Below are 72,089 nucleotides of genomic sequence, written 5' to 3' on the forward strand. Positions count from 1 at the left end.
TAAAAAGAAATGATTCTTTGAGTGACAAAATGAATGAGTCAATGGCAATGTTGCTTGAGCCGGTTACAAGTATGTCATCCACATAAATTAGTACATACAATGTCACAAAATCATTGCATAGATAAAAAAGAGAATAATCAGTATTAGACTCAATGAAACCATATTCCAAAAGGCATTGAGAGAGACGACGAAACCAAGCACATGGTGCTTATTTAAGTTAGTAAAGGGACTTGTGTAATCGACAAACATGGTCTGGGTAATTTTCATCAACAAATCCCTTAGATTGCTCCATAAAAACTTCTTCATCTAGTAGCCCATGTAGAAAAGTATTTGAAATATCTATTTGACAAATTTTCCAATTAAAGGACACGACTAAAGCAATAATCATGTGCACTACGGTGTGTTTCACCACTGGAGAAAAAGTTTCTCCATAATCAATCCCATATTGTTGATCAAATCCTTTTACAACCAGACGCACTTTATAGCGCTCAATACTGCCATTAGAGAGGCCTTTAATTTTAAAGACCCATTTATTTCGAACAATATGCTTACTAGATGGGCGAGAACAGAGTGACCAAGTTTCATTCACCATTAAAGCATCAAACTGAAGACCCATCGTAGCATGCCATTCAGGAGAAGTCATTTCTTGTGTGTAAGTTGTTGGTTCAGGCTCGGTGATCGTCATTGAGAGTACCTGCAGAGGATATCATGTGGAGTAGACAATGAAGTTGGGAAAGTTTCTGGGTTTGGAGTTTCTGGTCATTAATCGAGTGGTTACTTGACTAGGTTCAGTGATTGCATTTTCAATGTGATTGGATTCAGCGAGATTTTGAGATTCTGCGTGAATTGGATTTGAGTGGGTTTCGGGATTTTTATTTTTTGGGTTTTGCAAAAGAGAAATCTAGGATTTTGGGTTGTGATTTGTCACGGATTGGTTTGGGTGGGGTTGGGGATTTTTGATTTCATGATTTTTTGAGAGATAACACTGGGGTTGGTTTGAATTAATGACGGATGGGTTTGTTTAATTTTCAAGATTTTGAGTGTCAAGAAGGAATGGGGTTGAAATAGAAAATTATAGAAGAGTCATACTTGGGGTTTCTTCCCTCGTTGAGGCACATGGTGAAAGGACTCCACTTTTTCGTGAGAAATGAGTTTTGTTGAAGATCACATTTCATGAAATGTACAAGCATCCCGACGTATAGTCAAAACACCTATACCCTCTTTGTTGGCTAGCATAGCCAATAAAAATGCACTCTTTACTACAAAAGAGAGTTTGTGTTTTTCATATGGTTTCAATAATGGAAAACATGCTGATCCAAAAAATTTCAAATGTTAATATTTTGGGATTTGTTTATGAAGCATGTAAAAAGGGGTTAAATTGTTTAGAACTTTTGTTGGGAGTCAATTAATGAGATAAATAGATATAAGAAAAGTATATGACCAGTATGTGTTGGGTATGTGATACTGGGCTAGAAGAGTTAGCCCAATCTCAACAATATGGCGATGCTTTCACTTAGCGATCCCACTTTGTTGAGATGTGTGAGGAGATGTTTGATGAAAAATGGCATTTTTTTGTAGAAATGATTTAAAAGATGTGGAAAGAAATTTGCTATTGTTGTCTGTTTGTAGTTGTGAAATTTTACAAGAGAATACATTTTCCACAAGTGATTTAAATTTTTTAAAAATAGCAAACACCTCATGTTTTGATTTAATGGTATATAACCAAGTAAATCTTGAAAAATCATAAATAAAAAGAACATAATATTTTGCTCCACCAACCAAATACATAGGATATGTCCATACATCTGAATGAATAAGAGCTAAAGGTTGAGAAGATTGGTGAGTCGAGTCACTAAAGGATAATTGTTTTGATTTCCCTAAAGGACACGATGAGCAAAATCTAGATTTATTCGAAATTGAAACATCTAAATATTTTGAACAAGACAAATGATTTAAACTAGCTTGAGACAAATAGCCTAATCGATCATGCCACATGTCGAGAGTGGTGGACATGCCGAGGCCACAAAACATGAAATTTTGTCCGTAGAAGATGTGGTGTTTGGGATGGGATAGAGTCCATTCTCAACTTGCCCTTGGAGTAGAAGTCACCCCGTGTTGTTCTCCTTCATAGAAAAATCACTTCCAGTGAGTATGAAATAACAATCATTATCTAAGCAAAAACGATTGATGGAAATTAAATTAGAGGACACATTTGGGCAATGAAGAACATTAGTTAGGTTGAAATTTGAATTTTGTGTTTTGAGAGACGAGGTACCCATGTTTTTAATCACCAAACCTGAGCCATTTCCAATCGTTATAGTTTCTCCTCCTTCATAAGGCTGCAATGTTGTGAGATTTGTTGTATTACTGATGATGTGGCTGTTGGCTTGACTATCGGCATACCATACCTGTTGAGCATAAGAATTTTTTCATCCATAACAGCGAGGTCTGATGGTGGGAGTCGTCCTTGGTAACTGAAATCAAATCTATGATAACAATCAAGTGCTTTGTGGCCCTTCTTTTCACAAATTTGACAAACGGGCCTACTATCATTGCCTTGTGTAATATTGGGCTAATTTGTGGAAGAGCCCACGTTCTGTTGTGGACGACATGGTGAGCAGGTCTAATGAGAGAAGCCTGGTCCTTTTGATGTTTTTATGTTTCCCACCTTTGGATGTGATGCTACAAATGAAAAGTTGATCTCAGCAGGTGCAGAGGAATTGGGCGACTCCATCAATGTTTCATAGTTAAGCATCTCGGTCTAGAAATCATCAACGGGAAGGTCCTTGTCCCTTGTTGTGAATGTATAGGCAGTGACAAAATGCATAAAATGTGGTTTGAGTCCACTCAAAAGGTATGTGGTCAAATCTTGTTCGTCTACTGGTTTACCGGTAGCAACAAGTTGATTGGAGATGAGTTTAGCTTCTTCAATATATGCAAGATAGGGTCAATTTCCTTGAGAAATTGTTTGAAGTTGCCGTTTGAGGAAAGTAATCCTTGAACACGAAGTTGAAGAGAACCAAGTTTGAAGGGAGTCCCAGACTTGTTTCAAGGTCTCCAAATTAAGGACGATGGAAACTAGTTTTTCCACAATAGAGGCATATAGCCAACTGAGAACGTTGTTACCTTACTTAGATTAACGCTTGTACTCCGGATTTGGGGAGTTATCTAGGAAAGTCTTACTTGGAGTAGGGCTTGATCCATCAACTAGACCAACCATGTCATGACTCTTCAGGATAACAAGAAATTGTATCCTCCATGTTTGATAATTGGGGCCATCCAATTTGAGAATTGAGGAGTGGTTCGGGAGGAGGCCATTGCGATGTTAGATACTTGGGGACATCTAATTTGGGAATTGAGGAGTGGTTTGGGAAGAGGCCATTGTGAGTGATGTGCGGAAGCTATTTTTGCAGGATATTGGTGTTTGGCATTAGCCTGAGAAGCTCGTTACGATGTAAGAAAATGTAAACAGATATGGATAAAATGTGTGAAGGCCAACTTACCTTTTTTGATTTTATTCTTTCTATATATAATGCACAAGACATCTATTGGTTACAGCTTTACAAAAGAATGAGAATAAATTTATAGCAATCAAATGTAAAAATGTATACAGGAGAATTTACAAAAACAGAGTAAAACTAGAAGACTAAATCAGTTGCGCTACATATCAGAATACTTGTTAACGTAACCTTGATTTCTGGAATCTCCAATTGTAACTGCTACTTTGAAGAGCTCATTAATGTATGCTTGATTTCAGGGATCATATTTGTCTCATTACTTTGTGCTTGACTTACGTAATCTGTTTTCTGATTTGGTCTAACATAAACTCCACCCGTCATTCTGTCATTGAGTACTCAAGAGAAGAATCAAAGCCCATCCGGCCATGCATGTTTGTGTCACCTCCATCGATGAAGACCTCAAGAGAGCTGATATAGGCTCCATTTTCTTTTATTTTTATTTTTTAATTTATCAGCTTTCAAATTTACAAAATACCTTGCTTATCTTAAACACCCAAACTATATTTGAATTCAAGAAAAATTTATATATTTTAGGTTTATAATACATTTTTAATGATGTTGCCAATGTATTGACGTGTGTAGATGAGTGATGAAGCAAATGAAGAAATGTTTCATAAAAAAACAAATAATAATTATTTAATTAAAGTAGATCGACTAGAGAATGTCTATAGTCTTGAAGAGTGATAAAGAGAAGACTAGCCTAACACAAGTCACGTGAATAGAACTCACTAATACAGTAGTGATGTAGGAGGATTTGGGTTTGATGGTACCGAATTGCCATATTCTCTATTTTGTTGATTAGCTAACTGTCAATAATCCTAATTTTACATGGAGTCAAATAGTTCATCTATGTGAAAATTTAAAGAGAAGTAGCGAAAGATGTGCTTTGTCTGTTTGTTTTCAACTTTTTAAAATTTTCAAAATCTTTTTATACCTCGTTTGATTATACAGGTCAAATGAGATGAGATGAGATGAGATGAGATATTTTGTTGAAAGTTGAATAAAATATTGTTATAATATAACTTTCTAATATTAGTTTTGTTAATTTGAAATTTGAAAAAGTTGAATTATTTATTATATTTTGTGTAAGAATTTAGAAAAGTTATAATAATTATATAATATCAAATGAGATGAGATAGTTTGATTTTATATAACCAAACTAGTCCAATAAAAAAAATTAAAAAAAAAAACTCAAAATAATTTTCTCCAAAGAGATTTGTAGACTCTTACGGATATAAGAGTACTTTAAAAAACTTGTGGATAATCTCCAACCAGTTTACACCTCACAATAAGAAATAAGGTCAATTGCTATGAGACTATCTGTGGCGAAATCAAAATGGCCACAAATACTAACTTATTGCCACGAGGTATGTGTCACAACAAATAATCAGCCCCTGTTGGCCATTTCGGACAATATTCTTTTCTATTATTAAATATAAGCAAACCGAAACAGCCGGTATGAAAAAAAGACCAGCTAGCAGAGCTATACAACGGGAAAAAGCCAAAAGGAAGTGGGAAAAGTGTTTTTTTTTTTTTTGGAAATTTTCTAACTTGAGCAAAGGAGGAGTCATATAGTTTTAACGTTGAATGGAAAAAAAATGCAGGAGCTAAAACGGAGACCATTTCGGCCTGTCTATAAAAGAAAAAGTGCACCAGAATAATCTTTTTTTTTTTAAGCAAGTTTTACTTCATTATACTAAAAAGATGATATATGAGGAGGGGGTGAGGTTCCCAACAAACTCTCCAAAGCAATAAATAACAGTACACAGTGGTAAAAAAAAAAATGGATTTATTTGGGACTAATTTCTTAGTCCCTATCATTGTCCTACAAGAGGATGCCGTCTTATAAGAAGAGGGAAATAAGGTGTTCACATAAAAGCGAACAATGGAACCACCATTGGTGGCGGTGGATCCTCCACTGAAAGCAGTGATGGTGGGTGCACTGTCACTTATTGTCTTGAAATGATTTTTAGAAAGGTCCATGATCCCTTTTGCAAGATCACGGGTTAAGAAAAGCGGTAACATATGATAGCAGCCGAACATTAAGCCAAGTCACCGGCAAGGGGTCAACACAGGCAGTGATAATGTGTGTAAACCATGCGTTTTGTTTGTATCTAATAATCTATTAGATAGAAACCAACCGTTGCTTATAAGGTTGACAAGAAAATGAAAGGTTATTTCAAAATTTAACTATTATAACATTTTTAATTTAATTTTAAATTAGAAAAGAAATAATAGGCCTTAAAAGAATAAGAAAAACAAAAAATAAAGTTGCTTTTTTTAAGGTATTAAAGTGAAACTCACAAAGTTTTTTGGAAATGGGTATTTTATGTTAACGTGTAATGCTATATATAATTTTAGGGAGTGTAAATTTCGCGTACTATTTTTGAAAAATAGTAAGATTTATTATTTAAAAAATATTTTTTCATATAAATCTTATATTTATCTATATTTTCAAATAGTGTACTACTTGAGACTAGAACTGTTCATTCAGGTCAGATTTTATCCAGCCCGGTCTAGAATCCGAAAAAACTAAATTCTGGTTCCCGTTTCTGGCCTGGATTTAATCCGAGCTGAAACCCAAATTGTAAAACCCAGACCTATGCGGTCCGGGTATGGGATTAAAAATCCGATACCCAGTTTCATTTATTATTTCTTTTTCCCCTGCTAGATATCCCCCCCCTCTCTCTCTCTCTCTCTCTCTCTCTCTCTCTCTCTCTCTCTCTCTCTCTCTCTCTCTCTCTCTCTCTCTCTCTCTAAGATTCAAACCCTAGCTGCCGCCACTCTCTTTATCTTCGCCTCATTCTCTGCCTGCTAATGTGAAAACGCCGAAAACCATCTCATTTTCATCGGCTTACTCTCGTTTCTATTTTATTTTCTCACTCTCTCTCCCCCGCTCTCTTATCTCTGCACCGAAAGCCCTCTCTCAGTCACTCCGAAACCCTAGGCATCATCCCTCTTTCAATCTCAGCCTCTCCGAAGCCCTATCTTTAATTCTTCCCTCTCAAGAGCCCAATGTTTGTTCTTTGCTTACCCTCTACTTTATCGTTAAATCTTCTATTACTTGGGTCTTCACTAAATGATGCTTACTTGCTGTAATCATGCGAGACGAAGTGGTTAAGGTCTTTTGGTTTTATATTGAAGTGGGTTGTCTGTTCTTGATTTTCTGGTCTTTTGGTTTTATATTGAAGTGGGCTGTGTGTTCTCTATTTTCTATTGTCTATTTGATCTGTTGGATAACTTCAGAGTTGAAGATTTTGTAAAACTTGTAAGAGTTGAAGATCTATTTGATCTGCGTGCATTACTTTTAACCATAATATCTCCATGAATTAACTAATTTTTATGTTAAAAGGTTTGAGCAGCTAAAATGGCGGTGGTGTTGGTGGGTCAAAGTTGGGATTAATATAGTTGGAGCAGCCCCTGGGTCCACAGGAGTTGGTGGGTTGGTGGGTTGTTTTTTCTTTTTTTCTCTTTGTTGATTTTGGGTTTATTTTGATGAGAATGTTTGAAGAGTATTTTTATGAGTTAGATCTATAATGTTTTTATGAGTATGTTTCTTCTCTCTATAATGGCGTGAAAATTTTGATGGTTAAGCAATCATTTTGAAACTCTTTTTCATTTTTCTCCCATGAAAAAAAAGAACCTTATAAGCTAGCTCTTTTGTTGATAGGTAGCCTTTCATGGCAAGGTTTCAACTTGTATCTGTATAGGGGATCATATCATTTCAAATGGAGGCTGCATCTCGATTTCCCTAGTTCTTGAATTATATTGGTATGTTTTTCTCTCCCTATTTTCTATTTTTTTTATTTTTATTTTTTTTTTGCAGCTGAAAGGACAAAAATGAGGGAATCTCCCAACTTATAATCATACTGGCATGGGAAAGAAAAAAAAAAAAATCTTTCTACCTGGCTCGATCACTACCAAGTTCATTATACAATCATTAACAATTCTTTGTTTCCTAATATTAGAACGTAGCAGAAAGGGTCAACTTCCCACTTCACTATAAAGGACAACCGCAACATGAGTCAACATCTTCTTATTTCACAGTACTTTTGTTTTTTTTGTTTTTTTTTTTTTTTTTTGCATGCACTAACCGGCTGAAGGTGTCGTGTCTGATCAGAATCATCAATGCCTCTTACAAAGTTCATGTTGCAAGTCTCAACCATAAATCCTAAGATGCCTGTAGCCCTCATAGGCATTCTATTCAAACGTGTCTAGACACAAAAAATAGAGAATATATCTATATGCTTGACCATGTTTCTATGAAATTCTGGGTTAGATTTATAACGTTTTGATGAATGTTGATTGCTAGCTACATTCTAGAAGGATTAATTACATCATCCCTAATTTCTTGCATATATAGTAATATTGTAGAATTTGTTGGCCATCATTTTAGGTGATTTAAATTTATACGAAGATGCTAACCCAAAAATGAGTGGTAGAGATCTTACCAATGGCAAAAATGAGTTCTTTGATGTCGAGAGCATGATATTTTTGATCAAGTGTTTTTGTATTATTCAATTTTTTCGTTGAAGCTAGAAACAATTATTTGATTTTTATTTTTTTATTTTTTTTGGTTGCTGGTCTGGTCTCTGAACACTAAAATGTGCAAACAGGTAACTTTAGTTACAAACTGGGAAGACAAAGTAGATTTCTCATGTTCCTATCCATCTCAGTATCTATTCTTACCTTACACTTTTGTTTTCCTTGATTGCAGGATCACTTTCAGGCCAATCACTTTGAAGTTGCTATTTGATGTGGAAATTAAATCACTGATTTTGTAATTCATATATTGTAATTTAGTATTTCGTAATGTAATGTATAAATAAAAAATAATATAATATGTAGTGTATTGTAATGCATGCATACTTGCATAGATGAATATTGGGATTTTTTTTTTTTTTTGTTTTACATGCATTTTTATTGCGAGGCAAATTAAGTGAAACTTTGATATAGGAGTTGATGATATTTTTCAACCTCTAAAGTGCACAATCAAATTTATTCTTTTGTTTTTATAAAAAAATCAGAGTTATATGTCAAAATATTAGATATATTTAGGCTTTTATATGGGTTTAAAAAAAAAAAAAAGACCCGGGTTCTGGCCCTCTTTTTAAATCCGGGTTCCGGTTTGGGTCTACCCAGATTCCCAAGTCGGAATCCAGATGAACAGGCCTACTTGAGACTTATATATCCTAATATTGTAAATATCATTTCCAATAAAGAGAATAATATATTGACAAATTATTATGTACATATTCTAAATAGACAAATTTTGTACAAATCTTTTATAAAAATGTGAGTCCCACTCAAAAGGAAAAAGTTTTTTCACATTTTTGTACATTAAGGTTTACTTTTTTATAAAGTACATACGTTAAACTTGTCTACTAAGATTTGTACAATTTATTTAAACAACTTGTAAATGAAAAGCTCATGTGTGGAGAGATGAAAATTGAAATGCATGGGAGTGAAGAGAAGAATAAAAGGTTCGGAGTTTCACAAATAAGAAGAATAGAAAACCAATTGTCATTTGTCAATAAGACCACGAAGAAAAGACAATGCTTGCAATTAAAAAAATATTAGTTTTGAGAACATGTTAAATGACAAAACTAATGGGTTAGTTACAAATTAGTCCTTAGGTTTTCACCCATTTTGAAATGGCTCTCTCATTTTAAATTTTTTTGTAATTTACTCCTTGGTATGCAAATTTTTGTAAGCAAGTCCGTCAGTTCATTGATCATCAATCTAGGGCTGCATTCAAGCCGTGCCGAGTCGATCTTTGTTCAAAATACTCAAACTTGAGCTCAAACCTGAGCTTGAGAGTTCTTTTTATTATTTGTTCAAGTTCGACTTATTAAGCTAAACCCGAGCTCGAGTTCGAGCCCTCCCACAAACGAGCTTGAGCTCCAATTGTTTATTTTTTTCTATTTTGTAAATAATATTTAATAATTAATAAATTAGATGAATAAAAAATACAAAATTTAATATTGAATTTATAAAATTAACAAGTAGAACCTCTATTAAATTATAAAATTTTAAAAATTTATAAATAATTAATATCTAACTAGCTTATATTTATCCATAATAATAATTTATTATATGCCTACTTATATTATTAATATATACGTATAATATAATAGCACATATATACTTTATATATGATTCATGCGTACTAGTATATGAAATTATTAAATTTTATCGATTACTTATTGTATAAATTATAAAATATACCTATGAAGTATATTCAATATATAAATATAAGTAATTAGATTAAATGTTATATATTTAATTATAAAAGTAGTACGACTATATTATTAGCTAATACATACATATATATATATATGTGTGTGTGTGTGTGTGTGTGTGTGTGTGTGTATGTATGTATATATATACATAGGTATATGTATATATTTATCAATATATAAATGACTTTTAATCGAGTCGACCTAACGAGTCGACTTAAACATAAACGAGTAGGCCTTAACGAGTTTTAGCCGAATTGAATCAAATTTTGTCAAGTATGTATCATTTATTAATTGAGCGGATTTCTATTTTAACGGATGAGCTTTTTTTTTTTTTCAATAGTCAACTTCGATTTAAGTTTAACCGAACGAGTACCGAGTGATCTATCGAATAAACAGGTTGATTTACAGCCCTAAATCAATCCATATAACGATGAGGTTACCATGTGGCGACCACTCATAGATCGACATGTAACATTTAAATGCCATTTCAACTCCCTTGTTAAAGAAATAGTAAAAAATTCCAAAAGTGAGAATAAAAGTCTCAAATGTTTTTTAAAAAAATAGATAAGAATATTAAAAAAGTAAGATAAAGATTTCCTCTTATATAAAAGGTTAAATTTTTTTTTTAAATTAAGATTTTCTGGGTCTTAAAAATATTATTTTAACTTTTTTTCACGTTTGTGAATTTTTTTGTAAAATAATCTTAAGATATTTTTCATAATTTTAAAGATTTTTAACCTAGTTTAAATGATTTATAGTTTTGTTCTTGTCTTTTTCAGAATAATTTTATATAATAATTTCAAAACAATAAGTTTTATTTTGTTTTTTTAATTTTATCTGTTTTTAATTAATTATTAACATTTTCTAGTTTTAATTTGTTTTTCATTTCAATATTTTTAAAATTTTTTTAAGTTTTGTTTTTTCTTTAAAACTAGAGGTTTTTTTTAGGAGTGAGAGAGAGGGTTCCGAAGGAAAGTAAGGCTGCGTTTGGTTGTTGAACTAAACTGAGCTGAGTTCTTTATAAATAATAGTGAGTTGAGTTGGTAGAGTGAGTTATGTGAAACCCATCTAAAATGAGTTTAGATATGTTTGGACGTTAAGATGAGTTTAGTACTACTTATAAAAAGTGGAAAAAGTTATGGGGCCTACCAATTATTGGAAAGTTATTTTAATGATTGAATAATTAATTTATTAAATCATTTACTAATAAATAACATAAATCAAACATAATTCTCCTTAGTGCATGTAAAAAAATTACAACAAAATAAAAACAAAATATTTTAAGCATCAGAGAAACAAAATTTTCTTACCCCATATTTATAAAAACAAAATAAAATAATTATGAACAAAATTCCTAATACTAATGCCCACATTTTATTCTATTATTTATTTACATATTATTTAATTAGTAGTAAAAAATGCAAAATGCAATAGGAGGAAAAAAATCAAGACTTGCCCAATCAATTGAGCTGATGCTCGTAGATAAGCTCGAGACAGTTGGGTCTCGCTCGAGCGAGATCAGTTGCTCCAGGTTGGTGCTTGATGCATTTAAAACCTGCTTGAGCGAATGTTGTTTATTTCGTACAACAATCACAACGCTCGATCCATTTAGCCCACGTTCCTCCCTCGAAAGTTTTTCCCACTACCATTTTCCTTCCATTTCTCACCTTGAACGTGCGTTATTCCAATGATTTGTGTAACGAAATCCTCTTCCACTCACATTAAGCCTATTCTCTTCAATTCCTTTTACATTTTGCATATTTTTTTTCCATTAGGGATTTCGGTTTGGATGAGAAATAAAGTGTTGGGTATTTCGATTTTTCACTACGAATTGAAACAAGGCATTTTTCGGGTTTCCCTTTATGTTCTTGCATGTGTACATTCTTGATTTCTTGTTGTATTGATACAACATGAAATTTCATTCTCAACTTGTATTGATATACATACCAAGTGCTCAATAAAATGCCCAAATGAGTCCTACATTTTAGTTTGGGAAGTAAATTGACCATAATTTTACCCAATCACATGTAAGTTTCAGACTTATATGACTATGACTGCAACTTCGTTGAAAATAACTACTGTAATTTATTTGTGTCAAAACTCAAATGACAAATTAAGGATTCTGCATAATTGTTTGGCAATAATTTCTCAACTCCTTAGTTAGGTCCTTGTCCATAATTTCTCAAAACCTTCTAGCACTCCATATACCCTGAAAATCAATTGGTTAGAAAATGTCATTGAATGAGTTGGTATATTTAAATCATTGGATTTTGAAAATTATGTGCCCTAATGCTTTTGTCAGAATGATTGCCATGAGTTTCAATACATATGGATGAGGAGGATAGGCACGACATGATGGGACTTAGTCTAATTCTCAGAAAAATCAAAGGGAGCAAATTGTAGGGTGTTTGACGAAGCTCCTCCATTCAAGCCTATCATTAGCTTTTTCAAGGTCAATATAGACTACATATAACTAAGTGCTCCTTTATTCATCCCTTTACCTACAATTTTCTTGTACTGAATGAGGTAATCAAGGGGATGAGTAATGGCATCTAGGGGGGTGGACTGAGACAATTGACCTATATCTTTGGTAATCAATTTGCATATTGTAGTGCAGTGCTCCCTTGACGAGATTGCTCCCTTATGGTGTCAGGTGTATCTCACTTGGGATTAGATAAAGAAAATACAATAGAGTCATGATCAAGATACAATAATTTTTCACTTTTCTCAAATATTTCCAACAAATCTAATCATTTTGCTAAATAATATAAACATAGGTTTAGGAAAATCAATAGGTGGTTGTTTTTTTTTTTAGTAAATGCATTGGCCTTGTTGGATCATTTTTGTGGAGTGGAACCATTTACTTCAATTAAATATAACTTCTTTATAACTTGTCTACTTGACTCTTTATATACACTCTGATTGGATGACTTTTTGTTTTGTCTTTTCCTAATTCTTGTTTTTATCGATATATGTTTTTCATTAGAGAGAGAGTGTGTGTGTGATACAAAGCCTAAACAACTTCTTTGGTTGAGGGTTAAGGAAGAAAAGGTGATAGATTGTTCATGTTGCTCATGTTTCATTTTCTATACTTCCTTTTTATTTTTTATTTTTCTTTATTTTGCTTGTTATACATGAAGTTAACTATAATCATGAAGAAGGAAAACCCTACATGTCCCTAGTGGGCTTCTTATAAAGGTCACCTTTAAAGACTGAACTCTTCTGCTTACCTATATTGCTTAATTTTAATGCAACCAAGTTTGGATATTTCATCTTATAAATTTGAATATTTTTAGTAATCAGTAATAAGTTGGCGATGATGGTTTCAAATTACGTCCCGATTTACTTAAACTGACAAATCATTGGTGTGGGGGGGGGGGGGATTATATAAATATCATATTAATATTTTTATATATACATGTTTATAGCCTGGATAATTATGAGGGCAAAAAAAAAAAAAGTTTTTTCTATTGTTCTGAGGTCAAAGTCACTCACTCACTCACTCAAGAACATTGACTTTCAATATTTTTTGTATATCACCCTATATATTGGGTCATTAACATTAATTTTGCTCAATGTTTAATTTCTTTATTATGCTTATAGACAAATACAATGCTATGGCTGCACTCTGAACAAATCATTCTACTCTCGTCCAAGCACACTTCCATAATGCTCAAACACAGCAACTCTACACTGAAAACTTTTCTCACTGCATTCATATTGTTGAGCATGAGATCTCCCTTGGTGAGCTTCAGAAGACTATACTGCCTTGTATTTTTGAGTCTCGTCAGTGAGTATTATTAACCACTGGTCTCCCCGCTCCGTTTGTAGAGTTGGTCCAAGAGTTTTACTCTGACATTCATGCCATCAAACTCAATGGTTCTTTTGACGTTAGTCTATGGAACATCCAATTCTGAGTAACTTTGAGCATGTTAGATGATTTGTTTAGCACCCCTTATGTAACCGACCCCCCATGTCCCAATACCAGAACCTTTAATTTGCGTCAAGGGCCATTGGATTGGGCCAAAAGAGATGACATAATCCTCGTGAGTATCGAGCACAAGGCGAACAACGTGGATCTTTCGCTTTCGCTTAGAATGATTAAGCGAAAGATGCAATGGCAAGAGGGGTCCTTCAGAATCGGCTACATGATAGAGAAGGCCTTCTCATCGGTGTTTATAATAAGAGAACTCCAAAGCTACACGTTGCATATGAGAGAGCTTCTATTTTACAAAGATGTGCATGGGATTTTTGTGCGAGTTCAGAGAGAGATGCACGCTTCGTTCGTGTTGCTATTTTAGCATGTCTTTTCTCACACTCCAACTCTAATGGTGTACGTGATGATTCTATGCATGATGCATCTCCTGCAATCTGAAACCCATCTTTTTTTTTTTTTTTTGTTTTAATATAAGAAACTAATTTGGGTAATGCAAGTAGTATGCAAACTTGTCTGTGCATGTCGTAAAATTACATAAAATTAATTTTTTTAATAATAAATTTTAATTTTTTCAAAATTAATGTACGACATTTAAATAAACGGTGATTATATCTATCATTACTTTTATATTATAATTACGGAATCAATTAAATAATAAAAAAGATGGGCTATTTAAATCCCGAGCCGCGCCACGCTGACGGGATTCGCTATTTAAATCCCCAAAATTTCTCATCGCTTTCCCTCTCCATCAACCATTTGCGAAGCCCTAAACCTAGAAATGGAGTGGAACGCAGAAACTCTTCAGTTCCTTTCCCAATGCTTCCTCCACACTCTCTCTCCGGCTCCCGAGCCCCGTCGCCGCGCCGAAGCTTCGCTCTCCGGGGCTTCTGACAGCCCTAACTATGGACTCGCTGTCCTCCGCCTCGTCGCCGAGCCCTCCGTTGATGAGCAGATCCGCCAAGCCGCTGCCGTCAACTTCAAGAACCATCTCCGGGCCAGATGGGCACCCGCGTCAGCGGATGAGCCCGATTCCTCCGCCCTGTCCCTTATTGCCGATCCCGAGAAGGAGCAGATCAAAGCGCTGATCGTTCCCCTCATGCTCTCCTCAACTCCCAAAATCCAATCCCAGCTCAGCGAAGCCCTTGCCCTCATCGGCAAACACGATTTCCCGAAGCTTTGGCCTGCACTGCTCCCTGAGCTTGTCGCGAACCTTCAGAAGGCATCGCAGGCGTCCGATTACACATCCATCAACGGTATTCTCGGCACCGCCAACTCTATCTTCAAGAAATTTCGATACCAGTACAAAACCAATGATCTTTTGCTAGATTTAAAATATTGTTTGGATAATTTTGCCGCCCCGTTATTAGAAATCTTTCTCAAAACCTCTGCTTTGATTGATTCGGCGGCAAACTCGGGTGCGCCCGCCTCCACCCTTAAGCCCCTTTTTGAGTCTCAGAAGTTGTGTTGCAGAATATTTTATTCCTTGAATTTTCAGGAACTACCTGAGTTTTTTGAAGACCATATGAAGGAGTGGATGACTGAGTTTAGGAAATACCTTGGGACGAATTACCCAGTGCTCGAGAGTAGTGGGGTTGATGGGCTTGCGCTCGTAGACGAGCTTAGAGCAGCGGTATGTGAGAATATTAATCTTTATATGGAGAAGAACGAGGAGGAGTTTCAAGGGTACTTGAATGATTTTGTCATGGCGGTTTGGAGTTTATTAGGGAATGTCACTCAGTCTTCTAGCCGTGATCAGCTAGCCATGGTTGCGATCAAGTTTTTGACCACAGTAAGCATGAGCGTGCACCACACTTTGTTTGCAGGTGCGGGAGTGATACCACAGATTTGTCAGAGCATCGTGATTCCAAATGTGAGGCTGAGGGAGGAGGATGAGGAACTATTTGAAATGAATTATATAGAGTTCATTAGGAGGGATATGGAGGGCAGTGATCTTGATACTAGGAGGAGAATCGCATGTGAGCTTCTCAAAGGGATTGCAACCAATTATAAGCAACAGGTCACGGAAATAGTTTCTTCACAGATTCAACATTTGTTAACCTCCTTTGCAGCAAACCCAGCTGCAAATTGGAAGGATAAGGACTGTGTCATATACTTAGTTGTCTCCCTTGCTACTAAGAGGGCTGGAGGTACTTCTGTCTCTACTGATGTTGTAGACCTTCAAAGTTTTTTTGCTTCAGTTATTGTGCCTGAGTTGAAAAGTCAGGATGTCAATGGGTTTCCAATGCTTAAGGCGGGTGCATTGAAATTCTTTACAATGTTCCGGAATCAGATATCAAAGGACATTGCAGCTCATCTGTTTCAAGATTTGGTTCGGTTCCTTCTTTCGGAGTCAAATGTTGTTCATTCTTATGCTGCGAGTTGTATTGAGAAACTCATGCTGGTCAAGGATGAGGCGGGGAGAGCAAAATACACTGGTAAAGACATTGCTCCATTTTTTGGAGAGCTGATGACCAACCTTTTTAATGCTTTCAAGTTTCCAGACTCTGAGGAGAATCAATACATAATGAAATGTATCATGAGGGTTCTTGGAGTAGCAGAAATATCTCGGGAAGTTGCTGGAACTTGCATCACTGGGTTGACCTCTATTCTCATGGAAGTTTGTAAAAACCCTAAGAATCCAATCTTTAATCACTATCTCTTTGAGTCTGTGGCCATTCTTGTCAAGCGGGCCTGTGAGAAAGATCCCTCTCTCATATCAGCTTTTGAAGCCAGGCTTTTTCCTTGCCTCCAGCAGATATTGGCCAATGATGTTACCGAGTTCTTCCCATATGCATTTCAGCTGTTGGCTCAGCTAGTTGAGTTGAATAGTCCTCCAATTCCTCCAAACTACATGCAAATTTTTGAGCTTCTCCTGTCACCTGATTCATGGAAGAGAGCTTCAAATGTCCCAGCACTTGTGCGTTTACTTCAGGCCTTCCTTCAGAAGGCACCCCTTGAGCTTAACCAAGAGGGAAGGCTTAACAAGGTCCTTGGTATATTCAATACCCTCATCTCATCCCCTAGTACAGCTGAACAGGGCTTCTACGTGCTCAACACTGTCATTGAGAGCCTTGAATATGGTGTAATTGCACCCTACATTTGTCACATTTGGGCCGCCCTTTTTGGGCAGCTCCAAAATAGACGAGCTGTAAAGTTTGTCAAGTCTTTTGTGATAATTATGTCACTCTTTGCAGTCAAACATGGTTCTACAAACCTTGTAGATACTATGAATGCCGTTCAGCCCAACATATTTTCTATGATTGTGAAGCAGTTTTGGATTCCTAATCTCAGGCTGATCACAGGAGCAATTGAGATTAAGTTGACTGCAGTTGCTTCCACCAGGCTTATCTGTGAGTCTTCAGCTCTTTTGGATGCTGCAAACGTTGAACTGTGGGGAAAAATGCTGGATAGCATTGTTACCCTCCTTTCACGACCAGAGCAGGATAGGCTGGAGGAGGAACCAGAAATGCCGGATATTGCAGAAAATGTGGGTTACACCGCCACCTTTGTCCGTCTATATAATGCTGGGAGAAAGGAGGAGGATCCTCTGAAAGATATAAAAGAACCCAGGGAGTTTTTGGTAGCTTCATTGGCAAGGCTTTCTTCACTTTCTCCTGGGCGATACCCCCAGATCATCAATCAATATATGGATCCAGCAAATCAAGCAGCATTGCTTCAGCTTTGCAGCACTTATAATTGCCCAATTGTTTGAGTAAGTGGTAATAAAGCAACTATGCCTTTGTTTACTAATTTACTATTGTATTTTTACTGTCATTAGTTTAGAATCAAGTATTTTTTGATTACCACTTGGAATGTCTATTTATGAAACAAATATGTAAAACAGCGTGGGGCTTTAGACTGAATCAGATGTTGACTGCCAGATCTGTTCTAATATTGGAAAATTGCATTAGTTATTGGTTTCTCATGCCTGATACTTAACACCTGACCAATTAGGTATATTAGACTGAGAGCCCATATCATAATGATGCAATCGCCATGATTCTCTCACTCAGTGCATTGAAATTTTTCCCCTTCCCTCATAATGTTTTTGTTATGTATTAGAATTTTACATATTTCATTTTATGTACTCTCTTTCTACCCCTTTTTTGTCTCAGGAAAACACCAAAAGCACTCCTTGGAAAACATAGAGATTAAGAGAAAAATCACAGAAAGCAAAATGAAAAAGGTTTCTAGAGAACACGTCTTTTTCATCAAAACATTTTAAATTGGAGAGAAACAAATAAAAACAGACATATTTGCAAAATAAATGTTAACATGCAATTGAACACATGAAGCAGTTATGGATTGAGCTCCTCTATCACCTTGTGACGTCTGAAATGCTGGCTTTCATTTCTTTGATATCTAGGCAGTGTAGTTAATTTAGTCGATATAACGACACATTGTATCTACGTTGGGTCATTGTTCCTATGATTTGGTTCCCATTAGAATTATGGGTTTTTTGTAAGATATCATTCATAAATTAAGAAAGTGAAGTGACTTAATTTTCTATATTACTGCATACTTCCCTTTGCTTGTTTGTGGATCTCTTGTATACTTCCTGTGTACTGAGGTTCATCCTCTTTAGTTATTAATAAAACAGTATCTTACTTACAAAAGAACCAAATATATATCACTGCATTAAAGGACCAATTAGTTGGACAGTACATGCTGTAAGTGAAACAATAATATCTTCATAAAAAACGAGATCAAAATAGGTGTTATTTAAGTTTGGAAAACTGGATGCTCTCTGTCTTGGAGCTCTGTTGGTGTCTACAAGAGTTGCCATTCAAACTTCAGCTTTAAACACTTTAGTTAGTTTAAATATCAATTGCACTTTGGTGTTTAGCTACAATGCTTTTATGTTATCTCTAAATTTATTATTATGTTTATTTCGTCTATTCAATGATGCCTTCCTGCTAGCTGTACAAGGTGCAACTGCACAAGTTGGTTTTGATGGAACTTAAATAAATGGCTTGTAATCATTATAATACGTCAATTCATGGAGAAAGAGGAAGCAATATGTAAACATATGATAAGAAAATATGTGGTTGCAAAAGATAGCTGTGGTTCACATCTATCAACAAAAACCAAGCCATGACAAGAAATGGAAGTAAGTATAAGTTCGTGGTTTCATTCCGCTCTTGCCTAGGTGATGAAAATGTTTAGAACTCCTCTTTATAGGTTTTTCAAGATTAAAAAATGACCAATTGCCTGAAGTTAAATTTCAATCACACACATTGTCCAAGTATCAAGTGAGAAGCTAAAGTATAGTGTGCACTATGTTGTGACAATGCTGCTGTCAATATTTTATTGTATTTTCCTTATTTTATTGATTTGAATAGAGAATATGGCATAGCAATTGATTAGGCATCTTCATGATGATGCCCTCCAGAATTTGAAGTTTCATTGTAGAGAAGTAGATGTTTTAGGGTCTTTCCCTTGACTTAAACTGTAACTTTATGCCGTGGGTCAGAAATAAAATTAAATACTAAGATGCTCCCTTGAAACTGCTAGTTTTGTTATTGAAATTCACCTGCGGTTGGTTTGTCAAGGAAAAGAGATTTTTATTTTTTATATTTTTTTAAACTTTTTTTACAGGTTGGGTTGGGGGGGGGGGGGGGGGGGGGGATTGGAATCCTTAATCAATTCTGGTTGAATCTTTCTGTAGATTTTAAAATCTGGCAATTATGAGCACTGATATCTAGGCTAAGATGTGAGCGTTTGCGGTTGCGGTTGAATTTGTCCAAGGATGAGCCTTATTAAAGGGCTTGTGATACACCTATATAAAGTGATCTCTCTGTGTGTGTGTGATACCTATTCATGTTAACTAGTAGGTACATATTTTCTACTGATATTTTATTCAGGTATTTTTATATTTCTCCTTTACGAAGAAATATTTGCCAGTGTGACACTGTGTTCTCTTAACATGGACAACGAAATAAGATAGTGCAACATTGTTTTCGAAACTGAATCTTTTTTCAATTTTTTTAATTAGGTTGCAGAGTGTCGGCATCTATTTTATAAATAGGTTTGTTGCTTCTGTAATTACTACTTGCACTAATCTCTCATGCTGGCTTGGCAGAGAATGAGATTGAGCATTCTTCCTTCGCGATTTTGTCACCCTTTCTCCTATTTATTTTGTGCTTGATTTATCAGCCTTACAGGATCGATCATCCAATCATTCAGTTGCACCTTGCAGGATCTTACCAGCAATGGAGTAGGCTTGTTTATGGGCACGGATTCAGTGACTCGTCTTCAGCAGATTTTGTGAGCAAATGGTATTTTTTACGTTGCAGTTTCTGGTTGAGATATTAATGGTTTACCATCGTGTTGTATAGTCTCCCAAGATCTTATGCTGTGTTGACTTGGGATTTTGGCGCTACCATTTTTCTTAGATTACAGACTACGATGCTCGGTGAGCAGATGGTAGTTTTACTAGTTTTTGGGTAGAAAAAAAATCTCCATCTTCCTGTTTTGTTGTCATGGTGTCTTGTCTGGCCTGCATTTGTGAGAAAGTTGTAGACTATATCGCGGTCAACCAAGTTATACTGTGAGAACTTGATCATACATGTATGAAATTGTGTTACTTTTTGTATCAATTTTCAGCAGCTATTTATCCAATGATTGTAGTTTGTGAATTGAAGATTTGAAAGGGGCTTATCATGATGTATTAGCCTTAAGCAGACAGTCACCATTATTAAGTGGCACTTTTTCGCAACACCAAGTGGTAGCCCAGTTATTACGAGTTGGCATTTCATGACTTCAAGTCAGGATATAAGTTGAAATTGTTTTTGATAGTGAAGCCTAACTTTCGGGTCATGAAATAGGCTTTGGATCAGCTGGATATTTTAGGGAATGCTGTCGTGACGAGCTTGCAATTTGAGCAGTGGTTATAGCTCAAATTGGATATTTTGCTGTGGGGAGGGTCTTGTATGATCGGGCCTAGGGAGAGTGGCTATATTGATTGCTCCCACCTCTCCTTTTTCACGAAAAGAATGACGGATTCCAATGAAAACATTGCAAAATTCATATAAAAATGTACAACTCTTCTTTCCTAGTTGTTGGGGTTTCGGTATATAGGCTTTCCCGGATATGCTGGTTGAAAGTTAATGGGAACTAATTAAGGTCTTGTTTGATTATGAGATGAGATGATAAATATGTGAATAAATGAGATAATTTATAAATAATAGTGAAATAGTTTTGAGTTAAAATATTTTATAAGATTTTAGAAAATAAGAGAAAAAATTGAGTAAAAATATTATAAAGTTAAAAATAATATTGTTAGAAAATAACTTTTTAATATTATTTTTATTTTGGAACTTGAATGTTTTTTGTGTTGTAATGATCAAATGAAAATGTTGAAAAGTGATTGTGTTTGAATGGTGTTTGGATGTTAAAATGAGGTAAAAAAAAATGATCTGTGAAACCAAACGGGACCTAAGTGAGTGGGCTTGGCACTTTATTTATTTATTTTCAATAAATTTTATATATAAGTTTTTTTTCTTGATATGTCAAGTTTTGTTTTGATATTGGAGTCTTTTATATAGGTGGCACTATAGCCACTGCTGATGGGAGCTACTGCTAGTTGTTTTGTGTGTTTTTTTTAATAATGTTATATATAATCACTTTTTTATGCTTTATGCGCACTTTACTGATATAATTGGTTGCATTAATTTTTTTAATATATAACCAATCACATTAGTAAAATGTACAAAAAATTACACAAAAATGTTTGCACTTAAAATTTTTGAATTAAAAAATTTTCTTAATCATTAAATTGAAAAAAAAAAAAAAAAAAAAAAAAAAAAACTAGCAGTAGCTCCTAGCGGGACTACCAACGAGCTCCCAAGCATTTCCCCTGTTCTATTAATTGGCCTAAAGATATTGTGTTTTGAATTATTTTTTTTTAGGAATGAGGTTATATTCCATTACAAACAGTAGTTTTACAACTATCTTATTTAATTATACAGATAAGATGAGATGAAAGTTAAATGTTAAATAAAATATTATTAGAATGTAATTTTTTAATATAATTTTTGTTTTGAGATTTTAAAAAGTTAAATTATTTATTGTATGTTGTGAATATTTAAGAAAGTTGGAATAATTAGATAAAATAAGGTGGTTTGTATAATCAAATGAGACCTGAGTAGTAGAGAACTTCTTAATTCTTTGGGTTTCCAACTAATGGGATGGATTGGTATTGGCCACTTAGGTTCAACAGCTAGTTATCAAGGGTATGGGTGGTAATTCGTGTTTTGTGGTCGTGTCCAATCATAAATATTTGACTATATAAGTCAACTTGAGCTCGACCCGTTAAGATAAATGTGTTAAACTTTCAAATCCTAATCAAATTCATTTAAATAATGGGTCATGTAGTGTTATCTATTTTGATCTGTTTAATAATTATTTAGAAATATGTTAAAACACAATACGAGTAATTTAAATTCGTTTCATGTAAATGAGTTGAGCTAATATGCACAACTCATTTGACCTAATTAACATAATTTCAAGTAAAAGTTATAATTTATATTTATTAATAGCCATAATATCTTTAAAATATTTATACATATAAATATTTTAAAGATATTAACATATAATAAAACAAATATTACAAACCTTACAATAACAAATATGAGCATAGGTCTAAAATTACAATCCTAACAAAAAAAACATAATTATATTGAAAAATACCAATAGTACAACTTAACAATAATAAAATCGTAATTTTGAAATAAAATATAAACATGTCAAAACAGGGTTGTTTTTGGATTAAGTAGGTCGACTAGTTATTGACCCATTATAAACTGTGTCTTAATAGGTCAGCCCATTTTGACCTAAACCTGTTAACATCAAATCTAAATCTGTTAATTTTGTATTGTGTTTATATTGAAATTACGAATCGTGTTACATATTATTACTCCTAATCAAGGAGGATCATATTATCTACTTGGTTAAAAGTTGTAAATTGTATAAAAATAAATTTACAAATTAATATAGCGCATCATACCATCAAAACTCTTTTGCTGTAAGGTATATATGATGTATTATATCAGGAAACATTATTTTGTAAATTTAATTTTATAAAATTCTTTTATGGAGCTAACACTCCTATGTTCATTTTGGCTAATATTACATTTACAATTTTTCTGCATCCCATTTTACAATCAACAAATATAATCGTGCCACCTTATTAAAATTTATTTTTAATTTTATAAAACCACCTTCCATTTTATATAAAATTGTAAAATATTTGTAAAAAATTGTAATTAGACTATTTTTCTTTCATTTTATTCCCAATCCAAATAAAAAGTAATCATTTTTTCTTTCCTTTAGCCCAATATTTCCATACGTGAGCTAATAGGCCCACAACTCTCTGTTTACAGCTCTGCTTAGAAGCCCACTAAACCCTAAAGTAGAGACTGATAGTTGAAAGACGACAAGTATCCACTCGTTCATTTGGATTTCCCATTATTCAGCTCTGATTTCTAGCCCACATGACTAACAGAGGCCCCCCCACCCAAGCTGGTGCGGGATGGCCGGCTGCCCTACCGCGTAGGGCAGGTAGCAGACTTACCTGTTTGGTTTATCTATATACAATCGTCGTGGTTTGTGGTTGGTGCAACACACAAACAAGGTAAAAGTAAAACCTCCATACATTTTGCAACGTTATACCTTTCGTGTGATGTTGACTCACACTTGCACACAAGAAGTTGTGCATTTGCTCATATATATTTATACTGTGTTGAGATTGGAAGGGTAACTCTTTAACAACCGCACAAGACAAAAGGTGACTCATATTTATGTCCGTCCCCAAAGTGACAAGCGGTGCTATGCCTACAAACTGGAAAATGCCAGGTCACAAGTGGCTGCAAGAAACTGTAAAACAGAAAACATTTATTTCCTGTTTTCAGAGGCACCAAAACCTTAATAGGAGATAGACCAGTAATGATTAGTAGAGGGTTTTATCCTTTACAGAGGAAAGTTAAAGCTTTGTGCTAACATCATGCATATGACAAGCATGCGTCGGATTTCAATTCTTAATCAATAGGACAAACAAGATGTCATCAAGGAAACCTCTTTTTTTTACCCTTTTTGTATTAAAGATTGTATTACATGCTTTTTTGTTTTTTCACATTTCTCTTTCTTTGTTGTGAAAAGGGTTTGAGACAAAGAATGACATTAACACTATCTTTTTGGTTAAGACTAAACTATGCCTAGAAAAGGTTCTTGTTTTTTCGAAATTTAAGTAGAAATACTCCAAGTACGTACCAATGGATAGCATAGCACTTGAAATGTTGTGTCACATGAATGGACCCCATGTAGGAGAGAGTGAAAATAAATGGATAAGAAAAAGGTACTCCAAAAATTATTTCAATTTGTTTGTTATGGTAATATATGAGTAATGTTACATACAATCGTGGAGTATGCAAGCGTCATACAGTCGTTTTAAAAAAAAAGTAAGATCTTTTATTAAAAAAAATAATTTTTTTATATAGATTTCATATTTAGAGTATGCAAGCGTCATACAGTCGTTTTAAAAAAAAAAAGATCTTTTATTAAAAAATTAATTTTTTTATATAGATCTCATATTTATTTATTTTTTTAAAATATTTGCATGACGCTTGCTTATTCTCGATTGCTGCTATCACTTCTCATTACTTTTACATATGAAATGGTTTAAGCTAGCTAATCAAACTCTTATAGAGATACCCATTTGCATAGTAAAATAAGATAGAAACTAGTCATACCCTAACCTACATTGCTTTTGTGGAAGTGTAAATGTTACTAAATTTTTTTGTGCACTTAGAGCACTCACAATGGCTCTTGTAAAATACATTTTTCTTTAAAATATAAAGGAAGATGGTCAAAAGTCCATTCCAATAGATCATCTATTTTATTTCTATTTTACATTTAGCTACAGTAAATCCTCTACATGTAGAGGTTACTGTTCATTCATCTAAACAATTTTTTTATTTCTCTCTCCTTTGTCTATCACAATAGTTTCTCTCTCCTTTTATATTTTCTCCACAAACTATTAAAGAATATAACATTTAAATGATATAGAAAATAAATAAATAAGCTGATGGATGACATATTATAAAAATCAGTATATAAAATAGAAAAAATGAATTTTGATGATGTATTTTAAAGGATATGATATATAAACTATTGTCAGTATATAAAATAGAAAAAATGAATTTTGATGATGTATTTTAAAGGATATGATATATAAACTATTGTGAGTGCTCCAGTGTTGTGTATTTTGCCACACTGCCCAACAGATGACTTCCACTAAAACAAACTTTTAATTAACCATTTTCTCAAGATACTATATATATATATATATATGTATCTAGATGCAATGCAAATCCTCTCCATTCAACAGTATTCTTAATGAGTTAATCATGATTGTGATAATGTAAATGCATTTTAGAACCTCCACCCAAATGGCTATAGTTCAGGCTCAGCCATATCTTGTCCCCCCCACCCATTATTTGGTAACCTGTTTCTAGCACTAGTTTGATTAACCATGGGTCCTTGAATGACCAATTAGTAGTAATTAGATATTAATTATGTTTAGTGCTAACTTTACCTATCTTTACCTATCTTGACCAATCTCCTATCACTCATATTGCTTACTTTGTGTTATATTTTTGAATTTATAGTACAAGAGAACACTTGGTTTTAAGCATGGTTAAGAAACAATTGGTGCACATACTTAATGGTGTGGGTGGTGGGGTATTGAGAACATGAATCTCTAAAGTAAAAAGAAAAGAAATGAAGTGATATAACTTACCTTGTCAAGTCACAAGATCATATCCTCTTGTGTTTTTCATTTTTTATTTTTTATTTTTGGGAATAATCCTCTATGCTTCTTTAGTAAAAGGGAAGTATCTAACGACGAATTTAGTCGATAAAAGCTCTCGAATTTGTTTGTTTATGTTTTAGTATTATTATTATTTTTTATTTTTTAAAAAAATACATAAAAATTCTTTAAAAAAATAAACAAAAAAATAAAAAATTTACACTGTCGGTAGAAATTTGCCTTAGCAGCTTTCTTAGTAAAAAGGATGTGGACTTCGTAATTATAGTAACATCTTTTCTCATTGAACACTAACATTCACATGGATGTGATATCATTAAAAGTCTCTTCTTCTTTTTTATTAATATTACAATTATTATATGGGGTCGGGATGATATTATTCATATAACTATTTTACAATTTAATTTATAATCAACCGATGTGATAAAACCATTTAACTAAACATATTTTTTTATTTTATTTTTTATTTAAATTGAAAATTTTACATAATCACTCTGCATCTAAAACGACGTCGTAAAAAATGTTATAAAAATGAATAGTTTCGATACAAGGAAAACTTTATGTTGGCATCATCCACCTTCGGATGCTCTCAAACTCGATGTTGATTTTGCTTTATTTAATGATTTGCATCAAGTAGGTGTAGGAGCTTTCCTTCAGGACGATCAGATGGTAAAGTTGGAAATGGTAATAAGAAAGCAAAGTAGATGGGGCACATGATGTTGAAGCAGCATCAGCATTGATAAGGTTGTATTAAGATCAAGATTTGAAATGTTGGATGAGATTCTTTGGGTACAACTTCTTCAAAATCTTCAAGACAAAGACCCCTTGTTGTATGAGATTAAAAGCTTTTATCAAAAGTGTTTCAATGAATTCTGAAGTGTTTAATGTGATTTGCCTCTCAACATCATTGCCATTGTGTTTGCCCGTTTTGTTTCCATACGTGCCAAATTGGGTTGTGCATAGACCCCACCTTTTATCATGACCACTTCACTCCACTTTGGTTTGAAGTTGAACTACGGATCCTCTTTTTTAGCAGAAGTGTAAAGACACCAGCTTAAGGTAAGTCTCTATAGAAAGAGAGAGAAAAAAAAAAATCTATTTACAAGTTTGTTTATTGATATATTAAATATATTATTAATGGAAAAGTTTGATTAGAGAGAAGGAACAAAAATCTTAAATTTTGAAGTAAGGAAGATGACAAAAGACTCATAATTTCGTGTATACTTAAAGAGTTGTTTCGAGAGTGAGATGAGATGAGAATTTTGTGAATAACAGTAAGATGATTTATGAATAATAGTGAAATAGTTTAAGATAAGTATTTATTGGATTTTGGAAAAGGAGAGAGAAAAAGTTAGATAAAGGATATTATAAACTTAAAAATCTGATTGGTTGCGTACTCTACTAATATGATTGGTTGCATCATTTTTTTAATATAAAATAGGAAAAATTTGGTTACAAGCAATTCTACGCACTAATATGCGCACTCATCCAACCTGATTGGTCAACAAGTCAGATTTTGAAGAAAATGATGTCAATTTGAATTTTAAATATAGAGACAACAATATTAGTACGTAGATCAGTATGTAAATAAAATAACTGTTTTAACCAATTACATTAATGAAATGCGTAATAAATATGAAAAAGTAACTATACATTGTGTAAAGACATTAACTTAAGTTTTATAGGAAAAAAAAAAAATCTATTTAGAAATCATTTTGTTAATATATTAAACATGTTATTAATGTGGAAATCTATCCGAAAGATAGATAAAACATTTTAAATTTGTTTTTATAGTTATAATAAATACCCCAATAAATGTTATTTTCACACTTTAGCTGTGATAGCAGGAATAATGTACAAAATTGGGTATGTTTGGATAAAAAGATCAGATGTGAATATTAATAAAATAATTTATTAATAATAATAAAATAATTTGAATTATGATATTTTATTAGGTTTTTTAATAATAGAGAAAATTTTTTGAATAAACATATTATAAAATTAAAAAATTATTTGAATAATATTTTTGTTCTGAAATTGAAAGAATTCTAATTTTTGTATTTTGTTGAAAGTTAAAAAAATTAATTAGTTAAAAAAATTAAAGATTTAAAATTAAATAATATTTTATATTTAAATAATATTTTTAAAAAAATTATAAAATTCATTTCTATCTCATCCAACTTTCTAAACAACCTCGCGAAAGGATGGAGAAGGATAAGGGGATTCTTAGGTTAACGGGTGGATCTAACGGCTTCAAAAGCGTCAAAATAGGTCAAAAGCTTGTCGTGATTTGTACGGACAAAGTGAACTAAGATCCCACATTGCCCAAAAAGGCTTAACAGTATTTTTTTATAATACTATTATTCTATTCCTACCACTTCAGATATTTTAAGTTTTTAGTTTGAACGGAAACAACGATTTAAGAAATTAAATATAAAAAAAGGTATTTTCAAACCAAAAAAAAAAAAAAAAAACCCAATAATAACATAAGAAATAAAGGATAATTTTCTTAGAACAAGACATTTAATTTTGTAGAATAAGATGATACGAGAATTTTGTAAATAGTAATAAGATAATTTATAAATAATAGTGAGATAATTTGAGTTAAGTATTTTGTTAGATTTTAAAAAATAAGATAGAAAAATTGAATAAAAATATTATAAATTTAAAATATTATTAGAATATAGTTTTATAATATTATTTTTGTTTAAAAATTTAAAAAAGTTGTAATGATTATTTTTAAAAAAATTTATTTTAGTTATATTTAAAAATAAGATATAATGATTTTTAAAATGGCCTTTATTCTACAAAATCTAGGATTTTTAAAGTTTTTTGTGACGCAAAAGCTTTTTGAAAATAAAAATTACTTACGGACAAAGACATATAATTAATATAAATGGTCTCTGTACTCTTTTTCATGTTTATTGTCTATTTAAAATAAACACGTTTCAAAAACTAAAAGTTTTCTATTTTTAATAAAAATTAGTAAGTTGATTAAGTATAGTATTTTTAATTTAATGATTTTAATTTTAAATAAAAATTATTGATTGAATAAGATGCATTAATAATCATTCCATAGGTTAAACTTCAAAACAAAACACAAAAATCTATACAATTTTTTCAATCTTTAAAACTAAAATAATATTATAAAAGTATATTAAACATATTTTTAACTTTAAAATATTTATATTCAATAAAAAAATTTTATTTGCAGTCCCCACTTGAAAATTATATGTGCAGACCCTTTATTAAAAGAGAAAAAAAATATCATTTTAAGAAGAATATTTTAATAATTTTAAAAATTTTTAAAGATAAAATTATCTTTACTTGTATTGTAGTTCTCAAATGGGGATTGTACGTAGCATTTATTTATTCAATATTTTCTTATTCATCTTTCAAAATTTAATAAAATATATTAACTCAAATTATTTCAATATTATTTACAGAATTATGAAATACTCTACTTTTGCTTTGAAAATCATGTAGTATATAAATATGCACTCAATCCTTAATTATTCTTTACTACATAATTAGCATAGTTCCCGGTAGCAAATGAGCTAAAAATCAAATGGGATGCTGCTAGAGGGGCACCTAGCGTTTACTGTTGGGCCGATCTCTAGTTGAATTTTTTTTTTTTTCTTTTAAATATCTTTTCAACATCTTTAGTCATTAAAAAATATAAAAAATGTACAATTTCACTAATAGTTAATTTTGTAATCATTAACTAAAAAAATTTATAAAATAAAATAAAATGCATAGACGTTAAGATTGGAGGGGCAAACTTATGGGTTCATTTAGCATTTTTCGTAAATAAAAAAAATATAGAACCAACAACTCTTTAACAACCAACAATAATAAAATAGCAAAAATTTTATGTGCAGTCATTTTTATGCACTCTTTTTGTGTACTCTAGTGATATGATTGGTTGGATATTAAAAAAAAATTAATCAAACCAATCATATCAGTGGAATGCGCAAGGAGTACATAAAAGTGACTGTATGTAGCATTGCTCTAATAATAGTGCCGCCTTATCAATAATGTTAAGAAAAAGTACACTGTTAGCAGTATTGCTCAGCGTACCGCTAGTTCAAATTTGTTCTTTTATTATTATTTTTTTAAAATTTTTTATTCTTTAAGAAAAAAATAAAAAAATATATATACTTTTATTAATAATTACGTCCTTAATCACTTAGTAAAAAAATATTAAAAAAAATTAAAATACTTGAGAGGTAATATTGAGGGGGCTAAGTATCATTTTCTTAAAAAAATGCTACTATACCTCCTAATTTATAGCACTTACTTTGCCTCCTTAACCTAACACCGGAAAATATATATTCAAAATAAAATATCATCCAAAAATGAAAAAAAAAAAAAAGAGGAAGGCTAAAATTATAGATTCTCTCTATCTTTTTATGTTTGTATGTTTAATTTTTTTTTTTTTTAACAAATCACATAGCACCACATAATAGAGGCATGTTAATGAAATAAAATGAGTGATAAAAACTAGTGAATATAGAACTATCATTGTCCTAATGTTAAAGTTTTCTTTATTAGAGTTTAAGACGCATTTAATTTTAGAAAAAAAGTTGTAAAATAAATTCAATGTATATCATCACTAAAAGATGAAAATACAAAAGAAACATATCGCAGCAGAGGAACACATGCTAAAATGGTCTCCAGATGGGGGCCGGCAGGCATGCATTCAAAACCAGCAGTCCCACCAATCATCATCATCATGTGTTTTCCAATATATTATTGTGTCAACAAAGGATGCACCCAGTCTGCAGATCCACACATGGAGAGGTCAACCCCAAAACTCTCTCTCTCTCTCTCTGTCTCTAGCTTTCACACCACCTAATTAATGTGGAAAAGAAAATTTCTTTAGCAACCAAAGTAATGGGAAGAATTCAGAAGATTCAAATCAAATACCAAGCTTTTCTCTCTCTCTCTCTCTCTCTCTCTCTCTCTCTCTCTAATGTGAAAAAGGAAATTTCTTCAGCAACCCAAAGTAAAGGGAAGAATTCAGAAGATTCTAATCAGATACCAAGCCTCTCTCTCTCTCTCTCTCTCTCTCTCTCTCTATATATATATATATATATATATATACACACACATAGGCACATACATATAAAACTTAAAAGAAAGTTATCTGCCAGGAATAGAATTAATGGAAACACTTAGCAAGCTTTCTGGTCAAGAGGACAAAAGAAGCCTTCATCTTATTAGAGTTTTTGTCAGCAAGTGATCACCCAATATGTAATTTTATTTTTGTTAATTTTTCAGGGATCTAATCTAATCTTCTATCCATATGGAATCTTACAGCAAAAAGATTATACGATAAGATTATCACAACTTTAATTTCAATTTTGCTTTTTGGAGTTATTATGAGGATTAGAGATCTTAACTCTTTGGAGGGGCCCACAAGTCATGTCGGAGCACACTAATAGCCATTGATCATGCATGATTGCTAATACTGGAAATTATGCGCTCCAAAACTAGAAAAATAGAATTTGTTGATGTAGAAAAAAAAGATTACACTTTATGATTAGGTTTGATTATAGAGATACTGGTATGTGTGAAGTTGCCAATTGTTTAAAAACTAAAGTGTTTGGAACAAATGACAGTAATTTTATACTGTTAAGGTTCTGAATTCAAATCTTAATTAACTCTGCATATTTTTTTATTAGGTTTGGATCTAAGAAATATATGTACGTGTAAAATTACCAATTATTTTAAAAGCATAAGTATTTGAGACAAATAATGATTTTACATTATATTAGAATAAAGATTCTGAATTCGAACCTTGACTTTGCACTTCATCTAATATTGAGGGAGAGTTTAGTTCATACGTAAATGAAAGTGTTAAAGATATAATATAAATAATTAAATTTATCTGTGTTTATTAGATTAAACTTTTAGCTTAAGTAATGACTTCATCTTATGCAACTCATTTTGACTGATTTTTCTCTCCATATTCTATATATGGTTACAAACTTGGCAGATTTTACAACCATAAAATCATGCATGGTTGAGAGGTTTTTAGTTAGGGTTTTGGGAAAGGTAAAATGCAGAAGAAGAACAATTTTGATGGATGATTTGTGAAACCTTCTCCTCCTCCTCCTCAAAACTCTACTTTAGTGTTTTAGAATCTGATTCTCATTTTAACACTAACCAACTAAAGTTCTTATTATGTTTTGCCAAGCATTTCAAAATAAAAGGTTCTCATTCTCACTTTACTCACTCCACCCCCCCGGGGCGTGCTCTAAGACTGAGCTATTGAGGTGGAGCGGTCAGTCGTTAATGCAGATAAAAGAATTCCTTCTTTTCCGTACGCTAGATAGGTACTTTTGGTAGTCGGCTCATATAAAGAATGCTGTTTTCGATGGTTAACTTGTGTTAACTTGTTGTAAGGCAAAAGCTTAGAGAATATCTTCTTTCCTTTTCCTAATCTAGTTTAAGCAAGGTGGAGGTCATCAAAACTCTGTTTTTTGTGATTTAGAATCTGATTCTCTCGTTTTAACACTAACCAAAGTTCTTAAGGTTCTCATTCTCACTTTACTCCCCCTCTAAAAGCTTGTAAAATTTGACTATGGATTAATTTTTAAGGTCTAAGGTTCCCTCTCTGTGGCAACGTACGGGGTTGTTATTAATAGTCAAAAGAGTTGCTTAATATCGAAAAGATGCAAAGAATCAAATCTTCCTTTTAAGCTAATTAACTTGATTTTTATTTTTCTAATCAAATCTCTCAAGGTACGAAATTGGGGGCTAAGGATTCTTCACTCGAGATCATTCCAACAAGAAACATTATACAATGGTAATAAGAATATTAAAAGGACATTCGAGTAGAAGAAAGTAAGACTCGCATGCAAGATACTCTCATTCCATATTTTCTTAGCCGATACGTTAACTCGAATAAATATTTTTAAAAAAATCTATTTATAAGTCTTATTTTTTTAACACATTTCATACATTGTTGATAAATAGTGTGCTAACACACTGCCTGTATATAGTAAAATTCTTTTAAAAATTACCATTTATTTTTATCACTTGTTCATTGTATCGAAACTAGCTATAGTCCCTTTCATTTGATTATAGTCAAACGACAAGACAAAATACATGGGGCATATAAATTAATGTTGATCTCAAAACAGTGAAAAGAGGTGTATGTGGAACAATGCAAATAATGCAATTAATGTAGTCGGTTGTTGAATGAGGTGTGTTTGGTTGGCTATGATTAATGAAACATAGTCGCATAAGAGAAGGGCATATGGTGCTTTAATATAATCATAGTTTAAGACTATGATTTGGATCCCACTTCACCACTAACTAGCTTTTGATCTTAATATACACAAAAGAATAAGAATATTCCTGTCCATGCTCATTATGCAACCTAGAATAATATTTTCTGCGTACCCATTCGTCGCTTTCAAAGAAACGGTCCTCAATAAACGTGAAAATTATATTAAACAAATTATGCAATTCATATTATTATTATATTGCTGGTTTTCCCCTTCCCCTCGATGATCTCCCTCTCCCTTTCCCTAGTCTTCTTTTGGTCAAAAGAAAAAACATATTTTAATCTCACCCGTGCTTCCTCACACAAGCATGAAGGCACACGTACGTGTAAGCATTCATAGTCATGATCCTATGATTATGATATTCTATTTTCATGAATTATTGTCTCATAGAATTATTCGGGATTAGAATGGGAATCAGATAGACACAACTTAAATTATTTTTATTCATTCTTAAGTCATTTGCTCTTAAAAATTAAAATGAATGATGAATAGAGTTATATTGTTGTTGTTGTTGTTGTTAGGTTAATATATTATTATATATAAGAGAAATATCATATGCAATGAGACCAATTAATATTCATAGCTTAAATACTTTTTTTATTTAAGTAATTGACTTACATAATTGTTTAAAATTGGTCATACTAACAAATATGACTACATATAGCAAAATAAAGGATGAAAAATAGTATTGCTCCTTATATAATAACTTTAGAAAAATATTTTAGTCACAAAAGATATTACACAAAAATAAACTCACAAACTAACGTGACTTGATGTGGTATGTCAAATTTAAAGTTATTTTTATCAAAAAATAAATCTAACATATAATTTTCATGAAACTACGTACAAGTCAATATATAAGTTTACTTTTATTTAATATTTTTGTCTATATAGTAGTTCTCATAACTTTAACATTGACAAGAAATGATAGCGTTGTAAGTATATTTGAGCTAATTTGTCTTGCTGCAAAAAAGCAAAAAGAAAAACGATTTCCAACTCCTAAAAAAACAGTCTTTATACATACAAGAATTTGGGTGCAAACCGAAGCAGAAAATTAAAGTTGGTTGATGAGCAACTCGAAGTTGCCTAAAACCACAAAAAATGTTGCCTAGAGATCATTGCTTTTATGAAAAACTACTGAAGAGTACGACTAAGATCAGTAATATTCCGTAAGATTTACTTAAAAAGAGAAGGAAAAAAGAGAGAAAAAAAGGATTAATATTCCATAAGATAAATGGCCATTACAAATAGCTCTCAAGGAATAAAAGAGCATCATTGTCGAATTTAATTTGCTAATGCTCGCTCCTTTGGCATTTGCAGACTGTTTAAGTGGCGTTCTCAGATGTCTTTTTTGATTTTAACAACACATTCCATTCTGCATTAACATCAATCTCGTATTACCTTTTCTTTTGTTATCTTAATGAGTAGTCTATTGTTTTGGTTGGTGGCATATGAATATACAAACCCCTTAAAGTCATCAGTCTTGATCATATATGCAGATTTGGTCTTCACTATTGTATATACCCTTCTTTTGAAAAATGCTGAGTGTTCCGGTAGTGGGTTTTGATAATGGGTTCTCGATATTTTTGTTTTACTCATTAATCAAGGAAATATTTTCTTAATGATTTTGTGAATTTATTTTTCAAAAATTATTTAAGATGATTAAAATAATACATAAAAAAAGAAATCCACTTTTACTTTTATAGCCAAGCAAGGGAATTAAATATTGAAAAATTTATAATTAGAACTATCAAATTATCATAAATTCTAGATTTTAGATCTGACCATATATCAAAATCAACGCATTGCACCCTGCAATTACCAAAAACTTAGATACAAAACATACAAATAGGGTTGTTAGAAAAATAATAATAACATTACTAGAGTTATTGCGAGAGTAATTTAAATAAATTTAAGTTCGGACTTGATTCGTATTAATTATTATTTTTTAGTATTATTTTTAACTTTATAATGAAAATATTTTAAGTATTTGAAAAAGATAAACAGGTAATCATGCTAGCATAATCTCGACTTAGGCTGGTGGTATTATGAAGAATATAATTATTTATATATGTATATATAAGCTATCTTAATGTGTATAAAACAATTTAAAGTGGAATTTGTTTGTTTGGAAAGAAAAGAAAAGGGAAGAAAAGAAAAAAATTTAAGCTGAGGGACTGCAAGTACTTCACAGGCTTGAAGAATGAATTTTGTGGGCCAGTAATGAGTGTTTATCCAGCGTTGGTGGAGAAGAAAAGCAGGAGGATGTGAAGTATCATAGCCTAGTCCCGAGGAAACTAGACTTTAAGGGACTATTGAGACAAACTACAAAGGGGGGAGGGGGCAGAATTAACAAAGTGAGAAAAGAGTGGTGGAGTGAGAAACTACAGGTGGGAAAGAGACCAGGGACGGGAGAGAGAGAGCGAGAGAGAGAGAGAGAGAGAGAGAGAGAGAGGCAGAAATTATATTAATATGGCTGCAAATTTGGGGATTTGGTAACGTCGATTCAGCTCCTTGGCAGAGCGAAAGAACTGAACCAGCAACAACGACAACGCCAGCACCACCCAGAAACCACCCAGAAGAAGAAGAAGAAGAGGAAGTGAGAGAGAGAGCCTCTGGACAAAGCAAACATAAGGCTGTTTTTGGGGACCTTAGGTAACAAAGACAAAAGCGAAGCAGAAGCAGAGAGCCTTGCAGTCGTTACAGAACAACAACATCGACATCAACAACAACGAATCATTATGATTGCTGCCATAACCTTTGTGCCTGCATAGTCGTTTTCTCTCTTTCAGGGTCATCTTGCTCGTGAATGGGGTAGCCTATTCTTACTGCGCTGCTTGAAGAGACAAGACAGACAGATACACCTTGAGCTTGCTGCTTTCTTTTTACTTGTTTTCAAAGGTTTTAATTTTCTTCTGCGAAGTCTCTTGTTGTGGCCTTTGATTGAATGGTGCATCCGGAGGAGGGTCCAAGGGCCTCGTCGATTTCTCATGCGGAAACGGGTAAGTTTTGGTGGGTTAGCGCGAATGCTTCTCCGTTTGGTTGTCTAGAAAGTTGTGGAAAGGGTGAAGAAATGAAAGCGTAAAAGATAGATATTACATTCACTCTTTGGGTACGAAGACAACGCAGTAAAATTAATTGAAATGAGGATTCTCAATCTCTATGCTTTTCCAACCATTCTGAGTTTCAAGAAAATGTGAAAACTTGTTTCTAATGAGCTAAGTATCAGTCTCAAGCTTAGTCCAGCGAAGGGTCTGATTTGTCAACTAAAGGATAAATTAGTGTTAAAAGTCATGGGTTTCTTCATTTTCCTGCGTTTTGTCGGCAACCAAGCGTAGCAGAAGCTCTTCCAGCTACCAAATGAAGCTGAATCTCAAGACCCAGTTCTTATTTTTTCTGACTTTTTATTCTTTGAGTTTTTGTAGGGTCTGCAGTTGATGATCTATATACCGAGCTATGGAAGTTATGTGCTGGGCCTCTGGTGGATGTGCCGAGGCGCGGGGAGAGAGTCTTCTACTTTCCTCAGGGTCACATGGAACAAGTGCAGCAAACTCTTCCACTTCATTGTTCTTTTTCTTTTTTCTTCTTTCTGTTTTCAGTGTTTCCGAAAAATGATCAAAGTTTGCTTTTTTTGTTGTTGTTGTTGTTGTTGTGCTTGTTTTCAAACTTTGATTGCTTTTGTTGGGTTTTGTAGTTGGAAGCATCAACAAATCAGGAGCTGAATCAGCAAATCCCTCTGTTCAATCTTCCTTCTAAGATCCTTTGTGGTGTTGTTGACATTCGATTACTGGTATTCTATCTCTGATCTTGGTTTCTATATTTGTCTTTCCTATTTTGTTCGGTTAATTGTAAAATCATTATTTAGGTGTTTAGGGATTTGCAAGAAACTCTTTAGCTTTCTAATTTTCGCAATTAACATCATCAGTTTGCAAATTTTATTATTCATCCATTTTCCGTCAAACTGATTAATGGCAAGGTTGCTACCCAGCAATCAATCAAATTTCGACATGTGGCATTCAAATGTCACGTTAGCACTTTTATAAAAATATGATAATCTCAAAAATCTTAAAATTAAGAAAAATATATTAAAAGTGAAAATATTATTTTAAAAAAGTTACAAATATTGAAAAAAAACCAAAATCAAAAGCTAAAAAAATATATATATATACAATTAATTCTAAACATAAAAATTATTAAAATAACTACATCTTAACACTGAAATTTAAAAATCATAAAATTAAAAAACAAAACTTAAAGCAGAAATAGTAATTAATGTTTTATGGAAAAGTAAAAAAGAAGACAAAACTTCCTCTCCCATGTGGGTGGCAACCACCCACAAGGAGGGGGGATTCCCCCTCCCAGGGAGTCATGGGGCTAAAGGCCCGTGTTGGATTGCAGGGTGGTTGATGAGCCAGCCTGTGATGGTTTAGGAGCTGCCCCGTGAAGGGTGAGAGCTTCCCCCTCACTGGATGTGCTGTTGCCACCCCGGGGTGGTCGATGTGGCCAAAAGTAGCATTTGAATATTTTTAAAGTTTCATCTTCCTTCTTCTTCTCTTTTGAATATTTTATATTAAATATTTTTTAATGTTCAAGTTGTTTAAAACGTTTATAAATTTTTAAATAGTATTCACAATTTCTAAAGTATTTTTCTTAAGTTTTTAATTTTTCTCAATTTATTTAAATTTTTTATATTTTATATTTAATTTTTTATTATTTTGTAAGTAAATGGCACAAGTCAAACTTTGATTGGTTGCCATGCAGCAACATTGTCGTTAATTGATTTGACAGAAGATGGATGGAAAGACTTAGGCCTCATTTGGTTACACAAATGAGATGAGATGAGATGAGATGAAAGTTGAATAAAATATTGTTAGAACATAATTTTTTAATATTATTTTTGTTTTGGAATTTGAAAAAGTTAAATTGTTTTTTGAATTTTGTTTGAGAATTTGGAAAAATTGTAATGATTAGATGAAATGAGATGAGATGGTTTGTGAAAACAAATTAGGCCTTAATTGCAAAAAATTGTAAACTCAATAAGTTAATTGCGAAATTAGAAATCTGCCGAGTTTTTTTTCCTGCTTTTGTGAATTCTTGAAAATTCAGGAACTGTATTTATGACTAACACTTTTCTAAACCTGGTTTTTGTTTGAAATCTTTGTTCAATTTTTTTATAGGCTGAACAAGAAACGGATGAGGTTTATGCGCAGATCACTCTGCACCCAGAATTAGATGTGAGAATTTGTTTCTCTTGTATTATTAACTAATTAAATAATGATTGCTCTGTTTGATTGCTGAGAAAACATGTAGAAAAAAAGGTAAGTGGACCTAAGATCCATATTTTTCATTCTTATGGTTGACCCAATTTTTGGAGAAATGATCTATAAGGTAATTGTGTTGATTCCCTTAAATTACAAAACATTTCTAAACAGGGAGAAGTTTTTCATTCATCAAGCTTTCTTTTGTTGAATTCTTTGCCAATCAATTGGTGCCTAACAGAAGTGGCCAACTTTATGAATAAGGTATTCTAATGGAAAGAATTTATTTATGGTTATGGTGATATTACAGCAAAGTGAGCCTAAAAGTCCCGATATATGCCCAACTGAGCCACCAAGACAAACAGTGCATTCATTTTGCAAGATTTTAACTGCTTCGGATACGAGCACTCATGGGGGGTTCTCAGTTCTTCGAAAGCATGCCACCGAATGCCTGCCTCAGTTGGTAATAACTCTCATTTTATGTTTTGATGTCTAATACTGTAGTTCTAGTGGTTGATTGAAAGCTTTACACATGCACTGCTTGCTATTTATGTTTTGGCAGGACATGACCCAAGCAACACCAACACAGGAATTGGTAGCCAAGGACCTTCATGGGTTTGAATGGAAGTTTAAGCATATATTTAGAGGTAATGCATTTGAATTTTGTACTGTTGACAGTTTTTTACTTTGTCAACTGATGCTTTGTTGTTCAATTTTTGGAAGACATGCATGTCTATTTCGTTCAAAGCAAATCTACCTTTTTTAATTTCTGGAATTATGTTTCTCCTTTCTACTCAATGATTAGGCCAACCGCGTAGACATTTGCTCACAACGGGATGGAGTAATTTTGTCACTTCCAAGAGATTGGTTGCAGGAGATGCCTTTGTGTTTCTGAGGTACCATACATTTTTTTGGTGCGCAGAGTGAGATCTATGCATCTTTTGGTAGCTGAGCTTTTCTGTTTATAATAACTTGCTGTGCAGGGGCGAAAATGGTGAATTGAGAGTAGGTGTTCGACGTCTTGCTCGCCAGCAGAGTCCCATGCCTTCATCTGTGATATCCAGCCAAAGCATGCATCTTGGAGTGCTTGCTACCGCTTCTCATGCTGTTTTGACCCAGACTCTTTTTGTGGTTTATTACAAGCCAAGGTTTGATTGATATGTTCTTTAATTTGTAAATTCAAATTTTTCATATTAGTCGATCGTTCTTTTTATTTAACTTTGTTTTTTGTTTTTTGCTTTCTTTTTTTTTTTTTTTTTTTTTTTTTTTTTCTCATATCATGAGTTTGATTAGGACTAGTCAGTTCATTATAAGTGTAAACAAATATCTTGAGGCCATTAACAATGGGTTCTCAGTTGGCATCCGCTTCAAGATGAGATTTGAGGGAGAAGACTCTCCAGAAAGAAGGTAACAATATAATATTTGTTTTGGGCATTGGGTCCTACTCTTTTTTATCTTGATTGTTGATTTCTATTTGAAATTTGTTTGTTCAGATTCTCGGGAACCATAGTTAGGGTCGAGGATATATCTGCAGAGTGGTCGGATTCTAAATGGCGGTCACTGAAGGTTGTAAATAGTTCTTATTGTTGAATGAAAGAAAATTTATTCAAACAAGGAAAAATACAATAAATATTCGTGCACAATACAAGCAGTTAAGCTGCAATTTCATACATCCACACGCCTGAACAATGAAATCTCAAAACAAAATAGAAACAAAAGCTCAAGCAAATGCAGATAACTCAGAGGTTGAGAATATTTTCATTTAAACATCTAAATGCTGGCATATTGATTGTCTTCTTTTTGATACTTGCTTGTTCCAATTTCTTCCCTTTCAGATTCAATGGGATGAACCTGCAACCATTCAAAGGCCAGAGAGGGTTTCCCCTTGGGAGATAGAGCCTTTTGTTGCTTCCGCATCCATGAATCTTGCTCAACCGGTTGTAAAGAGCAAGAGGCCCCGGCCTGTTGATATTCCATCTTCTGGTATGAGAATCTATTTATTGGACTTCTTAGTGTATTTAAATGTTTGTTTTTTACGCAATCCATTGAAATGCAGAAATCACGACCAACTCTGCAGCCTCGGCCATTTGGTACCATGGATCAACCCAGTCCCATGAGTTGACCCAATTGAGTGCTGCTGCTGAGGTTGTCCAAAGCTGTGACACCAGTGTTGCTTGGCCTTCTAGGATGAAAGAAATAAATAACAACAGATCAAGAGTTCGTGCAGAAGGCACGTGGTCCTCTTCTCCACATGTGAACATCTCTCTAGATCTTTTCTCCGATTCACTGGAGGATAACAAAACTGTAACATTACAGTCGACTCTCTCTGATTTTCTCTCTCCAGTTTCATCAAGGATAAGCAATGGTCTGGTAAATGACCATGTGGAAAAGGAGATAAAATCAGAGACTTCTCTTGGTTGCCGGTTATTTGGAATTGATTTGACAAAAAACTCTGAAACCATTGCACTAGCAACAATGGTGTCTGGTGGTGCAAAAGGACAAAGCCCAACTGCAGCATCTAAAGTTAACGCAGTGCATAAACCAGATGCTAAGTCCTCAAAGGAACAGAAGCAACTTATACCAGATGAATCACTGAAGGAGACACTGAGCAAGCAGGGCTCCATTCTTTCCACCAGAACTCGCACTAAGGTAAACTATATGGTAATTGCTGGTTAGATATGATTTGTGCCGTTACTTATATTATTAATTCCGATGACAACAAACTCTGTGGAGAAGGTGCAAATGCAAGGGGTTGCTGTTGGTCGTGCCGTTGACTTGACTGTGTTGAAGGGGTACAATGATCTCATAGATGAGCTGGAGAAAATGTTTGAGATTAAAGGGGAGCTTTGTCCACAGAACAAATGGGCAGTTGTTTTTACAGATGATGAGAATGACATGATGCTTGTGGGTGATGATCCGTGGCCGTAAGTAGTTACAAATTGGTCTACTGTGCAATTCCATTTCCCATTCTATAGGTACTGGGTTTATTGACTATTACTTTCATAACTGCAGAGAGTTTTGTAAGATGGCAAGGAAAATCTACATATATTCAAGTGAGGAAGTGAAGAAGATGACTGCAAGATGCAAACTTACTGCCTCATTATTAGAAGGTGAAGGCACCATTGGAAGCACAGACTCGGAGCATAGAGCTGAAACTTGATAGTCTATCTTTATTTTTGGGCTTTATGTTGTTCTGCTTTCTTCGCTTGAGGGAGTGGGTTGCTGGTGGTTTGGTTTGCTCAGAATTTTGGAGCTTCCACATCAACAGCCAAAAAGTTTACCAGATGGTTTGGGTCCTTGTTTTCTATTTTGCTTTTAATGTAAGGAATGGTGGACTTTATTCTGTATTAGATTCCCTTAAAAGCATATACCTTGTTTTTGGGGTTGTTGTTCTAACATTGATCCGCCTATAGGAATACCTATGTATTTGCATTTTGAAGTCCTGATTTCTTGTTTGTTGTCATCATGTTCTTGTCTTGTGAGTTCTGCTGTCCGCGTGGCTTAGTAATTCCTGCTCAGAAGAGACCATTATTGTATGCGGAAGAGAAGTGAAAGTGTGTCTTTCCATTCATGTCAGTTTAAAGGAACCCTTCGTTGGTAAGCTGCCTTCTTTGAATTTGGGAAGTGTTTTATCTAATCTAATTATTACAACTTTATCAAATTTTCACATAAAATATAATAAACAATTTAATTTTTTCAAATCTTAAAATAATAATAATAATATTTTATTTAACTTTTATATAAAATCATTCTATCTTATCTTATTTCTGAATCCAAACCAACCCTAAATATAAAGGTAGAGAAGGTTTTGGTTTGTAAGTAGGTGATGTGGACTGTGGTTTTGGCAACGCACACTTCAGACTTAGACAAACTTATGATGCTTTGAAGAATTTAGGGAATGAGGTGTCAAATTGATTGGGCAAAATAGAATCTCTCTTTAGAGAATAGCAGCCCCATCATTTTGCTCCCTCAAAGTGACCATTAGTGTAATTGCAATTTTTTTTTCTTTGTTTTTTCAAATATTTTTAGAACATTTTTAAACATTTTTTTTTTAAAATACACAAAGTTATTAATAATCACTTCTTTTAACTATTAAGAAATACACCGAATTATCAAAATGAGGGTCATAACTAGGGCCACTTGGCATTTTCCAAGAATTTAAAACAGGAACACAAGCCAAAGGAGTTTGGTTTGGAGTGGTTGTCGGGGAGGCTGACTTTGGAGAGAGAGAGAGAGTCTTTCCTACTTGTTTTGTAAGTTGTTGAGGAGGCAAAGTCGGTTGTTTTGAAAGTTGTCGAAAATGAGGAGGCAAAGTGTGTTTCAACTCTAAAAGGAAGAAGTTTTTAATAGGATTGAGGGAAAAATGAACTTTGTGAAGTTGTAAAGTTGAGCTTGACAAGGACGTGAAGATAATATGGTGGCAAGATCCTCTGTTGTACACCATCTTTTTGACAGTCAAAAAAGGCTGGCCGAGTGGCGGGCTGCGTGATTCTCCAAAGCATTCAAGTCACGAGGATGAAACTGAAAAAAGAAAAAACGAAATGAAATACGGTGATAATTGCTAAATGGAAATATTTTTTACAACATATTTTTTACAACATATTTCATAACGGAAAAATATAGCTGTAAGTATAATTGTATATTAATTTGTACATCAATATGATGTGATTGATCAAAAAATAAATTTTATTGAAAATAGTGTTAATTTAAATTTTAAGTATGAATGAATCAGTATTGGTACACAGATTAGTACGCGACTATGTTTGTATATAGCAAAACTCTTTCACAACAATGTATTAAATGAGAGGTATTTTTATAAAAATATCTTATAAAAGTAATATTATTTTACAAAATATCCTTATCTTATACATTATTGTGAAATGTGTTGTAAAAATATATTGTGTACATTATTACTCACTCGATAAATCACACCTAAACCCGATAAGGAAAACCCTTCTTTTTTAAATTTGAGCGCGGGCAAAAACTAGCAAATCGACCTTCAAATCTTTACGTATATCTTGGGTCATGTGTTACATCAACACCATAGGATGGTCTCGCCATGGCCATCTATTGTTCCTAACTGCCACTAAAGTGTCGTGTATGTAGTCATCTTACATTCGATTGAGGAGTTGTGTAGTATTGCTTGGTTCAGTGCGTTATTGTAGTATAAAAAATTTTATTTGCAGTTACTTTTTATTTCAAATCAAATTGACACATTTTTTCCATCATTGCCCTTGCCATCCACTATCTGTTTGAAAAGCTCTCGCTCGGAATTCCCTCCATCCAAAGATAGTTAAGGACCAACGATCCTAAGAAGTCACACCTAAACCCAATGAGATAATCCCTTCTTCCTTCCATCCGAGCGAGTATGACTTTTCACCCGGCTTGAAAAACACTATTCAGACCTAACCATACAAGCTCTTAAGGAAAGGGATTTCCAAACTGGTTATATTAACCAATTAACCGAACCGGAAATTTTTGGAAATTAACCGATTAATCGAATTTTTTTTTAATCTAGATATTAATAATATTGTTGAGTATTGCCACATGTTGTTCTTTGTCAATGCATTAAATCAATGTGTTTATCATTTTTCTTCTCATTTTTGTGGCAATCAATGGTAGTTCTTTTTCTTTTTCTTTTTTTTCTTTTTCCATGCGAGATAATCCTATAATTTGTCTGATCTTAACGATTTCAGTATGCCAGACTCTCTAAAGTCTGGACTGTACCCTCGCACATGCTCACATAGAGCCCTTATAATTTTCTCAAGGACAGTCACACAACTTATGTTGAACATCTGAAACTGAAAGTATGGTTTTGTTCATCTTTTTCAGTCTCAACCTTCCATCCTGTTGAATTATTTTAGTGAGCCGAATAATTTGGGGCCACATGAGAATCATAAAAACTTTTTAGACGGGGACAAGGAATGCAATGTATAAAATATGCAGCAGGCCCTTTAAACAAATGGGAAAGACCACCAACCCAACAGTGCATTGGGATTTTAACAGAAAATCTAGGTGGGCATGAAAGGGATAGAAAATGTGGTGACTTCTCCACCGTAGAGAAAGAAAACTAAATGCAGCATTGTAAAGGAAATGCCTCAAGCGTAAATGCTATGAGGTGATCTTTATTTATACAATAAATCTGTACAACTATAAACAAGGAAATAATTTGAATATATACAATAAAGGCAATATCCTAGAATTAAGGTGAATCAGTGGAGCTAGAATCATGGAGAATCAACTATCTTCTTGGTCAGAATCAGGGGAAGCAGATTCTCCTCTAATATCCCCCCTCAAAGTTGGCGTGGGTGAAATGGGAAAAACGCACAACTTGCAACGATCCAACAAAAACTGTAATTTTGGCACCCCTTTAGTGAAGACATCGGCCAATTGAAGATGAGAGGGGAAAAACCCGAGACTAAGAACCCGTTGAGCTACAAGTTCTCTAACAAAATGATAATCGATGTCAATGTGTTTAGAGCGAGACTTGGTGACCGGGTTGGAGGCAATAAAGATGGCACTTGTGTTATTACATAACAATCTCGGAGGAGAGGGGAGTGTGATATGAAGCTCACGAAGAAGCTGAAGTGTCCAGGAAAGTTCAGCAGCAACTGAGGCTAGAGCACGGTATTCGGCTTCAGCACTTGAGCGAGCAACAATAGTTTGCTTTTTCGAACACCACGAGATGAGACTTCAGCCAAAGTAAACAACATAGCCTGTTGTAGAGCGCTGGGTAACAGGGCATCTGGCCCAATCTGTATCAGAATAACCAAGCAAAGTCGAAGAAGAATCTCGCGAGAGTTGTAAGCCATAATGATAGGTGCCCTTAACATATCGTAAAATACGCTTCAAGGCACGGAAGTGATCAATGGTAGGAGCATGCATATATTGACATATAGAGTTAACACTGTAAGATAAATCAGGTCGGGTAAGAGTCAAATATTGCAAAGCTCCTGCAAGTGACGGAAACTGAGTGGCATCAGAATGAGCAGTTCCAGATTCAGTTAGATGAGATCCCACTAGAAAAGGAGTGGAAATAGGTTTTCAATCCACCATGTTTGCCCGAGTCAACAAATCAAGAGCATATTTGGTTTGGCTGAGAAAGATTCATTTTTCATTGCGAATAACCTCGATTCCCAAAAAATAGTGTAAATCACCAAGATCCTTCATTGAAAATTCTCGTGCCAATTGGTCAATGAGGATACGAAGCATAGACTGATTATTACCTGTAATAACCATATCATCGACAGATAAGAGAAGATAAATAACACCATGAGGACCATGATACACAAAAAGTGAGGAATCGGCATGACTCGCAATAAAACCAAGTCCAAGCAAAAACTGACTGAAACGTTGGAACCATGCCCGTGGGGCCTGTTTTAGACCATAAAGAGCACGTTGTAGGCGACAAACATGAGAAGGGAGTTGGGGATCAGTGTATCCTGGCGGTTGTTCCATGTAAACTTCTTCTGTAAGAAAACCATGGAGAAACTCATTTTTAACGTCAAGCTGATGAAGTGACTAGCCATGCATAGCAGCTAGGGACAAAATAATTCGAATAGTGGCAGGCCGAACAACTAGACTGAATGTGTCATTGAAATCAATGACATGTTTCTGAGAAAAACCTTGGGCCACAAGACGAGCTTTGTGACGTTCTATAGAGCCATCTACTCGAAGCTTCGTCTTAAAGATCCACCGACAGCCTACAACATTATGATCACTCGAACGTGGAACCAAACGCCATGTGCTATTGTGCTTGAGAGCGGCGATTTCATCATCCATGGCGGAAAGCCACTCGGGATGCTTGACAGCTGATTTAAATCCACGAGGTTCCTTGACAGCAAGATGTACTTGAAACCACAGTGGAGCAGACAAAGCATATAACGAATGAAGAGTGCGAGGTTTAACAATACCGTTCTTAGCACGAGTAACCATAGGGTGAGTAGCTGTCGGCAATTGATTAGAGGAAGAAGGAACAGGAGGTATGACTTCTAATGCTATCGCCGGCGAGGAAGGCTGAGAAGAATCTTCAAGAGGTGGTGAAGGAATACTTGAATCAACACAAGGAACACACAAGGTGGGGGCCGGGCAATGAGCTGAAGTCACACTTGAGGAGGAAGTATCACTAGAAAGAAAATTGTCAGAAGGGTCATCAAAAGTGACATAATCAAGACCATCCAAAGTAGGAAGAGTCGAGCTGGAAGCATAAGGAAAATAATCTTCAAAAAATTGGACATGGCGAGAAATATAGACCCTGTTAGTTTTCTTATCCAAGCAACGAAAACCTTTGTGAAGATGACTATAACCAATAAAAACACAAGGAAGGGACCTTGGAGATAATTTATTCGACGTATAATCACGTAGAAAAGGACAACAAAGGCAGCTAAATGTATGTAACAAGGAATAAGGAGGAGGATAACCATATAAAATTTCGTAATGGGACTTACCATGAAGAACCGGTGATGGGAGGCGATTAATGAGATAACATGCCGTGGAAAAAGACTCAACCCATAAACGTAAAGGTACATGAGAATGAAACATGAGGGTGAGACCAGTTTCAGTAATGTGGCGATGCTTTCTCTCGGCGATACCGTTTTGATTTGGTGTATAAGGACAAGCGATACGCTGAATTATACCATTCTCACGAAGAAAAGAGGTAAAACGATGATTAGTAAATTTTAGTACCAATGTCGCATTGAAAAGATTTGATTTTACAGTCAAATTGAATTTGGACATACTTATTAAACTGAACAAATATGTCAAAAAAATCAAACTTAAGCTTTAATGGATAAAATCAACTAAAGTGGGAAAAATCATCTATCAAAACGCAATAGTACTTATATCCGGAAGGAGAAGTAACTGGTGAGGGACCCTATAAATCGCAATGTATCCTTTCAAATAAAGAGGCACAACGTTGATCTAAATTGGAGAAAGGTAAACGATGACTTTTGCCCAATTGACAACCAAAACAAGGTTTAGAATGAATCTTACTCTTATGAGAAAGGGTAATAGCACCATGCTTATTTAAAGAAGAAACAATGCGAAAAGATGGATATCCTAATCGTGCATGCCAAGTGATAGATGAAGCACGAGAGGTACATTTAGAAAGAGTAGATAAAAAACTTGCATGGCCACGTTCAAGAACATAGAGCCCGTTCTCACATCGCCCGACTCCCATCACTATTCTTGTTGCTAGATCCTGTATGGTAAAACCAGAAGAAGAAAAAATGACTGAACAATTGTTCTCACGAGTAAGCTTGCTAATTGACAAGAGATTTTTAGTAAGACTAGGCACAAGGAGAACATCAGACAAAGGTAAAGGATGAGAAGCAACAATGGATGAAATTGAACCGATGCGAGAAATAGGCATGGAAGTACCGTTACCAACATACACCCGCTGATTACCAGTATAAGGAATGGAATTATCAAGAGCAGCAACATCATGTGTCATATGCGAAGTAGCCCCAGTATCCATATACCATGCGGAATTAGTCAGTTCATCAACTGAAGTAGCAGCAAAGGCTTCAATCAAACCATCTGACTTGGCTTTCTTCAATAACTTACCAAGTTTATGACATTTCTTGGCAGTGTGCCTCTCTTTACCACACCACTGACAGGTAACGCCTGGAGTCTTGGAAATATTTCCAAAGGTAGGCTTTGGGCGACCAGAAGAAGCACCTCGTTGCGTAACAAGAGCCGACTGGAAAGATGAGTCACCATGAAGGGATCGAGAGAAAAGCTCATGACTGAGAGCTTTTGGCACCAAGTTGGCAAAAGAAGGTAGCGACAACTGTGACAACATTGAAGTAGAAAAAATTTTGTAATCAGATCCAAGACCACAAAGAAACCAATGTACCTTATTTGTGTCATCAACGGGTTTGCCAATAGCACTAAGTTGATCACACAGAGAGTGAAAGGAATGAGCATATTCAGCAACACCACAAGAGCCTCGTTGCTTCAACTGAAGTTCGTCTTTCAATTGAATCTCCCAAGTCTTAGAACTGTGTGAAAAAGAGGCTTCAAGAGCTAGCCACGCATCACGAGCAGTAGAGCAATCCATAACTTCAGCCATACATTCCTCATTGAGAGAGGCATAAAGAAGACTGAGTATTAACCGATCTTGTGCATGCCATTTCTTGTAAGTAGGATTTGGAACCAGATCAGTACCCTGGGGAATCTGAGCAGAAGGTGCCGAAGAAGGTCTCGGCAAGGATTTCACCGACTGGCTGATACCATGTAAAGGAAATGCCTTAAGTGTAAATGCTATGAGGTGATCTTTATTTATACAATAAATCTGTACAACTATAAACAAGGAAATAATTTGAATATATACAATAAAGGCAATATCCTAGAATTAAGGTGAATCAGTGGAGCTAGAATCATGAAGAATCAACTATCTTCTTGGTCAGAATAAGGGGAAGCGGATTCTCCTCTAATAAGCATGATGTTGAAGACTTTCTCTTTCAACATTTTAACTTTCAAGATTCCATCTTTTACAACATAAAATGAAATTCTTTCCCCGACAAGCTAATCAGATGCAAAACAAACTACATATATAAACTATTCATCCTTAGAAATCGATAGTAACTATTCATCCTGAGTATCATTTTCAAACATATGTACCTAGTCCTACATGGGCATAATCCTAGTTTACAAGACCGAAAACAACAAAAATTCCAAGTTTTTTCTCCTTCTGTTGCAAACTTCCAAATGTGATCCAAGCTATCAGCAAACCTACCCATTGTGATGGCCATGTCCTCCCTTTGGCTGAAGCCTCATAACACCATTTGGTAAGCTCATCTCATCATAGACCTACATTTTTTTTTAAGAAGAGGACGGTACCCCAATTTTATTGATTGCCCTTACTTATAGCGGAAGAAAATCATGGTTACAACAAGATACCTGGGGGATACAAATAAAGCAATAAAACCAAAACCCAGGCATCAAAACACTAAATCAAACTGAATCAAAATTACATAAACAAACCATAAAAAGGGAAAAGACATGAGCTAAACTAAAAAGAGAACCTGCAAAAAAGACAAACAAAACAGGATAAAATGACCAAAGTAAAACACAAAAACAACTTACCAAGGAAACCATTAATAGGTTCGCAAATAAGGAATACCAAGTCTGTCCATATGGATAAGACCTCTTAATCTACTAGGCAACTCACCAGACCAGTCTGAATTTAAACCACCAGCTCCCCTCTTAGCAAGGTAATCAGCCACAACATTACCTTCACGGAATACATGATTCACTCTATAATCCATACAGTTAAGATAATCAAGTAACTCCTCCCAAAAATCTTCTAAATACCAATTATTACAAGCACCCTTGGTAAGCCAAGTAACCAACAACTGAGAGTCAGTGTCAATTTCAATGCAAAAGAAACCCGAGTAATAGCACCTGCGAACACCTTCTAACAAACTGCGAAGTTCAACATAATTATTAGACCCCTGGTTTAGAAAAATCTAATAAGCATCTAGTAACCTTCCACTATCATCTCGAATCACACCCCCTACACCAGAAGGACCAGGATTACCAAGGCTACTCCTATCAGTATGAAGCTTGACCCAACCCTGAGGAGGTTTGGTCCACCTCACCACATGAACCTTTTTAGGTCTAGGAGATAAAATAGGAATGTCCAAACGTTGTAAAATAGCAACATCCTTATTAGGAAGCCTAGTAACTTTCATGATCAAATCCATAATACAGCAAATCCATAGCCTAATAGCATGCCAAACTGCCTCAACACTATCAATCCTATCCTCAAACCGAGCCTTACATTGCCTATTCCAAAGCTTCCAAGAAACAATAGAAGGGAGAAGACCAAAGATTATCTGCATCTGGGAAGACTTTCCCACACGACGAAACCAAAAATCCGATTACTCTTGCCAAGTTTGAAAAATACCCATATTCACACCTAATTGGACAGCAGCCAATCTCCAAATTTGTCGAGCAAAATCACCAGTACAAAGCACATGATTCAAATCCTCGGTGTAACCAGCAGAACAACAATTACACTTAGAAGCCATAGAGATGTCAACCCTTTTGATCCTATCATCCACACTCAAACAATTATTAAAAGTTTTCCACATCATAATAGAGATTTTCTTAGGCAAATGAGAATGCCAGATCCAATGAGCCCAAGGTAATGGGGACACCCTAACTCTAATACAATCCCAAGCACTTTTGGTAGAGAAAGACCCACTAGTATCCTTTAACCAAATTAAGACATCTTGCCTTTCCTTGCGCCCAGCCAAAAAATGACACAATTTTGAAGCTTTCTGATGGCCCACTAGGCGATCCAAGAGATGAATATCTCATCCATTATCAATACGACAATCTTTAATTTTTAAATGAGGTTGCTCAATCACAGGAAATTGACTGCTAAGAGGTCTATGCTCCTCCCAGTTATCATACCAAAAAGAAATATTACCCTCTCTCACCTTCCACTTAGACCCATTTAATACCTCTGGGATACAACGAACAATCGATTTCCAAATCCGAGTGCCTTTATTAGGCGCCAAAAGAGATAAATGACTATTTTTAATATACTTTCCTTTAAAAAAATCTGCCCAAAGAGACTGTCCCTGCATGAGTCACCAAGCAAGTTTCATGTGAAGAGCTTTCTGAATATCCCCAAAATTCCTTATACCCAAACTGCCTTCATCAGTAGGATTACAAATATGATTCCAAGGAATCCATTTCCTCTTAGCCTTATCATCAGAATCACCCCAAAAGAATGAACTCAAAAGCTTATTCAACGCCTCTAGCACAATCTTAGGAACATGTAACACAGCAAGAAGATGAGTGGCCATACTCGCTAACACATGACGCAGAAGAATAGTTTTACCACCTGCAGAGAGCATTTTCATCTGCCAACCTGCAATCTTTTTTTGGACTTTACCAAGAAGATCCCCAAAATAACTAGCCTTAAGTCTCCCTACCACAACAGGAACCCCCATATACTTGAAAGGGAAAAAGCCTTCAGAGAATCCAGTAATATTAAGAATAGCATGCTGCCTAGCAATAGGGATTTTCTTAGAGAAATAAATAGCACTTTTATCCTTATTAAGAACCTGACCCGTTCAATCTTCATAAAGAGTCAATACCTTCATCAGATTCCTCATAGAAGTTTTACTACCATTAGCAAAAATAATAACATCATCTGCATACATAAGGTGGGAAATGATTGGGGTACCTTTAGCTTGAGAAAATGAACCAATTTTACCAGTAGAAAAATACTGCTTAAGCACGCGAGATAACACCTCTTGCATGATAATAAACAAATAAGGGGATAGAGGGTCACCTTGCCTCAAACCACGCTCACCTTTAAAAAAATCCAAAGAGGTCCCATTCATCTTGATAGAATACCAAGGAGAGAAAATACAAGCTTGAATCAATGACCACAGTTGGGTATGAATTTGAAAGAGACTTCACAATAGGTTGTTTCCTAGTCTACTAACAAACCTCATTCATTGCAACCCATCGAAGAACTTGGACTGCCCACCTGCAAAGGCAATTCAAGCATACAAATGGTATAAGATTCCCCTCTTATCAAGCATAGTTGAAGCAACCAACATATATGGGGAACGATCAAATAAAGAATTTCAATAATCATCATGAGTTCAAGTAAGGAAAACTCAAGTAACTTCAATCGGCCTCATTCAAAATATTCATCAAAGTCATCTCTATATAAAAAAAAAAAAAAATTATGTTAAAAATATAATTAATTGAAAGGACTATATGAAAATATTCTTCAAATATGAATATTACTAGTTTCTAACTTGTAACTTTCCGCATCTTCCATTAGATCTTGAGAGTCATAATTAACAGAGGGAGTCATCAACCAATTTTGTTTGCAAATAAGAGCTTCAACTGTTGTATAGGCCAATGAGCTAAGTAATGAATCTAAGACACTACCTCCATTGCTAAATACCGATTCAGAAGCAATAGTAGATATGAGAATAGTTAACACATTTCAAGCTATACTGGTAAGTATAAGAAAATTGATTGAATTCATCTTCCACCACATTAAAATATCAAAATTGGAAGTCAATCCTTCGAGATTCTCCAACTCTGATTTTGACTCTACGACACCCTTTGATGCTTGATACTGCCAATACCTACAATAAATATCCTCTGCATCATCATAGGACATTGTGTTGCTTTGACTCTCACCAAAACTTGAACCTACATTGGATTTTAAATACTGTTTATACATCCACTCAATCATCCTCCTTAACCTTGTAATAAGTTCAGATGCTCGCTTATGACCAAGAAAATCTATAAACCAAAACTCCAAAACTTCCAACTTGGAGCGCAGATCAAGCATAACTGCAATAAATAAGATTTTGTTTACTTTTCAAAATCCCTCCAATACTTGTCATATTTCAACAGCATCGTCTTCAACATAGTTTTAAACATATCATCATCACCCATAGAATTGATCAAATGGTTATAGATTGAAGCAATTTCTTTGATGGACAAATATGAAGTTGCATAAGTTGAGCCAAAAATCCACAAAGTGATATCGTAAAAAATTTTCAAAAATCGTACAAAAACCTTAACAATTTTCCAATCATTTAAAGTTGGTGGTCCTTCTCTAACTCAAATAAATGTGGGCCAAACTGATTGTCTTCCTCTTGCATCACCTCAAAAGCATAATAATTGAGAATCACACTCAACATCAGATATGTTGAGTTCCACCTGGTTGAAACATCAAGAGAAAGAAGCGCACCACTCAAGATATTTTGTCTCTCCATGCATGACTTGAAATTACCAAGTCTTGTAGTGGAAGACTTCACATATTTCATCGCATTTCGAATCTTCACAATTGATCGATCAATTTCTTTCAAGCTATCATGGACATTATAATTCAAAATATGTGCGCAACATCTTATGCGCATAAGGTCATTGTCTAATACCAAGCAATTTCTAAGTTTGGTAATCTTCCTCAAATAATCGATGGCCATAATATTAGAGGATGCATTGTCTACTAATTGATGGTCGGAGCAAGGGCAAGAACTAGTGAATCAACGGGCAAATCTCCACTCCTATCTTTGGTCATTTGTTACAGTATCTGCACGGGATCGCCTTGGCATGTCCATCTGAGAAATGAACTATTCTTGCTGGTGATAAAGTTCAAATCATCCTCAAAGTCACTACTACTGGGGAATAACGATTGATAGTGGTCCTCGCTCAAAATATTGTCGTAACTCACCGCTTGAGAAGAGAGCGTCATCCAACCATACTATTGACATTCACCACCTTATCAGCACAACGAGCATTAAGATTAACACTCGAGCAACCAGCATGCAAACACTTGGCATGATTTGTTCTAAAGCTTGCCCATTGTTGCCCTCCAACAGTTAGACCAAAAAAACAAAGTATGCTATTGTGTGGGATTACTAACCAATACCAATCTTAACAAGACCTTGCTTGGGATCATGGAATAGGAAGAAAATATGCTCTTGCTCGAGATTGTCGAGCAAGTTAGAAGAAAGTATGCTCTTGTTCAGGATTTTCAAGTAAGGCCTATCTCCACAAGACCCTGCTCGGGATCATCGAGCATAAAGAAAGTTTACTTTTGCTCAAGATTCCAGAGCAAGGCCTATCTCTACCAGACCCGGCTAGGGATCATCAAGTAGAAAGAAAGTATGCTCTTTCTCGGGATTACCGAGCAAGGCTGATCTTCACAAGAAGCTACTTGGGATAATCAAGTAGAGCAAGAAAATAAGCCTTTACTCAGATCACTGAGCAAGGCCAGTGCTCTTGCTCGAGATTTCCGAGCAAGGCCTATCACCACAAGACACTGTTTAGGATCCCCGATAAGAAAGAAAGTATACTCTTGCTTGAGATTATTTTCTTCCATTGCACGATTATCATGAATAGCTTCTTGTCAAGATTGGGATCATCGAGTAAGTTCAATGCTCTTTCTTGGGATTCTCGAGCAAGGTCTATCTCCACAAACGTCTACTCAGGATCTTAGAGTAGGGGAAAAGTATGTTGTTTCTCAGGATTACAGAGTAAGGCTGATCTTCACAAGAAAATGCTCATGATAATCGAGCAAAGGAAGAAAATAAGCTCTAGCTCGAGATCACCGAGTAAGGCCAACGCTCTTGTTTCAAGATTCTTGAGCAAGGCCCATCTCCATAAGACCCTGCTCGGGATCATCGAACATGAAGAAAGTATGCTCTTGCTCAAGTTTATCGAGCAAGGCTGATTTTCGCGAGAAACTGATCGGGATAATCAAGTAGAGGAAGAACATAAGCTCATGTTCGAGATCACCAAGCAAGGTCAATCTTTATAAGACCTTGTGACCTTGGCAAGCATCTTGGAGAGGCAAAGTGCCTACCAAGGAAATCAAAAGCACTCGGCCTCACATGAGGGGAGCAATCCATCAATGCGCATTCCAAGCACACCAACACCTACCACCTAGGATAGCCAGTAGAGTGCGCACACACACACATATATCCAATGTGCATGCTTGACAGGGAATCAATCACATGCCATGCACATGCATGCTTAACTAGTGCTTAAAAGAAATGAAAGAGAAGTTTTTAGTTTAAAGTGAGATTTTATCTCAAATATTTTCTATAGCTCCAAAACTTTAACTTATTACAAATCAAATTAGTTTTGTTGTAATGTGTTAAGTTTTGTGGATATATATATATATATATATATAAAAGAGAAATACTATTGCCATAAATAGGTTTTATATTAGAAAATTTACAAATTGACATGGCTTCATGTAATACATTAGATCTACCATATAATATCAACCTAATCTTTGAACAAGTTTTCCTTTTATTCGATACTTTTAAGAGGCATGCGTAAATGGGTATAATTTGCTTTAAGTCTTTTCCCTTCATTTTAGGGTTTTATTAGTATTGTTTGCATTTAATGTGTATATAAATGCATATAATTGCTCGTAAACACACTTAATTAGATTGAAAGTTGTAAGTGATGTGAAAGGGATAAAAATAGCCTCGGCCCAATATTTCATCTATGGCCCAGTCCATGGGTTGCCTTCATCAAGAAAAAAGAGAGAAAAGTGAGATGAGGGGACAAAGGTTGGGGAAAGGAGGGCAACATGTCAGAGGGAAGTGACGGAAAGAAGGGAAAAAGAGAGAGAAAGTGGGTCAAGCACGTAAAAGTTGACGGCAAAGTGATATAAAGCCAAATTCTTCACCAATCAGTAACAACTCAATAAAAGGGATCAGATCGGCTAAAAGAAGGGATCTCTTTTGGACTACTTTAGGGCAACTTCATGAGAGATCTTTTTCAAACTCCAAAATAGAAACTCTAGTTTTAACACTTGTACAGTGAAGTACAAAAGATCATCAGAGACTGTTAAATACTCTTATTATAGTGGATTTACCCTCAAAATGACCTATGGACATAGGCCCTATATTGAACTATGTAAATTTACGTGTCTCACTCGCTATATATATTTGCTACATTTATTTTCTATTTGCTGGTATGGACATACGTACGACCATCATATTGCTCCTCTGTAACACCATCATGGGCTTCGTTCGCCGACCAAGTCCCAAATCGTCACCGTGGGCCGGACGTGACTCTTTCTCCCCTTCCAGCTAGTCCTACAAAATAAATGTTAATAGTTGGCTCGATTTGTAGGATCAAATTATTCTCTACACTGGAAGTAAGAGAATGATGATCTTTTGGTGTATGTAATCATCTCCGAACGAGTAGATAAATTCCTCTCATATAAGTGTTCTCAACTTTATATCTTTTATTTCTACAAATACTGCTACTAAAAAATCAAAGGGCGAGAACCCAAAGCCTGGGCATGTACTATGCACTTTAAATGCATAGTGCTTGGGTAGAGGTCGGGCATGCACTCTGAACTTAAAGTGCACAGTGCATGTGAGGAGCATCCTGACTATGCATGGCATGCATGGTGCAATATGAGTGCATGTCACCATGTACATAGGAACGGTGGTTGGGCCAGACATAGGCATGGCCCATGAAACATGCCTAGTCGACCACACTGGATTGCATCTACCCACCTCATAGTGGGCCACGAGTACTGTCCCATAGCATGTTACCCGCCAAGGTTATTGTACACCATGGTGCCACCATACATGGTTCCTCAACATCTTACCACAATCAAGCGAAGTGGCTCAAGTTTGTAGATCTCAAAAGTATTGTTTGGATTATCCACACTTACCCATTCGAATTTTGGTGGAAACTCCCTAGCGCGTAGTCAAGTTTTGTCTCCTGACACAGTAGTGCGGTTGAGCTTTGTCTCCCGTCATGGTAGCATGGTTGAGCTCTGTCTCCCATTGTAGCAACACGGTTGAGTTTAGTTTCCCACCTCATCTGGTAAGTCGAGCTCTGTCCCCTGTCGTGGTATCATGGTCAAGTTCCATCTCCTGCCCCGCCAAATCGATCACGCTCCATCTCCACCCTTACCAGATCAATCAAGTTTTGTCTCCCAATGCACTAGATCGATCAAGCACTACCTCTTCTGCTGCAGCAGCATAATTGAGTCCAGTCTCCCGTTGTACCCAGCAATCAACGGAGGGAACTCTTCTCCCAAGTGTCCCACTCCCTTCTTTCCATAAACTAATGCTCCGTGCTAGCACCCAGCAATCAACGAAGAGAACACCTTTTCCAAGTGTCCAAGTCTTTCTTCGCCTCAATGCGGTCGAGTCTATCTCCTACCAAATTCGATGCTTCGTGCTCACACCCACCAATCAACGAAGGGAACACCTCTCCCAAGTGTCTCAGCCCCTCCTCGCCACCCAGCGCGGTTAAGCAAGCCTCACACCTAGTTCAAAGCTGAGCTCCGTACTCATATCTGAATAGCAATGCTAGGACAATATCTTCTCCAGCAAATGTCAAGTGTTTACACTCGAGCCACAACCGTCGCAGCAAGTTACGTCCAGGAACAAGCCTCCGGGCTCCACAACTGCCTCGTGCGGGTTTTCTTCAAGAACTAGTCGACAGGCTCGACAACTGCCTAAGATGGACCCTAGGGGCTGAAAGGGCTCTCTAACCACTTTAAGTGCAAGTTACTACAATTAAACTCTAACATCAACGCTAAAATGGAAAAATCAAACAACAACTCACATCAAAGGGAAAAAATCCATTGAATGCTGGCAAGAATACAAACTCTTTATTTTCAAGAAAACTTTCACATCTAAGCTGAGCTCCGCATTTGCCACCTAGCACGATCAAGTCATCTCCCACCTAGCTCTACCAACCGAGCACCATGATCGAATCACTTCTTGTCTAGCTCTACATGCTAAGCTCTACACTCGCCACCTAGTGCGATCGAGCCATCTCCCGCCTAGATCTCTAGGCCAAGTTCCACACCCAAAGGTCTCCATTACATACTAAACATAAATGGAAGACCAAGGACCAATTTTCAAAATTTATCTTTGTATAGGATTCTGTTGGATTATCTCGATTGCAGCTTGACTTGAAGATTTACAAGACCTTCTTGTTGAGCAAGTCGACTATAGAAATGCAGGCATACAAAAAGGGATAAAAATAACCTAGGCCCAATATGACATCCATGACCTAGACTTTCATAAGGAAAAAGAGAGAAAAAGAAGATGATGGGACAAAGACTGAGGAAAAAAGGGCAAGGCATCAATGAGAAGTGATGGAAAGGCGGGAAAAAGAGAGCAAAAGTGGATAGTAAAGTGACATAAAATTGAATTTTTCACCAACTACTGACAGGGGCTCAATAAATTGGATCAGATCGATTGAAAAAAGAAATCTCTTTTGGACTTCTTTTGGGTAACTTCACCAGAGAGCTTTTTCAACCTCTAGATGAGAAACTCTATCTTTATTATTTATACACTGAGCTACAAGGGATCATAAGAGATTCTAAAATACTTTCATTATAGTGGATTTACTCTGCAAACAACTTGCAGACATAGGCATGTGCCAAATCACGTAAATATGAGTGTCTCTGTATTTATATTTGCTGCATTTATTCTTTATTTGCTGCGATGAACATATATACATTTGGGTACCGTACTGCTCCCTCAAAATGCTATTGTGGGCTCAAAACGACAATGACCAAGACCCGAGCCGACACGTAGGCTAAATGTGACTTTTTCTCCCTTTTTAGCCTTTTACTACAAAATAGGTATTAGCATGATGTGTTTGGAGCATTTGATGGTAACCTATTTTTCAAGATAATATTTCTTACGAAAGAGAGGGAACAACATTCAGTTTGCTGTCTTAAGAATTAAAAAATAAAATGTTTAGTTTTTCAAATTAAACAGGTTGGAGAGTCATTTGGAGATGCATGGTTAAGACTGCATAGTGCAGAATGTGCAGGAAACAGTTCATTTGTTTGCTACTTCTATTTGCAGGTGCAGCTCGGTTGGAACCAGATGTTTTTTGCTTTTTTTCCCAAGTACTTATATTTAAATTGGAAAATGATAGGGATCTCGCTGGGATCCCGTTGGAGCATCCCCTCCTATTTTTATTTTTTAAGTTTTTTTACATAGTAATTAAGAAAATGTTGGTTAATAATATTATGAATTTTTTTTAATATTTAAAAGTGTTAAAAAATAATGTTAAAAAAAAAACACTTCTTAATCACTATGTTAAAAAAAAAAAAAAAGGAGCAGGATGCTCAAATGGGATCCACCAGCGGGATCCCTAGCATTGCCCATTTAAATTTAGGTAACGCTAAATGAAGTATTAGAATGTGTAATTATCATTTTTTTTAAATATTAGGGTTTAGCTTTAATATATATATATATATATTTTTAACGTGAGTTTAAGATTTATCCACTTTTTTCAATAAGAATGAGCGGGACTTCCACATCCTAGAACTGCAAAAATAATGTCTTTATGTTCTGACTCTGTGTTTTTGAAATTGCAAATATTGAATATTTCAAATAGAATAATGCTACTATGTTCTCTAATTTATATCATTTACTTTGCTCATTGATGTGGCAATATGATGCCACGTGACTTATTAAAAAAAATAAAAAATATATACTTAAAAAAAAATGACATCCGAAAATATAAAAAGATGAAAACTAAAACTCAAAATTCTCTAGCATTTTATGTCTGCGTTTTAATTTTTTTTAATAAGTTACGTGACACGACGTTAAATGAGTAAAATGGTGGAACAAAATAACGTTACTGTTTCAAATATGATTGTTGCTTGTACGAGCAAATTTGAATATACAGACGGAAACTATCGTGTCTATAATTCAGAAAATAAAAAGGTGATAACATATATAAATATGGATTCTGAAATTTGGCCAAAATTCCTTCTGTTCTTCCCAAGAAAGATATCAGCATTAGGTGAGAATGGCGAGATTAGGTTGAGCCAAGGCAGAACAAGTAGAGAAGCCCAAAGAGGAATTTGGGCGCAGTGTGGTTAAGCCTATCTTTTTCTAAGCATATTTGGGCGACAAGAAAGTATAAAGATATGTTCTTTCGGAACCGTTTGTTGTGGGCTTTATATGACAGTGCTGGACATGTAACCGCTTTGTTTTTTCTATGCGAGCCTAAGGTATAACAATCAAAGTCAATATTAGAAAACAATGAAACTTCGTAGAATCTTTCTGATAAAGTATAAGTAATTTGCATCTTGATCATATACATGTTTATTTCACTGTCTCTCTCTCCAAGATAGTGCCAAGATCATTTCACCTTTTGTACGGATTAAAATCTATCCAACAAGGAATTTCACTACCTCGATATAATAATGACGATATTCACGTAGTGTAATAATGAAATATGAATAATACTAGATGCAGCTTTAATATGTGCAAGTATCGTACATTCATTTTAAAAAAAAAGTATGATTTATTATTAAAAATTTTATTTCTTTCATGTGGATCTCATAATTATTTATTTTTTAAAATAATTACGTGACGGCAAGTATTATTTTTTATAAAATGTGGATGACAAAATATTTCTTTTAAATATATAGAACGCAAATCGCCAATGGCATATCTCTCTTCTACACCAACCACCACCATGATTGTATCCATCAACAACATTGTCAACTTTTGTAGTAAGTTAAAACTTGTTAATATGGATAACACTTAGCTCATCATCTAATTAATTTGGCTACATCAAATGGGGTCTATTCTCATATGCACACATCTCAATGGCCTTTGTAGATGGCAACCTCCATCCTCCACCTGCTTCCATAAACTCGGCCGACCAAATCCCATACAATCATGATGCATTGGTCCGTAATTTAATCCACTCCATAAAATACGTCTGATGTCGCTTTCTTTTAATTAGTTGGCTTACACTACTTCTTTCCAATCAAGATGCTCCGTAATTTGTAAAGAACATTACCACACGTGATACTATTGTCTTATCGTAGAAAATTTTAATCATATGACGTGTTGTGATACAACGATGATCTCACGTCGTCAGTAAATACTAATTATATTTATCGATTGAATATTCTTTTATTCACTTTGTATATTCATTGTGAATTTCTCTATAAATACTATATTTTTTTTTTCTTTTAATTATATAAAAGGTACCAATGCATGGTTTGAATGTATAAAATATGTCACTACAAGAAAACTACTCAGTTATGATCAGTTATTTTCTATAAAAATAATTATTTTTTATTAAAATGAATTTATTAAAATACTCATTTTTGCGTAGAGTTTACTCAACATGTAAGGAGAGGAAGGACCATACTTGAATGAGATTTTGGGCCGACTCCATCGTCTCATTTAAAGTGCTTCACATGTAAGCTACGTGATTTTAGAGGTTGAAGTTAATCATACTCCGGAATAGATAAGTGTAGTGCTCATTTTCGGATGCATATCATATCTACGTTCCACAAAAACCACCTGCTCAATTATAAAGTTTTTATTTGAGTGGTCCCTTGAATATGGGCCCGGGTCCAAATTACGTGTTTATTTTTATGTTTTATTTATGGATAATGCTACTGGGACCAATGGTCCCAACCGATGGTCGACCGACGTAGTGTATTTTCAGTTTTTTTTTTCTTTTTTTAAAAATATTTTTTAAAAATTTTAATTTTTTTTATATTATATATATAAATTTAATAATATTTACTTTCTTATTCATTAAAGAAAAAAAAAATAGAATCGGTCAAACCATCAGTAGATCAACAATTTAATAAGCATTTCCCTTTATTTGTATATGCTTTAGTTTTTGTAATGGAGTAATGAATTATATGAAGAAACATATTTATTTATATCATGAGAAAATTTTCAACTTTGATAATTTTATGAGTGTGATATATATATATATATATATTAATTATGGATTAGTTACTATTTTTATGAAAGGTTTAGTTAATGTTAAAGGTAGTTTATTTTTAGGATACTTTTAAAGTGAGAAAAATATCTTACAAAGAAAATATTGTAGTGACTAAAGTAATTAACCCGTTATCTATTTTATTTTTAAAAAGTATTACATCTATAAAGATATTTTATAGAAACAAACTTATGATTAAATTGAAATAGCTGAAAATGAGGTATCAGATAAATTTTATAGTAATAATAGTTTTATAATTTAACTTATAACTTCAAAACACGTCGATTTATAAAATCTTTTGATTGACCAAATATTTATCTATCTTTATTTTTATATATATCGCATGCTGGAGCAACGACGAGGCTTCTCTAACCCTAAGGGGATCAATCTTTTTCAACCGCTCATGACTCCCCAACCCTGTCTTACGTTAGAACCTGTTTTATACACACACACACACATATATACATATATATGTATGTATGTATTTATATACTAGGAAGGTGCACGTGTGCCCACTGAAAAATACAAACCAATCATAATAAATATTTACAATTTCATAGAAAAATGAACATATGAAATACAAATATCAATTTAATGAAAAATATTTTAATCTTTCTGTTTTAAGTGTGGCATCATAAAACATGGGGAGAATGGATGTTTAGTGGAGTCAAGGAGCATATAGGCTCTCAATCACCAGATTTGCATGGGGAAGATGATGACATGGCAAAGATTAAGGCCAGCTATAGAAAGGAAGTAGGTAGAGCAGAAATTGCTGCAGAATCATGGGATAACTCCATGATGTCTGGAGGTGATCAAGAAACTTACCATGGAGAGGAGCCAGTAGCAACTAAAGATCACAAATACCATAAGGAAGGTGGAGATTTTAATGAGGAGCCATCATAGGAAGATGCCAATAATTTATTTAAGGAATTTTCGAAATCTTGGGACACATATATGGTAAGTGTTTAGGAAGGCAACCTAGAGAAGATCTTTCAGCTGGACACATGGGTTTTGAGCAATGTTAAGGAGACTTGCACATGACCAACTCTATTAAGGCTACAAAATGGAAAAGGAGGTCACGTGACAAACAAGTTTAGAATATTGATATTCATACTTCTAAGCAAATAGGTCCGGTTGATCAAGTGAGTTCCAAGCTTGATAACAAAAGGCCTAGAGAGAGAGGGGGGTAGAGAAAGGGAAATACCACTCGCGCTAAGAAAAGCAAATGCTTGCTAGATGAGGACAAAGAGGTTATCAATATATTGGCAATGGCTGGTCTCCAGCCAGCCTTACCAATATCAATGAGTTTGTTAAGCTGGAACTGCTGAGAGTTTGGAAACTCTTGGACAGTCAGATTACTTAGTATGTTGACTAAGGAAAAATGCCCCAACATAGTGTTCTTGGTAGAGATTAAATGTTCTAAGAATCGTATAAAGGAAGGTAGAAGAATTTTGAAATTTAATAGTTATCTTATTGTTGAAAGTGTGGGCTGTAGTGGTGGATTTGCTTTAATGTGGAGATCTAAATGGAGTGTCAAAATTTGCGACTACACCAGATGGCATATCAGTGCAACAGTTCAGGAGGGTGAGAATGGACCTATTTGGATGTTCATGGGACACGGGGTTCTTTGGGCATCCTAACACTTTGAAAGGGGATGATAGTTGGAAACTTCTGAAATATCTCAAACCTACATCATCTATGGCTTGGTTATGCACAGGTGACTTCAATGAGATTACTTGCCAGAATGAGAAGGTGGGGGCAGCCTATGGACCTTATAAACAAATGGAGTCTTTCAGACAGGCTATTGATTTTTTCTATCTTAATGACTTATCTACCTTAGACCAAAAGTTCATATGGCCTAATAACAAACATGGAAGGGAATTCACTAAAGAGAGAAGTGATAGAGCCATGGCAAACCAAGAGTGGAAGGATTTGTTCCCAGAAGCTATGTGTAATGTGCTGCCTGTTGTCAAGTCTAATCATTCTCCTTTTCATATCAACATGGTGAGGAATATTATAGGAAGGAGGAGGTCAAATGTTATTTTCAGATATGAAGCAGCTAGGGCTTCAAGGGAGAACATTTCTAAAACAGTAGAAACAACTTGGTGTGAAGGGACAGTAGGAGTTGATGGGCTTCTATGATAAGAAACAAGCTAGCAAACTATTAGGGAGCTCTCCAAAAGCAGAACGTTGGAAGGATTAGACAAGATTCAAGAGTAATCAATAGGGGCTTATCTATCATTGGAGAACTTCATGAGCGTGGAATTAGTGATCATATTAAAAAAGTTAAGAAGTTGCAACTCGAGGTGGAACAGTCACTAGTTGAAGAGGAAACTAAATGAAAGCAACAAGATAAGCAACGCTAGCAGAAAAATAGTGATAAAAATACTAAGTTCTTTCATATGTAAGCTAATCATAGGAGGAAAACAAATGTCATCAAAAGTAGGGGTGCTACCCGCACCATACGGTGCGGGGTAGCCCCTTCCCACCCCCCGCCCCCGCATGGGGCGAAGGGGAAATTCATTCCCCATCCCTCGCCCCTAGTGTGCGGGGGTGGGGTACCCCGTCCTGCATAACGGGGTGCAGATTGGGGGGCAATCCGTCCGCCCCACCTCCCCCTACAGGCACCCCAACTGGGCCCAGAAATAGTTTTTGGCCCAAAAATCACTAAAATGGGCTTCAAATGGCCCACAAGCTTTTCTTTTATGCCCATAAAAAATTTTAGGCTATTTTCAACCCATAAAATTATAAGTAAAAAGAAAAAAAAAATTTAAAAACTAGATTAAAAAAAAAATTTGCACTGTAGTAATTGATTTTATGGCTAATAAAAGTTACTAGTCTAATACCTAATAAACTAATAATAATAACTAAACTATTACAAAATTGAAAGGGTAAACAATTAGAAAATTACAAACATAAAAGTGTCCAAGGGACATTGTATCAACATTACAAATCATTGAATACAAAATATGAACAAATAATTCAAATTTTGAATATTCTACAGAGAGAGCTGTCAGCTATGACTTGTTTTTTACTGTGACACTTGGGGGCGGCCTGGGCTTGAGCAATATTTATATTGCAGCGAAGCTAGACGTCGTCTCATGAGTTACTACAAGAATTAATACTAAAATTAATAACGATCAAATCGAAATAAATATAAATAAATCAAAATAATAAAATAAAAACAATTACCAGGTGGTCCAAATCTAGACTGATCACCACCCTCCTCATCGGTCTCCTTAAAATCTAAAAGATCCGGAACATGAATATCATTTTCTATCGTCCAACTATGTGTGCATATTAATGCCTCTACAGTTAAGACAATGAACTACGGAAAAGATCAAATATGCGACCTCTAGTACTAAAGGCTAACTCTGAGGCAATGATACTAATAGAGATGACCAAAATATAGCAGGAAATCTCAGAAATGATGGAATATTTCTTTGCTGCATTCTTCCACCATCCTAATATATCGAAATTATCATCATCATCTTGGACGATATCTGCTGACAAATAGTTGTCTAACTCCGAAACCACCTCCGTAGATTAATGGACTAGTGTGGGATTCTGTGCGAGGGTCTTAGTCCACGACATTTTACGCTTCTTTGTAGGAGACCCGGCCACAGCGTCTGTAGAAAGCGTTGGGGTAGGAGTATGTGTCTTGGATGCAGTACAACCCTTAATTGCATTAAACTCATCATACAATTTAGTTAAGGCATCTTGGTCCAATTCACCAATAAGATCAGTCCATGCCTCATCGTGAATAAGTCCCAAATTATATAACAAGCCTGAAACTTTCAGACGGAAATAAAAAATAACAGCTACGTATAACAAAATATTCAGCCTAATCAAATCTCCCCAATACTTGTCATATTTTAGCATCATGGTCACTGTCATCTGACTCATCCTTTCATGGAACCCCTACGCATATCTTCTAACTCTTCTTTCACCCTACATATTTGTTGACAAAATCCATGAGATGTAGGGTATAAAGAACCATATATATTCAATGTGACATCATAAAAAAGTCCGAGAAAGTCAACAAAAGTAGAAACTACCACCCAATCATCATCATTAGGCTTTCCTAATCGCCCGTGCTCATCAAAGTATTGGACATATTGGATGTCTTCATCATCTAATAATTGAAAGATTGCCTTATATTCTTAGGCTGCCTCCAAAATCAAGAAGGTTGAGTTCCATCTAGTAGGAACATCAGTACAAAGACTCTTCTTCGATGTTATGCCCGCAGCCTTTGCAGCAACTTTGAATTTCTCCAATCTAGAAGGAGAAGACCTCACAAATTTTACAGTCATTCTAACTCGTGCAACTGAGTCATCAACATCTTTCAACCCCTTAGTACAATTAAATTTAAAATATGTGCAGCACATCTAACATGTAAATATTCAACACCCAAGAATGTCTTATTTGCCTTTTAAAATAATTCTTTAAATATCTCAAGGCAACATCATTAGACGACGCATTATCAACCGAAATAGTCAAAATTTTTTCCAACCCCCACTCCTTTATTGTGGCCTCCAAAGCCTTCCCAATCGTGTCATCTTTATGATCAGTTATTTGATAAAATTTAATAATTTTTTTGTGAAGAACTCAATCAGAATCAACAAAATGTACAGTCAACGACATGTAATTCATATTTTGATAGAAGTCCAAGTATTGGTAGTGAGGCAAACTACCAAATCTGCCAATTGGCCCCTCAAAATATCTTTATCTTTTATATATATTTTTTTAATATCATTTGCCACAGTGTGACGAGAAGGAAGCGTAAATCTCGATTGCAACTCTTGGACAAATTCTTGGAACTCTTTACCCTCCACAAACTGAAAATGCAGTTCGTTCATCACAATCATACGAGCTAACTTCCTTCTAAACTCATCGGGATTATACTTCATATACACCTTCAATGTTGGACCCCCGGACCCACTACTCACATCTAGCATTTTAATATCTAGTCTAAATTGACCCTTCTCTATTAAGGATTTTAATATTGGATTCTTCTTGCATTGTTCCTCTAAATGGACCTTTAGCTGGAATGTACCATGTTTCCTATAGTGACATCCATATATTTTTTCACAGTGATTACATTTAGCTTGTGGGTTGTTGGGGTCACTACCCTCTAGTTTGGTAAAGTGAGACCAAACTATAGACACAGGTTTCTTGCCCTGTGTGGGCTTGGGGGCAGGGCAATGTGTACTTCTTGTAGGGGTAGAAGTAGGGTTAGGTTCTGGCTTAGGAGTATTGGCTGGGGCAGGAGAGCTATCACTGAAACCCAGATCCATTTGAGAAAACATTCTTGATTCTCCAATACAATAAAAAAAAATTTCAAAGTGCAATTCAACACAACAAAAAAAAATAAAGGGAGAAAAAAAGGCATAGTGCAATCAAACACAAGACATAAAAAAAAAAAAAAAATGTAATAATACACCAAACAATAAATAAGGCAAAGTGCAATGATTGAAACCAATTTAAAAAAGTTCACAATATTATTAAGCAACATTTTCTTAATCACTAAATGTTACATTTTTTAATTTCCACAAATACAGTTTTTATATATTATTCACTATCAAGATAGCTATCAAAAAAAGAATACATTATATTAGAACACATTTTTTTTTAGATCTTTGAATATGTAATTGTTGAACCCAAGGTTTCAAATTTTGTGTAATTATATATCTACATATGAATTTTGATGATAACAAATGAATTCAAAGAATAAAGGAATATCAAACTCAAACTGTCTACACAATGGAGTCAAGCACATAAAGGAACCAAGGATAAGCAAGAAGGCAACAAGTTCACATTAAAGTCATAAAGTAATGTTGTAGATCTCTTAAAAATTTGAAATTAGGATTAAGGTTCAAAATTAATATTTTATTATAAAAAATTAAAATATATTTTTCACATGTGCATGAATATTTTGAAAATTAAATTTGAAAATTTTGAAAGATAATTGATTGTTATCTTTCACATGTGTACTACATGATTAAAGGTTTGAATTTTGAAAATATTAAAAATGATTGATTGTTATTTTTCACATGTGCATATTTTATTTGAATATTTTCAAAAGTAATTGATACTTTTTTTGACTTATGCAAAAGGTAGATGTTTTTGTTTGAAAAATTTGAAAAGTAAAGTGTGCTCCTTTTGTCATATGCAAAAAGTAAAAATATTAGATTTGAATTTTTTGAAAAGTGAATAATATTGTCTTTGACATGTAAATCTTTTTAAATTTGAATATGAAGTCTCATATGCCTATAAATAGATAATTTGAGAGCTTTACATTCACAACACCAAGAACATACAACATTCATTCTCCCTTTTTTAAGTATTGAGCCTTAACCCTTATTCATTTTGAGAAATATAGTTTGCGCTATATTATTCTTATTTCACTCATTGAGGAGTGTTTTCATAACCTACCAACTATCAGCTCTTGTATCAGTAAAAGGGTGTGTTTATCCCTTGTATGTTTAGAAAGTGTTCTACAAATAGAATAATTAAATCACTAAGTGTAAGGTGATTGCAAGTGTAGAGGGTGTTCTACACGGATCCTTTGTAGTAGTGTTGTTCAAAGGTGTAATAGGTTTCTATCTCCAGCTGAAGGAGGTTGAATAGTGAATTTTGGGGATCCTCAAGGGATAGCTTGAGGCGAGGACGTAGGCAGTGGGGCTAAACCTCGTTAACATACTGAATTTGCTTCTCTCTTACCCTTACTCTTTATATTTGTTGTTGTTTCATATTTTGTTTATATTTTATATTGTATATTTGATTTATAATTGTTATTTTTTTTTAAATACAACTCAATTCACCCCCTCTTGTATTAGTCATCTGTACAACAGTAATGTACATTCTTATATTGTATAGTTTGTTTGAACATAGTAGTATCCTTAAATAACACCATCCAAGCTAGAAAATAGTATAAATCTGAACAACAGTAAATGAAAGGATTCAAAAAGAAGAAGATAACAAAATAAATTACACCAAAAAAATGGAAAGAATTAAGAAAACAAATACAACACAACACATTATCTTTTTAGGTCTTTCCATAGTTTGCACTTTCTTATATATAGCATGAACCAGCATGGACCAAACCAGAAAACAACATAAATCTAAACAAAAACAAATTAAAAATGTCGTGTGCAATGACCTAGATACTGTTATGGCAAAGCTTATTGATCAATCATCAAGTTGCAAAATGTAACATTCAGAGGCTTCATTGTGCAATTGAACTTAAGGTGAAGTTGCTTTCAGGTTCAAGTTTTCTGCTCCTTTTTAGGTGTTTTATTTAGTGACTTTGTTTGCATATTTATGTTGATTAAGTAATAAACAATTATTTCGTGTTAAATGATCAAGAGCTTCATTCTTTTATCTTCATTTCTTTTTGACAGAACCTACTTGTTGAGGTTGTTTCTTACAAACGAAATTTGGTAGAAACACACATGCCATCCATTGAATTTGATGCTCATGTATTTTCAGTGATTAATTTCAGTGCAATTTAAGTTTGGCAGAAACCCTAATCCAATGATTGAAACCCTTAAAAAAAATTAGGGTTTTCGAAACAATTAAAATTACAAAAAAAAAAATAAACAAATTAGAATCAATCACAATCACAGCTACAAAACAGTGAATACACATGCACAATCCACGAATCCACAAAACACAAGTCACAAATTTCCATCCTCCATCTCCAATTCAACACATCCTTCCTCCAATCTCCGATCAAAATCCAAAAAAAAAAAAATAATGGAGAAAATGTTAATAACATGCAGAGTGACTTACCTCTGCGACGGTGAGAGTGGAACTACGAAGTTCGAGTACCGTGCATCCGGCGTCATGTGAGAGAGAGGAGAGAATGTGAGCAAGAGAGATGAGAGAACAGGCTTGGGGGAGAGTGCGACTGAGAGAGACAGAGAATGAGAGGAGCGTGTTCGAAACTTCGAGAAGCCTGAAGGGGAAAGGGGCGATGCAGGGGGGACGGGAGATTAAGTTTAAACACTTAATGAAATGTCATTGTTTTGTCCATCCATTTTGTAATGGACAAAACAGTGTCGTTTCATCTCTAAAATGTATTTATTATATTATTATATAATATATCATATATATATATTAAATATACGGAGTGGGGCGGGGGAAAAACGGAGCGGGGGCACAACCCCTTTGTCCCCCTCCTCCGTTAGGGGAGTCACATATGGGCGGGGGCCCCCGTCCCCAGCCCTTGCGGTGCGGATACCCCCTGCATATGCGAGGCGGGGTGAACGCCCGCTACCCACCCCTAATCAAAAGTATCATGGACCAAAATGGAGTATTGGTCACTAAGCAAGATCAGATTGATAATGTCTTTACATGTTTCTTCTCTAACCTTTTTACCTCCTCTAATCCCATTGAAATTGAGAGATGTTTGCATGGTTTGGTCCCAAGGGTCACTGATGATATGAATCTTAGATTAATGATGCAGTTCACTGAAGAGGAAGTTAGGGAGGCAGTTTTTCAAATGAACCCACTAGGATCCCTAGGTCCTGATGGTTTTCCAGCACAATTCTATCAAAGTCAATGAAAGGTAGTTGGGAAGGATGTTTATAATTTCACCCTCCATATACTCAACTAGGATGGGCCTCTTAATGGTATCAATGATACCTTCATCACACTCATTCCCAAAATCAAGAAACCAAAAAAAGTGGCTGACTATAGGCCTATTAGCTTGCACGATGTGATTTATAAAATAATTTCAAAAACACTGGCTAAGAGGCTTAAATCAGTGCTACCTAAGATCATCTCTTTGAACCAAAGTGATTTTGTATCAAGAAGGCTTATCACTAACAACATTTTAGTGGCGTATGAGACTTTTTATTCAATGAACTCTCAGATGAAAAGGAAAACAGATTTTATGGCTTTTAAGCTTGACATGAGTACAACTTATGATAGAGTTGAGTGAGATTTTCTTGAAGTGGTGATAATCAGATTGAGTTTTAATCAAATATGGATCTCCCTCATTATGGCTTGTATTGCATGAGTGTCTTATTCAATATTGATTAATGAAGAGCCCCAAGCAGCCTTAAATCCTTCTAGGGGCCTCAGACAGGGAGATCCCCTCTCTCCCTATTTGTTTATTATTTGTGAAGAAGTTTTGTCTTCTCTATTATCTCAAGTTGAGGCTAGTAGCAGTATTACTAGTGTTCCAAATGGTAAGGGCCCTATTAGCATCAAGCAATTGTTTTTCGTAGATGATAACCTTTTCTTTTGCAAGGCTAATGCTGAAGAATGGTGCAGGATTTCTCAGATTTTAGAAACTTATGAGCTGGCTTCAGGACAGGTCCTAAACAAATAGAAGACCTCTACATTCTTCAACAGGAACACACCTAAAGCTACTCAGAGGACTATTCTAAGCATTGCTAGGGTAAAATCTTCTGGTTCTTTTGAGAGGTACCTTGGGCTTCCTATTGTGGTGGGAAGATTAAAATCTACTGCATTTCATTCTTTAATTGACAAAACTTGGGCAAGGATTTCAAACTGGAAAAGAAAATTCCTTTCAACTGCTGGTAAAGAGGTGCTTTTGAAGGCTATTCTTCAAGCAATTCCCACTTATGCTATAAGAATCTTTCTTCTACCCCTCTCTATTACTCAAAAACTTAACAAGCTACTAAAAAAAATTCTAGTAAAGTTATAATGAAAATCACTCAAAGATTTAGTGGTTTAAATGAAACCATGTGAGCCATTCCAAGGACCAATGCGAGTTGTATTTTAGAGATTTCAGGAGCTTTAATATTACCATTTTTTCAAACAAAGCTGGAGGATGCTTTAAAATCTCACAGCTCTCACTACATAAGTTTTTAAGTCAAAATATTTCTAAGATTTGAATCCATTGGATGCTAAACTAGGCTATAGCCCCTCTTATACTTGGAGGATTATTTTGCTGGGTTAAAGTTGCTAAAGACATGTCTGTTTTGGAGAATTGGTAATAGAAAATTAGTGAAATTTTGGGAAGTTAGGTGGATTCCAAGACCTTACTCATTTAGAGTTTTATCACCTAGAGTGGATTCTGGAAGTAATGATCTAGTGGCTGACTTAATAGATTCTTATGTGAAAGCTTGGAAAGAAGACTCTTTGCAATAATTATTTTATCCTTAGGAAGTGGCTTTGATCAAGTCCATTCCAATTAGCCTGGGGGCAAAGAAGACAAGCTAGTGTGGATTTATTCTAAGAATGGTTTTTTCTCTGTTAAGAGTGCCTATCATCTTCACAAAGATCTTGAGGCCAGCTCTGTAGGTGAATCATCAAATGGAAGGAGGAACAAGGGAGGTTGGAAAGCTATTTGGAAAATGAAGGTTTCTAATGCAGTGCAAATGTTCATTTTGATTGCTTATAGTGAAGCTCTTCCCACTCTTTCAAATTTAGTAAAGAGGAAGATAGTAAAGGATGGTATATGCCCTATTTGTTGATTGATATTTGAAACCTCAAGACATGTGCTGTGAGATTGTGATGCTACCAGAGATATTTGGAGTCAAAGCTGTAAGAAAATTCAAAAAACGGTGTGCTAAATTTTTTATTTTTTTTTTATATATGGAACCACATGATTACAACTTTGGAGCAGGATGAGCTTGAGGAGGTTGCTATGACCACAAGGCTGATATGAGCAAGAAGAAATGAGCTCACACATGGGAAATGATTCAAACACCCAGCTTTGCTTCTTAGGAATGCAAGAGATGAGTTGGTGTTGTTTAAAAAATCCACT

At 34.7% G+C, this 72,089-nt stretch overlaps 2 protein-coding genes across 7 annotated transcripts; both read left to right on the forward strand.

Moving 5' to 3' along the window:
• Window positions 1-14,393: 14,393 nt before the first annotated feature.
• Window positions 14,394-20,296, forward strand: LOC122311347 (exportin-2). 5 transcript variants are annotated; one of them, XM_043125919.1, is made up of 3 exons: window positions 14,813-14,950; window positions 15,193-17,409; window positions 19,854-20,296. In XM_043125919.1, exon 2 carries the CDS (start codon window positions 15,220-15,222, stop codon window positions 17,407-17,409), a length of 2,190 nt encoding a protein of 729 aa, XP_042981853.1. In that variant the 5' UTR covers window positions 14,813-14,950; window positions 15,193-15,219; the 3' UTR covers window positions 19,854-20,296. The 5 variants fall into 5 exon arrangements, with proteins under 5 accessions (XP_042981834.1, XP_042981848.1, XP_042981826.1 ...); XM_043125900.1 differs by having other exon boundaries at window positions 14,394-17,416; XM_043125914.1 differs by having other exon boundaries at window positions 14,394-17,416; window positions 19,897-20,296.
• Window positions 20,297-35,025: 14,729 nt separating this feature from the next.
• LOC122311380 (auxin response factor 18) lies at window positions 35,026-41,540 on the forward strand. 2 transcript variants are annotated; one of them, XM_043125927.1, is made up of 14 exons: window positions 35,026-35,821; window positions 36,245-36,360; window positions 36,514-36,609; window positions 37,997-38,053; window positions 38,388-38,540; window positions 38,640-38,724; window positions 38,883-38,973; window positions 39,061-39,225; window positions 39,371-39,484; window positions 39,571-39,643; window positions 39,913-40,060; window positions 40,134-40,726; window positions 40,811-41,001; window positions 41,090-41,540. In XM_043125927.1, exons 1-14 carry the CDS (start codon window positions 35,767-35,769, stop codon window positions 41,235-41,237), a joined length of 2,085 nt encoding a protein of 694 aa, XP_042981861.1. In that variant the 5' UTR covers window positions 35,026-35,766; the 3' UTR covers window positions 41,238-41,540. The 2 variants fall into 2 exon arrangements, with proteins under 2 accessions (XP_042981861.1, XP_042981870.1); XM_043125936.1 differs by having other exon boundaries at window positions 35,039-35,821; window positions 40,814-41,001.
• Window positions 41,541-72,089: the final 30,549 nt, after the last annotated feature.

The sequence above is a fragment of the Carya illinoinensis genome, chromosome 1, assembly GCF_018687715.1.
Source record: "Carya illinoinensis cultivar Pawnee chromosome 1, C.illinoinensisPawnee_v1, whole genome shotgun sequence".
In the NCBI taxonomy this organism is placed as follows: Eukaryota; Viridiplantae; Streptophyta; class Magnoliopsida; order Fagales; family Juglandaceae; genus Carya; species Carya illinoinensis.

Excerpts from the sequence above, each read along its gene's own strand:
- LOC122311347 (XM_043125900.1), top strand. The coding sequence starts at position 14,476 with ATGGAGTGGAACGCAGAAACTCTTCAGTTCCTTTCCCAATGCTTCCTC.
- LOC122311380 (XM_043125927.1), top strand. The coding sequence starts at position 35,767 with ATGGTGCATCCGGAGGAGGGTCCAAGGGCCTCGTCGATTTCTCATGCG. Across the intron at positions 40,061-40,133 it reads TGTTGATATTCCATCTTCTG|AAATCACGACCAACTCTGCA; the intron begins GTATGAGAATCT and ends ATTGAAATGCAG. Across the intron at positions 41,002-41,089 it reads GTGGGTGATGATCCGTGGCC|AGAGTTTTGTAAGATGGCAA; the intron begins GTAAGTAGTTAC and ends TCATAACTGCAG.